Source organism: Panthera uncia, assembly GCF_023721935.1.
Source record: "Panthera uncia isolate 11264 chromosome E2 unlocalized genomic scaffold, Puncia_PCG_1.0 HiC_scaffold_20, whole genome shotgun sequence".
In the NCBI taxonomy this organism is placed as follows: domain Eukaryota; kingdom Metazoa; phylum Chordata; class Mammalia; order Carnivora; family Felidae; genus Panthera; species Panthera uncia.
The window spans coordinates 14,931,414-15,003,502 of NW_026057589.1; the positions used below are offsets into that span (position 1 = coordinate 14,931,414).

The following is a 72,089-nucleotide window of genomic DNA, read 5'->3' on the forward strand; positions in this document are numbered from 1 at the left end:
GTGGTTCTGTTGGAGGAAGTTTGTACAGAAAGGATGGGTTTTTGTTGTTGTTGTTGCTGCTGTGTGTTTTGTTTTTTAGTTTTCTTTTTCTTTTTTTTTTTTTAGCATAAAGAGTAGATAATTGGATATCATGTTTCTGTATCAGGGAAAATTTCAGATGAGATGTGCAACCTTTCCAAGATGGGTTTTCACCAATGAAGTAGATGAAGCATATTGCCAAGGTGACTTCATTGTCCAAACTATGGAAACAGAATGTATCCACAACAGAAATCAGTTGAGGGCCACGGGAACAAGGGAAACTTCAGTGGGGTAAAAACTCTGGTATTCAGTGATATACCAAGATCTACAACTTTGTTTAGTGTAACCTAATATTTAACCTAGTATGAGAATCTGTATCTTTCTACCATCATCATTGTTATTGACATCATCTTCATTAAGTCAATCCTAGGCACTTAAATTCACTTGACCCTACAACACCTTTAAGAATTGGGTGACATCACATTGTCCCTCTCTGTTGGTCTGTTTTTTTTTTTTCTAATTTGTGTTATTTATTTTATTTTTTTTAATGCTTATTTATTTCTGAGAGAGAGAAAGCATGAGCAGGGAAGGGATGGCAGAAAGCGGGGGAGGCACAGAATCCGAAGCAGGCTCCAGGGTCTGAGCTGACAGTCCAGAGCCCGATGCAGGGCTTGAACTCAGGAACCATGAGGTCATGACCTAAGCTGAAGTCAGAAGTTTAACCGACTGAGCCACCCAGGTGTCCCTATGTTATTTATTTTAGAAAGAGAGTGAGGGAGCAGTGGAGGGGCAGAGAGAGAAAGAGAATCTTAAGCAGGTTCCACACGCGGCACAGAGCCTGATGCGGGGCTTGATCCCACAACCCTGGGGTCATGACTCAAGCTGTAATCAAGAGTCTGATGCTCAACCAACGGAGCAACCCAGGAGCCCCTCTCTGTGTTCTGTTTTGTTTTGTTTTGTTTCTTAAGTCATGAGGCAATATTGGAGGATTTAGTTTACTAGACCACGTAGATTCCCGATTCCCTACCCATTCTGTCTGAATTTGGAGCCCATGCTGAATTCCCTTATTTGAAGACAATTCAGGGAAAGTCAGGATTCAGCTTTTGCCGTGTGAATCTAAGGGACGGGATCAGGAGAACAAGAAGAAGCAAAGAAGCTCTAAGGAGATGTTTTGGGACCCAACAGAAGCACATCTCCTTGACATCTCTGCTGATCGCCAAATAACCGGCTCCCTGGAGGTCCCCCCACTAACACCAGATACTCCCTGTGGCGGATGAGGAAGGGTGGGTGGGTAGCGACACTGCCCTAAGTGTCCTAACTCACCTAGTCCTTGTGATGATGCCACGGAGCAGTCCTGTGACTATCACTGCCATCTCACACGCCAGGAAAATGAGGCACGAACGGGTTAGGTATCTGGCCTGATGCCAAAAGCTAGTGAAGGGAGAAGCCAGCATCAAAACCCAAGCAGCCCAGCTCTGGAGTCGGCCACCCTGTGGAGATGCTTCAGGCATCGGAACATATGGCTGAACTAAGTGAGTTTTGCCTTCCCTTCTAACCTTGAAACTTGCTGATCATATGCACTCTGCTGACTGACACATTCCTATAGAAACACACTGCATGTCCTTGATGTTACACTGCCTGTCACATTCGGAAATTCTGGGGGAAAAAAAAACCTCTCTGAAGGTCATGCATGGGCAGGTGCTATAATGTGAAAGGAATTGAAATCCTAATTTGAAGGAATGCTTCATTTGCATCTACATGCTGCTGTATGATTTATGACAGGGAGACTTTGCACTGAGATAGAAAGTTTTACTGTGTGAGTGATTTTTCATTTTCCAATCTCAACAGGGGCTTGGAAATCAAAATAAAAAATTAATCACCTTATTTCGATTTATATTAGAAAGTAATTTAAGATGACGTCTCCAAAGTTTTCTTATTTGACACACTAGTTGTCTTTGATTGTAATCACATTATCACAAGTAGGTGAAGTCTCTAAAAATGACCAGGCAGAAAAAAAAATATATTAAAAGCCCGCACAGTTGGGGGCCTGTGGGTGTGTGAAGTGAAGGCCATCGTGAGAATAGCCTTACGTGCTAGTAGACGACTTAGTAACTTAAGCTTCTTGGTACGGAAGGTGGTTATTGAGACATTTCATAAACCTTCATGGCACTGGATCCTTGCTAAATAATTTTCGAAATTCTTTTTCTTGTTCCCCAATTACTGCGTATGGAAATATCCGTAACAAAAAAGAACAGAGCCCATCAAGTGTTATTTCCACCTCCGTAGATTGCGACAAAATACAAATATTTCAAGACTACACTCATTATATGCATTTTGAAATTACTCTTCCTGCAGATTCTTATCTGACTATAATAAATAGGAGATACTTTGTCATTCTCATGGAATAGCACGTTTATCTCCCTTCTCCCACAGTAGGCAGAGAACACAGCGGTAGTTACGGGAAGGAAGGCCGTGAGATATCAGTGTGAAAGATAACGCACACCTGGTTCAGCTAAATAGGTTAGGAAATTTCATTTCCACCATATAATAATGGTTAGAGAGTCAACTTTCTATGTGAGATGAAAACTCTCCCCGTCCTCAATCATGACGCCGCGTGTAGATGTAGGTAGAACATGCCTTCAAATGAGCGTTTCCATTCCTTTCCTCTGAAAAAGAAGTTCTGGGCTTCAATTTCCATAGGTCGGCATGACTTGTCAGAGTTCGTTATCATCAGTGCTAATAACATATCCACTTACATTACATTCTTCCAAATGATACAGTTTTACATGAATAAGATAGAAGTTTAACGAACAACGGACTGATACCTGACTTTAATGGTGTCCCTACAATACAAAGATGATTAAGTAATGAGCTGTGAAGAAGTCGAAACGTGAAATTATGTCATTAGACACACAAGAGTTTGTATTTTTTTCATTGGAAATTTCAAAATTGTGATCGCTTTTTTTTTTTTTCTGTAAAGACTTCGCCATACTGAGCTTCTTTTATTTTTCGTACCGTTGACCAACAAGGTTAGCGTGCAGTGGAATTTTCAGAGCTGGATACCTTTACAGGTCAAGTAGCTTCAGAGCTAAGTGGTCGTTCTAAAGAGGTCCATCAGGTGTGTTAAGACACAAGTTGCTGTGTGAGGGCTGTTGGTCTTCCATATGCTAGTGTAGTTTCTAGGGCGTTTGAAAATCAGTCAGGCTATCTCACAAGATTTACCCCTCTCAGAATCTCAGCTGGCGTGGAATTTGCCATGTTTGCAAATCTTTAGAAAGGGAGCTATGTTCTCTTCTTGGAAACTTCAGGTTAAATGGAGGGTCAAGAAATTGCACATTGGCTCAACTCTTAGAGAAAAATCTATGTTAAATACTCAAAATGTGTGAGTAACTAGGGGTAGCCGGGAAATTGCTAAACAGTTCACATTTTTTGGCACACAGACAGGAGTATGACTTAGGGATTCGCCTACCTCAGTCTAACCCCCAATCCCATTTTCAAAAGCATGTCTCCTATTTTTCTAAATAGCATTAATAACTCATAAATAATGTCATGAAAATGACCAGCAATTATTCATTATAATTGCAAACCGGAGAGTACTCATTGTGGGTTTTCAATTTATTTTACAATGTATTTTAGACGCCTAGAACATTCGTATATGCATGTGTGTATGCACGTAGATACGTGTTGGTATGTTATACGCGTACATATAACACAACTACACAAAGAAGACTTCACCACTTAAAGAATAGTGTGAGCAAACAAAAACACTTGATTTGCATTGAGAATGGGATCCTAACTTGACTGTAGCAAATTCAGCAAGAAAAGGTGATTAACACCCATGTATCAATAGCTGTATTAATCCAAAGTCCCTACTGCCAGCAGTTTTATATTTGTCTCTCTGAGCTTCCAGATGGATGGTGGCTGAGAGGATATTGTGTTTCACTGTAGCAATTAGTTTTTTCTTAGGATAATTTTTCAACAGTCAGAAGTATTAGCAAGCTTAGCAAGAGATTCATTTTATTTTTCTGTATGACAGGAATGGCAGTTCTTTGGTGGTTGGCCATTTAGTCCAAAGCACCAGCTGGCAATCAAATCAAGATAATTTTTGTTTCGTTTCTTGGCTTGTTTCCTATATATTGCATGTGGAAGAGATACTTTTTAAATTAAGTTACTGAACAGAAATGTTGGGTCCTAGCCTGGAAATTGATTAATGGTTATTGAGATATCAGATCACAACACGGTGTGTGGTTCAAGTTCCAAACAACAGGTGTCTGTTTTCTCTTTCTTACGGTGGTGATCATTGTTTTCAAATCTACCTAAAAGTGATGTCTTAGTGCAGCAAAAAGCAGATCTGAAAGTCAGAGGAGTTGTTGTTGTTTTAAGGTTTATTTATTTTTTGAGAGGGACAGAATGCAAGCAGGGGAGGGGCAGAGAGAGAGGGAGACACAGAATCCGAAGCAGGCTCCAGACTCTGAGCTGCCAGCCCAGAGCCCAACGCAGGGCTTGAACCCCCGAACCGTGAGATCATGACTGGTGCTGAAGTCAGACGCTTAATCGACTAAGCCACCCAGGTGCCCGGTGTTTTAGTTTTTTGTTTTTAATTTCACGATACTTTTTACCCAAAGTTGTATATTATCAGAGTAGAAATTTTAACGCCTTGTTAAAATGTCTTCCAGTGTTTCAGGAACACGGGCGTTTTAAGAATGAGGTTAATTTTAGAGCCCGGGCCACTGAAACAAACACATGCACAGTGCTTGAAAGAAGACTTTTTGCGTGACTTAAATTGAAACCACTTTTCCGGATGCACGGTGGCGCTGTACAAATGAGCAGTCCCCATCAGCCGCTGTGGAACCAGCCTCTTTGCCCCTCTAAGGCTTGTGCCCTCACCTGTAACCAGGAGATCCTTTGTACCAACCTCTCATGGTAGATAGGAGTTGGGTGCTTAGGCACAAGAAGCAGTGGTCTACTTCCTGGCACCTGGTGGTGTGGGCCATTGCACTCGCACGCGTGCACAGACCATTTCTTTGCAACTTGAGAATGACCTCTTCAGGGGCACGCACCGGGCATTGTGGTAAACACTTATAAACATCCGTTCATTTAGTCCACATACCCATCCCGTAAATAGGTATTTTTTAAAGTCTGCAAGATGTGAAACAACATGGCCAAGGTCCTACCGCCATCGGGCAGCGGATCTGAGATTCAAATGTTCCTCGCATTCCAACTCCAACGCTCTCAATCAATGTTCTTTAGCTAATTGTTATGAATATCGATAGGGGCGTATGTACATATATAAATATACATGTATAGAAGAAATATAAAGTAATTGCTTATGTGTGTAAATTCATTTATTTCCACTTCTAATTTTCTTAGTATATCTAGATACGTTACCAAGAGAACATATTTTAGATAGGATATATTTCAAATACATCTAAGATATATATTTAGATAGGAAAGAAATGAAGCCTGGGTTCTTTTCACTGCCACAGTAAAGAATATAGGATAGCAAAAGGAAAGGAAAGCAGAGCAAAGTTTTATTAAAGCACTCATTGGAGGAAAGAGAGTCAAGGGAGACAATAGCCAGGGGATAGACCCGGGTGTGGGCTTGTGTCATTTTTTTCTTGTGGGTGGGTCTAGGGTCACAACATTTGAGTGACCGGCCTGGGTTACATAACAATTAGCCTAAGAGGGGTGTCCTTTCCCATGATACACTTTTTTTTTTTTAATTTTTTTTTTTTAACATTTTTTTATTTATTTTTGGGACAGAGAGAGACAGAGCATGAACGGGGGAGGGGCAGAGAGAGAGGGAGACACAGAATCGGAAACAGGCTCCAGGCTCCGAGCCATCAGCCCAGAGCCCGACGCGGGGCTCGAACTCACGGACCGCGAGATCGTGACCTGGCTGAAGTCGGACGCTTAACCGACTGCGCCACCCAGGCGCCCCTCCCATGATACATTTGACATGCCTGCAGGGGAGTAGGGAAACCTCAACATTGTTTCTATTCTAGAGACAAAGGTCACATCAGGACAAGTGGCTGCTTTCTGGCCAAAGTGTAATATGGACAACAAATTTAACTCTTCCTCTGCCAGGATGTCGTAACCGCAAACCAATTGCTGGGCCGGTGGAGTGGGGTGGTCCCTGGGCTGTCCTCAGGTCCTCATCTGGGGCTCTCATTAGGACGTCTAAGGTCCATCCTCCTGTCACCCAAGCCTAGCCTCCTGCCTAGCAGACAAAAATGTGGATATCCTATATAAAGGCATAATATAGCCATAGCGTGTGTGTGTGCCTGTGTGCGTGCGTCCTGTCCCTGTATGTGAATGTAAATTGCTTTATTTCCCCTTGATTGTCCTTATAACAGAGTTTGTGATAATTCACAGTGTTGCCCAGACTTTGGCGCTCACTTTCCTGGAGGCCCTACTGGCCTCTTGGAAAGGTCACTGGGCTGGGAGTTAGAGAGGGCTGTTTCAGGTTGGAGCTTTACTTTCTGCATATACGAAATGAGGGTCTTGGGTGGAAGGGCCATTGAATTTCCAAGATGGCCCGATCATAGGGAGGTGCTAAAGATTTTCTAGCACTGCGCTCTGGTGGGAGAGGAAAGGACACGGGTATCAACAGACATTTCAAGAAACATTACCATCTGCCATGACTTTTACAACAATTCAAAAAGAACAATAACAACCGCAAAATTCCCGATCAAAGCCGTGGCTGAATTTATGAATTCGATTTTCATGCAAATTCAGCTCTGAACACGAAGTGAGTCGTGAAATGGAATGTGAAGGGGTCGTGCTCCGCGCTCGTGACTGACTGCAACATCCATCTGCCCCACTCCCCGCCCCCGCCCCCACCCCCATCCTCACAGGGAAGAGATCATTCAGGCTGACGTGTGTCAGATGCTGTAAAATGGAGTTAATCACTTGAGAATGGAAGAACGAAGTTGTTTTCACACCGATCATGAAACTCCTATTTGTTGTAGAGATTCCCGCCCCCGCCGGGAACCTTAAAATACTGCAAAATCTTACCTATTAAAAACTATACAAAAATAGATCTCAGGAATATGTTTGAATGCCTGTAGAAAAGTCTGTAGCGAGAATCGGTAACAATTTTGATTTTCTGCTAAAAATATCATAAAAGTTTATGAAAAATAATCAAAGGACAGGAGGGAAGCTACGTTAATAGAGAAATTTAACAGCTTTTATTCCAGTAATAAAGATGAGAAAAGGAGGGAAACATCTATAGTAAATATAGCTGTAATGTTATCGCTAACCTTAATATATGGAACTCTCAATGATTTAGGATAATGGTGCTTTCAAGGGTAGTGAATGATTTATAAATTTTAAATGAACTGCTTACTCAGGTTAATAATTCTTATAATTAATTGCCTACTTAATAATTTTTATCCTCTATCCAAATGATTAGTCTTCAATGTTTTCGTATTGTCTAGGTAAATATGACTCTCACACTGAAAGAACTTAATTAATGCTATAATTTACATGACTTGCTAAATTGTTACTTTATATTTTCCCCTATACTTGGTGATTGAGAAGTTTCAAGCATTATTTGTCCTGAAAGTTTATTAGCATTTTGTCTCGTAAATTCAAAATCAATTTATTACTGTGTGTTATTACAGGCTATGTCCTATTTACCGGGGTAGAGTTTTCACCCGGGAATGCCTGCTATTATACTTCTCGAACAAACAAACAAACAAACATAAAAAAGAAATATGTCCAAGTAACTCCAAAGTTCTAAAACTGAAATCGGTGTTCAAGCTCTTTTTATATCTAGATACCTGAGATAATAAATATCAGCCCTCAGCGCTTGCAAAGTAATCTGACAAGTACAAGGGGGAGCATTCATGTTTTAAATATGGTTTGCAAAGCATGGCTTCTGTTATTTTCCTCTGTTATTTTCCCCATTCAAACAGTAGAGTGTTTCTGTTTCTGTCAACCTAGCGACCAGAAGAGAACTTGTAATGTATTTCTAGACTTTGTTGATGTTTTTTAATTTCTTTCTTTTACCCTAGTTGTATTAACATTATTTAATCATAGGCCTGGATGTTTACTTTTCTAACAACAGGATATTATTCATTCAGAACACACACTTATCGTATTAGCCAAGGCTTTCTGAAATCACTCTGGTGTGTCAGTTGAAGGTACAATTAGGCGTTTTTCTAAATACCCAATAATTACCCAGCAGAAAATTCTACCATTTTTATTTCTTAGTTTTAACATACCCGGAGTGGTAACTCAAAAAAATAAGAAAGACCCAAACACGTTTTATGTGGATTTTAAAGTAAGCTTTATATTGAAGCATAATGTAGATAAAGAAAAATGCACCGGTCCTGACCATGCAGTTCGGTGAATTTTCACAAAGTAAAGACGTGAAGGTGGCTGTCATAGAAGATTTCCCGTGCAATTCCTTACGGTGGTTACTAACCCACGTGCGAACTCGACACTGACTTCCACCACCATCGCGCCCCTTTCATTAGCCTCCCATGAATGAGATCATAAAGGAAAGCCTTTTGTTGTGGGCTGGTTTTCCCCAACATTATGTTTGACGTCTATCCACGTCATTATGTAAGACGTGAACCGATTTTTCTCACTGCTCTGTAGTACTGCATCATGGAAATACATACATGAGAGAGAGAGCCATTCCAGCATCGCTGGGGCTTAAGCAGCTGACTGATCCACCTGTTCCACATAGTAAATTTGGATCTATGGATATGTGGGCAACGGACTGAAATGAGGCACAACACAGCTGGCCAGAGCAGTTGTAAGAGATGGGGACAGCTTGAATTAAGAATGCGGCATTAGGGAGGAGAGAATTGAGTGGTTTTTTTTTTTTTTTTTACATCAATTACAAGGTGTTTCTGATTAGCTGGGTGTAGGAGTTGAGAGTAAGAGAACTGTGAAGGCTTTTTTCCTTTGGTTTTTAAATGACTTACTGAGGAATGACTGACATACAAACAGCTGTATGTGTTTAATGTATACACCTCGATGAGTTTGGAGATAGCTATATGTTTGTGAAAACATCACCACAGTTGCTTGAAGCAAAAAAGCAAATCAAAGTCTGCTTATTTTTTATTTTTAAAATTGTTTTAGAGAGAGGGAGGAGCAGAGAGGGAGAGAGAGAGAGAGAGAGGGAGGGAGGGAGGGAGAGAATCTGAAGCAGGCTCCACACTCAGAACAGAGCCCAACACAGGGCTTGATCCCATGACCCTGGGATCATGACCTGAGCCGAAATCAAGAGTTGGCCATTCAATGGACTGAGCTACTCAGTACCCCTGGGTTTTTTTTTTGTTGTTGTTTATTGTTTTTGTTTTTTGGGGTTTTTTTGTTTTTTGTTTTGTTTTTTTGTTTTTTTTTTTAAACAAAATATCTAGGTGAAATTGTTTTTTCTGAGACCAGTTTCAGAACATCAGGAATGTCAAGGTGTCCGTCAGGGGTATGTCACATCCGAGCTGTCTGTGCGATATCCGTATCCAAGTGTTGATCAGGCATTTGGGTAAATGAGCTTGAAGCTCATCGGGCTGAAAATGTAAACTGGGAACTGGTGATACACGGATAGTATTTAAAACCATGGGAATGGTCACGATCATGTAGGAATTGAAGAGAGAAGGAGGAGAGATGTTACCTGAGTCTTGAAAGAAATTCAGTATCTAAGGGATCATATGAAAAGGGAAGCTCGAAAAAGAGACCGACATATTTCAGAGTTAGAGGAGGAACCATGGCCAGGGTGATACACAGAAAGCCAAGAGAGGCGGCGACTGGGAGCAACCAGATGCAATATCGGTGAGCTGTCTGGTAGGATCAGGGCTAAATAATGCTTGCACGTTTTGCAGAGTGGGTGTCTGAATCTGGCAGCTTGATTGGCGGGGGATAGGAACACTAAGGAAATGGAGATTATTGGGTGTAGACTACTCTTTTGAGAAACTGCCAACGAAGACAAGGAGAGGACAGAGTGGTAACTGGTGGGTGTGGGGCTCAAGGGTTTCTTTTTAAGTTAGAAATGATTAAGTGAACTGGATGCTGATAGGACTGATTAAGTTGAAAGAGATCCAAGATCCTGAACAGACAGAGAGGTGACCCAGCACCCCAGAGAAATTCCCCTCTAGCCTCTATCGTGGCCTGGATGGAACTCCAGAAGCAACTTCAAGTGACTGGGTAGAACCACGAGGCTGAATTTCCCCAAGGTATGACTGAAAGGCTCCCCAAGGAAGCTCTTAATCACCTGTGCTAAGACAGCAGTTGGCCCACACCCAAAGCATCTGCAATCACAGCACCAGGACAGGGACTGATGACCCCCCTCCCCCACCTTCTACCCCTCTTGCTTCACCTCTCCTATTAACTCTGGGGAGTAAATGTCCAAAGTGTCCCATCACCCGCATAAACCAGGCCAGTAATGAACTTTTTTTCAGTACTGATTTTTCAGGTTTCCTATTAGAGACCGTTTACTTCAGCAATTTTCCTTTCACAGCCTAAACTGGGCACTGGGTTCCTCCTCCATGTGGTTAACAGACTGGTTCTTATCTGTATTCTCCTCTGTACTAGAAGAGGGACCAGAGACAAAGTACTATGTTTTGTTCTTCCATTTATCCAATATGGATTTAACGGGTTTTTAATTTTTTGTAACTGTTGATTTATTTTGAGAGAGCACATGAGCATGAGCAGGGGATGTAAAGAGAGAAAGGGAGAGAGAGAATCCCAAGCAGGCTCCACCCTGACAGTATGGAGCCCAAAGCAGGGCTCGATCTCACAAACCTTGAGATCATGACCTGAGCCGAAATCAAGAGTCCAACACATAACTGACTGAACTACCCAGGCGCCCCAGTTTACCAAGTGTTCATTAGACATATTATTAAGTTCTTAGGGCACTTGGTAATGGCTGACCCACCAAGGGCACTACCAGTAAATTTGTTGAATGAATGAATGAATGCATGCACACAAGAATGAATGAAGTCTAGTAGAAGGAGTAATCAGAGTTGTTTGGTAGTAATTCTTTGTCTAGAGTACATCGTTTTTTTTAATGTTTCTATTTGAGAGAGAGAGAGAGAGAGAGAGAGAGAGGCAGAGAGAGAGAGAGAATCTCAAGCAGACTCAGTGCTGTCAGCTCAGAGCCTAACGTGGGGCTCTATCCCAATGAATTGTGAAATCATGACCTGAGCAGAAATCAAGAGTCAGAGGCTTAACTGCCTGAGCCACCCAGGTGATTACCTTGAACTTTGATATTGACTTACTGTGAACAACGTTTTATCGTATATTTGCTTAAAACAGTTCCACCCTTTACAAAACTTTGAATCTATAAAGGGATGACACGGATATTTAAAACACCATATTTATTTCAGAATCTTGCAAACACTTAACTGCATTGTTTTATGAAACAAGCTAATGTTCCCCAAGCTCACATAATACACCAATATAAACAGCATGTAAGAATAATTCTAAGAGATTTTTAATTTTCTAAAATCCATTAAAAAGAAAATTTCAGGGACCAACTACGGTTTCCATCGGTGTGCCAGAATGGAGGAACAGTCATCTGCCCTAACCAAAGGTCCAACTAGAATTGCTCGAGAACTTATTTGCTGTTGGGAATCTAGACACCACTCAACACGGTCACAAAATACTTCACCTTAGAAAGCACATTTTCATTCTCTGGCGTTAAGGTGTCCGTTTTCTCTGGCGTGTAACTAAGAACTCCAAAGGTAGAGGCCTGGGGTCTTACGTTTACTTTGTAAACAACATGCAAATATTTTGGAGCGGTACTGTATTTACTGCTATCATCTTCTGAAAACTAAAACATGAGCCCTTCACCCCTCCCCCCCATGTCCAATCTCAGAAGAAGGTCCAAGCAGTTGTGGGGTCGGTTACACTGGGAAACCTTTTCCCTTAACTTCACCTCAAATCGTGGGCGGTTTGAGAACAGAAGCCATGTGCAATTCATGCTTTCTACCCAGAGTTTAGAGTAGCATCCGGCTTTTAGGAAAAGCACAATATTTTCATTAACTCAATGAAGACCTATGTGAAGTTCTTCCAGCATCGATCCACGAACAATAGATTGAATGGCGAAGTAAGTAATGACTCAGGGCCCAAAACTGTCACCAAAGCCTGTTGCCACGTGTGCTTTATCACTGGCATTCAGGGGGAAGAGCTAGCAGGGAACGTAAACATGTTTCCCTGGCTAAGGGGACTTCCGCTTTCCGGATGAGTGCGTAAGGTGCTTGGAAGTCTCCATTGGGTCCTAACAGCAAGCTGAAAATCAGCAGCTCTTTGTGGATTCTTAAGAGAGGGGAGGACCCAGGCAAACACAGGGAGGCACAGCTTCCCAGAGCAGAAGCTGGGTGGAAACCAGGCAGGAACCAGGGCTGCGGTAGGGGGCCTGGGTTGTAACTGACCAATCGCCAGACAAATCAGAGTTACAAACTCTGGGGGTTGGGGGGGCTGCCTTTCATACGGCTTTCCCACAACACTGTGAGATTTTACCTTCAGGAGCCGAACCAGGTGCCCACAGTAAATACCAGGAAAAAGAAAGTCTCTGCCCTACAGCACAGAGACTGACATGGGGCTGATCTCCCTAGCGGTGAGATGATGGCCTGAGCTGAAACCAAGAGTCAGAGGCTTAAATGGTTGAGCCACCGAGGTACCCTGATGCTTCTTTAAAACATGTATCTCCTGTCCATTTTGTGCATTTATTTCGTTTCCCAAAATTGATGTCTATTTATTAAAACTTAAACCTTTGTTGCGACATCTAAGAGACATGTGTGTTTATACCTGCTCTGACTCAGGTATGAGTGTGCCTTGTATCTCCTTATATACATGTGCCAGTGAGGAGAAGAGGGAGAGGAAGCAGAGTACGGATGCAGCCATAGACGGAGGGACTGACGGGATCTGCCCCAGGAATGCTCCGTACTATAGAGTTTAGACTAAAACTGAGCTCTTCAGTTTTCACAGACAATTCAAAATTTACGTGTTTTATGGGCATATTGGTGGCTCAGTCAGTTGAGAATCAGAGTCTTGATTTCAACTCAGGTCATGATCCCAGGGTCATGGGATTGAAACCCCCATCGAGCCCAGTGTTGGGCTCCCCACTGAGTGTGGAGCCTGCTTAAGATTCTCTCTCTCTCTCTCTCTCTCTCTCTCTCTCTCTCTCTGTCTCTCTGTCTCTCTCTGCCCCTTTCCCTCCCTCCCTCTCTCTCTAAAAGGAATTTAAAAAATTTTTAAATGCCCATATTTTACACACATATAACCAAGTAAATGCAAAGCCCCAAGAGCCATCTACACAAATATCCTCTTTAACAGAAAGCCTTTTGCCAATGCAAGAGAATAGACTGGTTAGCGAAATGCCATTAGGTTTCTCTCCAGTCATCAATCTGTTAATCCCCCTGGACTGCATGGTCTCTGGAGCTTTGGCCACAGATAATACATTTACAGACACTGCCCACAGGCCTGAACCCAGATGTCCCTTTAGCCATTTCCACAGAGTGAATGATGAAATTCGACCATAGAATTTTTTACCCAAACATTTCCGTTCAGACTCTCCCCATTTCTCCACCACTCTGAACGATACCCAAAGAATAAAAGGAAATGAACAAAAGTGATTGGTTCATACAAGGAACATAAGGATTTCTGGGCAATGTAAAAAAGGGGCTGCTTTGTAGGCCGTGGCTGGAACAGAGGCCAAGTGTTGATGGAGTCATGAACTCATCTCCCCCAGAGCTGCAGGTGTTCATTTAAAGCAACAGGCTCTATACAACGTTTTCTGCGCTGGTGGTTTCGGGAGCCTTGAAAATCCACTGAGTGATTTTTTTCCTTTAGCCAAATACCTGTTTCTTAAGGCATGAAAATTACAAGTATCTGAAAGAAAGTAGGGTTGTTATTTCCCTTAAGTGGCTCTCTGTCTGCTGTCTCACATGGTGGCCTGTGGCTGCATGTTGCACTGAAGGATAGGAAATGTGGCTGATCCAAATTAAGATGTGCTATAAATGGAAAATACACACTGAATTTTAAACATTTAAAAACATTGTAAGTTGAAATACCATTTTGGATATCTTGGATTATTTAAAAAAAATTTTTTTAATGTTTATTCATTTTTGAGAGACACAGAGCACAAGTGGGGGAGGAACAGAGAGAGAGGGAGACAGAATCGGAAGCAGGCTCCAGACTCTGAGCTGTCATCACGGAGCCTGACGTGGGGCTTGAATTCATGAGCCACGAAATCATGACCTGAGCCAAAGTCGGACCCCCAACCGACTGAGCCATCCAGGCACCTCTTGGATATCTTGGATTAAATGGGATGTTATTGAAGTCAATTTCACTTGTTTCTTTCTACTTTAAATGTGGTCACTGGAAATGTTTAAATGACCTAAGTAGCTCTCTTTATATTACTACTGATCAGGGCCACTCTGTAGAGTTCTCTTCTTCAACAGTAAAAAGGGAGAAATGAGCTAAGTCATTCTTGACCTTTATGAGTTTCTCGAGCAGAGAACCCATCTCGTCTGCACTCTCTAAACCCTCGTACACCATGCCTGAGGCCGTGGAGTGGATGGAGAAGCCTTCAAATGCTTCCTAGTTCCTTTAAAATTAAGTAGTGGTGTCCTTTTAAACCCAAACGTTAGCCCTTTTGCTCTCAGACCCCTATTACTTATCCTGCAAAATACAAGTTAGAGCAGTGTCGTTAAGGCCTATTTCCTGATCATCGCCCTGCACGCGCGTTAAGTCCAGCATGCTTTAGAGTCTCGTCACTGTGTCATTTGACCGCTGAGGCCTGTTGGTTGCATGCCACGGAAAACAACTCTGATAACCAAAGCAGGAAAATAAATGCACTGGAAGGACATCTAACACCTACAAAAGCACCCAGAAGGTTGGAGAACAGGCTTACTGAGTTGGCGGGAACTGGAAGAGGGGACACACCATCCCCTCCATTAAATAATAATGTCCATGTTTTCATTGACCCGGTAACTGTCTCTCCTCCTCAAATCCTACATGGGAGCCTGTGATTGGCATGGTGACCCATACCCATGCCCTAACCACCACAAGAGGCTTAAGCTGACCCACAGGGAGGCAGATCCCCACCTACCATCAGGACTCACACGATGGAGCCTATCCCAAATGTGAGAAAGGCATTCAGACTCCGGGTATTAATTTTTATTAACAAGCATCCCTCCAGATCCCTCCAGAAATAGCGCCTCTGTGGTACAGAAGAGCAGACAGGAAGGTTGGCAGTAGGGCTGACACAGAAATTTGAAATTCATATTTTTAGTGGAAAAGATGCTGGTGTCTTAAACACAGCATGGTTTTAAAAGCATCAGCTTATGAAAATAAACTGTGATTTAGACTGAACAAAAATTTCCCGTGCTTCCCAAAATGAAACCAGCCTTCTCAATGTGTTTCTAATGAGGACTGAATCTGAGTTTCAGAACCTTTCGATTTTTTCAATCTACAGACATTTATTGACCTATTAGTCTTAGTTCAGCCTCTAAGAATGGAAGATCAAGGAACAGCAGATAATTGCATATAGACATTTCCATTAAAGGGGACCATGTAGGGCTTTCTGCGGTTGTTAATGGTCTGTTGACACTCAGTAGGAGAGAAACTCGTTATATTCCTGACTTTATAGAGAGCTATACCTATAATTAGCTAGACATTGCTTAGGGTACTCATTTAATTGCAATTATCAAATTTTAAAAATCCCTCTTTTCTTTACTTAAAAATATATACCATCAAAGCCATCCATGCACATCCAAAGGAAGAATAGCGCTCAAGGGCTGGCCTATCATGAGAAACCAAACCGGTCCTTGCCCTCATCTACTTTAACCATTTTTAAAATTTTTATTATTGCATAGGTTACACACACAAGTTTAAATAAAGCATTCATACTGCAATTTAAAAAAGTCTATTATCTAGACCCAAGGCACCAAATGACAACATTCCCACTTTGTATTTCACAGTCTGTTGATTCCAGATCATCACAAACAACTGTAATTGGTGGGTACAAAGTAAAGATCACAACGGAAGAATTAAAGGGACTGAAACAGAGGTTTTTCCAGTGACCGTTTTCTGGTCTGACTTGGCCTCCCTCTGTCTCTTCCTGCAAGGGGACAACTTGGGGTCAATTGTCAAGGTGACTGCGCATGCCTTGAGTCTTTCTATGAGAACGGAGGGAACCACACCTTTCGTCCTGAGCTGCTGTGCGGCCCAGGGGCTGTTACAAGTGCCCTTCTGGAACGGCCGGGGCAAGAGCTACTCTCTCCCCAAACTTGGTCTGGTTTGTCTTCGGTCTTTTGACGGCTGCTGCTGTTTGCAGCTCCATTCTTTTCCCTTAGAAAACTCAAGCCAAGAGAAAATGTGAAGGAAGCAGAATATTTATTTTTGGCCCTTGTTCATCTACTCAGGCTTTAATGTCATAAATTAGAATAATCTGAACAGCAGGACGTACCAAGCCCCGTGGTGTGGATGTCAAAAATCAAATCAGGGGACTAGTCCTCTATTATTTGAAGCGAAAGCTAGAATTTCTCTTTTTGTTGCTGTGTGAGGGTGCACGTGTGTTTTATTGTACACACACGCACAAATATTGATAGAGATAATGCTCTAATTAAATAGGCTTTGCAACGATACTTTGGAAAGCACGTACGTGAATAGGACTTCAGTTTAAACTATAATTACCCGGGTGATAAAAGCTCAGGTATTGGTAAAAATTCTGCCCTCTTGACACAAAATCTGATTTCTTGCACTAGTTCCCATTTTAATAAATGGCAATTGCCGTCCTTTTGATGGCTCTGGTCAAAACACGTGGAATTATCCTAGTTCTTCTGTGTATTGTCACTAGTTACAACTAATCCATCAATAAAACTGCTCAGCTGTACAATCCAAATATGTTCACAACCCAACCACTTTTCAGCACCTTCCACGATTAGCTTCTCAGCCCAACACCATCTGTTAATGGAGTTTTGCACGAACTATTCTCCCTCTCTTCATCCGCAGTTGTGTTAGATTCCCAGTCTCGTCATAGTAATGTCCCTGCCATGTCTCTGTCTCATGCTGGTTTTCCGTCTTCAAATTGTGGTTTTTTTTTTTTGTTTGTTTGTTTTTTGTCTTTTGGTGTGTCTTGTAATTTTTAAATAGCCAGACCTGATGTACCAGGTAAAAGGAACTGTAAAGAGGTAACGTAGCCGGGAGGTATGGGTGGAGGAGAATGTTCTATAGCCCGTGCCTCCTGCCTGTGAATGTCACACGCCTTCCGCTGTTTTGTCTCCCCGCAGAGGCGGGACAGGATGGCCAGAGCAGGCTGAACTTGAGGACTTCCCTTTTCCCATGTGGAAGCCAAAGTTGGCTATCTCCCTGCCCGGGATCTGTTAGGCTTGGTCCAGCAGTTTCTCCTGAAGGCAGGTCTCCTTAAGAACAGAGCACTCTGGTGTGTATTTATTTTTATTTTGTTTTTTTATAAGTTCTTATTTCAATTATAGGTAGTTAGCACACAGCGTAATGTTAGTTTCAGGTGTACGACACAGTGATTCAACAATCCTGCGCCACATCCCGTGTCCATCACAACAAGTGCCCTTCTTCACCCCCACCTCCTACTTCACACGTTCCCCGTCGGTAACTATCGGTTTGTTCACTATAGTTGCGAGTCCGTTTCTTGGTTTGCCTCTTTTTCCCTTTGCTCATTGGTTTTTCTTAAATTCTACACATGACTGAAGTCGTATGGCATTTTTCTTTCTCTGACGGACTTGTTTCACTTGGCATTATACCCTCTAGCTCTACCCATGTCATTGCAAATGGCAAGACTTCGTTCTTCATGGCTGAGTAATATTCCATTGTACATATATGCCACATCGTCCTTATCCATTCATCATTCAGCGGACACCTAGACTGTTTTCGTAATTTGACCATCATAGATAGTGCTGCTTGGTGTGTTTTTAAGCATTCCTCACCCCTCTTCCTGACTTCTGCTTCCAGAAGCAGAATTTTGGGATTCTCTCTCTCTCCCTCTCTCTCTGCCCCTTCCTTGCTCCCTCTTTCTCTCTCTCTCAAAATAAATAAACTTAAAAAAATAAACACATTTTATTTTTAAAAGAAGTTTTAATCCTTGAAAAAATGTTGTCTTATTGAGGTATACTTAATATACAAAAACCTGGACATATTTGATATGTACATTTTGACAAGTCTGGACAGATGCATGTACCCATGATACCATCAGCACAATCAAGGTAGTAAACATATCCATCACCTCCAAAAGATTTCTTATGTCACTTTCCTTTTTTATTTTTTGTGGTAAGAACACTTCACATACGATCTAACCTCTTTCTAATATATTATCTTTTGCTGCATGCATTCCTTCCACAATTACTAACTGCCAAATTTTTTTCAGGCTTGAATTAAACATGCAGTATGCTAAAAATAAGATATACACAATCCCTACCTTTCAGAACGCAAAATATGCTTTATTAGCTAGGCATCTGAAATACATCAAATCTGAGGCATAATATGACTCACATTGAGGAGTTTAGCCTTTGTTTAAAGGCTTTGGGAAGGATTTAAAGAACTTAGTTGGCATAATTACATGTGTGTATAGGAAATATTAGGCTACAGGTGAAAATGAGAAAGAACAGAGTGAGTCATGTGACAAGACCAGAAGGAAGTGGATATGTTCACAAGGTGGGACGTGGTGGTGCCTGAACCAGGGCCTGGGAATATGAATGAAAAAAAACCAGCAAGGTTTCAGAAATACTTGGCATGTGAACTGGCCTGACTTGGTGATTGGATCTATAGCTGAGGTGAGAAAGAAGAAAGAGACGAAATCTCTCCACAGCGAATTTAACAACGTGTGTACTGAAATTGAATATATAACTACTCAGATACAGTCTCAAAACCTCCTAGAGAGGCAAGCTTCCGCCTGTCAGTCAGGATTCCACATATGTAGCATCAGAATGAGTCAACAGATGTCATTGTGTTATGATTCAGTATTTAATGAAGTGACAGGAGACAAGGAGTTCTAGAAAGAAACTTTTCTCAGCTTGCACAGGTAAAGAGTTGGTTTTGAAACCTGGTATATTGGCTAGCTATTTCTTAAAACAACCTACATTTATCATCTCACGTTTTGTGCATCAGGAGTCCAGGAATGACCTAGTTGGATCCCCGTGAGTGGCTAATGAAGGTACCATCAGTCAGCCAAGGTATCAGTTTCATCTGAGGCTCAGCTGGGGAAGGATCCCATTTTAAGCTCCCGGGGTTGTTGGCAGAATTCAGTCCCTTTGCAAGCTATTGGGCTTTACAGAAATGTTTCTTTTCTTTGTTTTCTTTTTCTTTCTTTCTTTCTTTCTTTCTTTCTTTCTTTCTTTCTTTCTTTCTTTCTTTCTTTCTTCTTCTTCTTCTTTTCTTCTTCTTCTTCTTCTTCCCTCCCTCCCTCCCTCCTTTTCTGCTGTGTTGTGGACAGAGGGTGCCCTCAGGTGTTTATCACATGGTTCCCTCCATAGGCCAGTCCACAACATGGCAGCTGGCTTCTTCAAAGGCAGCAAAGGAGAAAATGTCTCCTAGCAAGACAACTGTTGCAATCTTACATGATGTGATCACATGTAACCTGTCATCATTGCTGTGTTCTACAGGTTAGAAGGAAGTCACAGGTCTGGCCCACACTCAAGGGAAGGAGGTTATAAAGGAGTATGGGGAGGTGGGGGGGGGGGTCACGAGGGTAACACAGATGAATACAATTCCCGTAAGCCCCTAGGTTGTTATTCCTATCTAACTCTCAGGCATTTAGTGATAAAGTAATACCTAATGTGAAACAGTGGTATCATATAAACGTATCTTTCTTGTCTTTGCCTGTCTTATCTGTTTCTGTTCAGTATATCAAAAGTTTTGTTTATAAACTTCAACTAAGTAATTATCCAAAACTAGTTGACTCAAAGAAAATACAACATTATCTTCTAAAGTGGTGAAAATTATGTCGCTGAAGCTCTGGGGATATCATTGTGAGCAAAGAAAATAGAAGCTTATGGAAAAAAAAATGTGTCTTAGTAACAGGGTTTCCAGTAATTCACTTCAACTTCTTGAAGCCTCTTTCTATTCTAATATCCTTTGGTGTAATCCCTGATGAGTATTCTGTATGTGCAGTAACACAAACAGGCATCCATTTGGCACAATTTGAGTACTGACTGGCAGGAAATGTATAGAGGAGATCACAGAGCTGTTCTTGCCGTTGGCTGTTCATCTTTTCTACCAAGCCTTACTGAGCAGGATGAGAGGGAAATAATAATGCCTAGTATTTCTAATACCACACTTGTATCAGCAGTGAAGGTAGATATGTTTGTTCCACACATTTGGTCATTTATGAAGTTCACCTGTAACAACCATGTCAAAACCCAGCGAGCAAATGGCAGGGCACATGTAGTCTTGTGTATGGCATCTGTTCACCATTTCTCAGCCACTATGGGCCACGTCCTCACCTATCTTAGACTTGGTCACAACAGGTAAGTTGACTTCCGTTTTAATGCCTTCTTTTTCCTCAGCTTGGCTTTAGTGAGGTAGGTGTTCTGATAATTATTCAGCTCAGAATCCAAAGAGTTTAAAATCCATACTGAGGCGAGCAAAGACAAGAAGGTGGAACTCTAATGGGAGAAGATGCCTGTATTCATCAAATTTTAGTGATCACCATTTCCTTACACCTCTAGACTGCAGAATACTTTCAACTGAGGGCACAGATCCATGCATGGGTATATAAGTACTACTCACTGTATTTTTACTTATGTTTCCCAAAGTCTATTCTATTGCCCTTGCCATCCTATGTGCATGCAGTGACCTTCTCATAGATCTGGGAGTATCAGGTTTACATACAGCAGACATTGCCTTAACTTCCACCCACCCGTGTCCTGGAACAAACTGGATCCTCCGTTGTTTCTGTGCCACTAGTTGACTTGTGCCCACGGCACTCTTGCTTTTGCCTGCTTGGCTGGACCACAGGCTTGCCAAGAATCAGTCACGTTCCTTTCAGAACTGCTTTTGCCACTTCAGTTGTTACTCTCATTACATGTTGTAATTAAAGACCAAAAAAATTTGCTGAAATCAAAGTTGAAGGTAGAAGTCAGTGGTTCAACTGAAACTAAATTAAAGGCTTTAGAGACCTTCGGTAAAGAAAAGGAGCTTGAAAATAGCTGTCAAATTAGGTGTTGATGAGGTAACTGTAAAAGCGGGGAAAATATTTAGACAGATTCTGCCCTCAGAATGGTCCAAGAAAAGTCTTTCTGACTCAATTTGAAATAACCTAAAACTAGGATTTAAAAAAAAAATGTTTATTTGCTTTTGAGAGACAGAGAGAAAGAGTGAGCAAGAGGAGGGAAGGGGCAGAGAGAGAGAGAGGGAGACAGAGGATCTGAAGTGGGCTTTGTGTTGACAGCAGAGAGCCCTACATGGGGCTCGAACACACAGACTGTGAGATCATGATCTCAGTCAAAGTCAGATGCTTAACTGACTGAGTCACCCAGGCGCCCCTTACACTAGGATTTTTAAAAGCTACATTATGGATGTAGATTATGAGAAAATTACACAGGACAGTCATCAGACAACATGCATGGAAAGGACTCCTTTTCTGGCCATACATTAGGAAAAATACACACCTATTTAGGAGTTTAAGTTAAAAATGTTATCATTGTCATGATTCAGCTTTTAGTTACCTTTATTTTTTATTAACCTCTATAATTCACATATCATAAAAGTCACCTTTATTTTTTTTTAGTTTATTTATTTGGGGGGGGAGGGGCAGAGAGAGAGACAGAGAGACAGAGAGAGAGAATCCCAAGCAGGCCTCGCACTGTCACCAGAGAGCTTGATGCAGGGCTCCAACTCAAGAACCGTGAGATCATGAAGGGAGCTAAAATCAAGAGACACTTAACTGACTGAGCCACCCAGGTGCCTCTAAAAGTCACCTTTAAAGTATTGAATGCAGTGGTTTCCAGTATATTTATAAATCCATCAACCATTACTACTAATCCTAGAACATTTCCATCATTTGTATATTTTGGGCTTTTCATATAGATGGAATCATACATATGTAGCCTTTTGTGGTTGGCTTCTTTCACTTGGCATAGTATTTTCAAGGTTCATCCATGTTGTCATATGAATCCTTTTTATGAGTGAATGGTGATTCATTTTATGGATATGCCAAATTTTGTTTGTCTAGTTATCAGTAAGTGGGCATTTGAGATTTTCCACTTTTTTGGCTGTTACAAACAATGCTGCTATGAACTTTTGTGTACCATTTTTTGCATGGCATATATTTTCAATTCTCTTGGGTGTATACCTACAAATAGAATTGCTGAGTCCTATGGCAACTGTATTTCACTTTCTAAAGAAATACCAAACTCTTTTCCAAAGAAGAACTACACCATCTTATATTCTCACCAGCAATGTATCAAAATTCTAATTTTTCCACATTTTTGCCAACCTTTGTTTTTTTTATTATTACAGCCATTTTAAACTAGTACGTTATTGTGGTTTTAATTTGCATTTCACTAATGACTAATGGATTTTAAGGATCTTTCCACGTGTTGATTGGCCATATATATGTCTTCTTTGGTGAAATTTCTATTGAAATCCTTCACCTGTTTTTTTTTTATTCCATTTTTTAGGTTGCCTTTCCTTTTTTGATAGTGTCCTTTAAGTGACAAAAAATATTAATGTTGAATTCCAATTCATTGGTTGCTTGTGCCTTTGCTGTCATATCTAAGGAAATCACTGCTGAATCTGAGGTTACCAGTGTTTACAACTGTGTGTTCTTCTAATTGTTTACAGTTTTTGTAGTTAGATTCAGGTTTTTGTATGTGTGATTTTTGAGTTCTGTGTATGGTGTGAGGTAGAGACCAAAACTCATTTTTTGAACATGATATCCACTTGTGCCAGTAACCGCCTGTTGAAAGACTCTTCTTTCCCAATTTAAGCACCTTGACATTCTTGTTGAAATGTATGAGTTTACTCAGGACTCTCAATTCTACTCCATTGACCATATGTCTTTCCATATGCCAGATTGCCAGAGTCTTCATTACTGGAGCTTCACGGTAAGTATTGAAATTGGCAAGTGTGAGCCCTCCAGCTTTGTTCTTAGTTTTAAGATTATTTTGGCAATGGTGGGTCCTTTGCATTTCCATTTAAATTTTAGGATTACCTTAGTTCACACAAACGGCAGTTGCGTTTTTTGGTAGCGATGGTGCCATGTAGATTATATGGGAAATGTTGCCATCATCACACTATTAAGTCTTTAATCCATAGGATGTCTTGACATTTATTTACATATTCTTCAATTTCTTTCAACAGTGTTTTGTACTTTTCAGTGTATACGTCTTGCACTTTTTAGTTAAATGCATTTGTAAGTATGTTATTCTTTGCTCTTGAAAATGGAATTGATTTCTTAAATTCATGTTCAGATTATTTATTGCCAGCCTATAGAAATACAAGTGATTTTTTATATATGGACCTTGTAACCTTCAAATATACTGAACTCATTCGTTATCTCTGTTGTTAACATGGATTTCTTAGAAATTTCTGTACATAACATCCTATCATCTGCAAATAGTTTCATTCTTCCTTTCCAATGTGATGGCCTTTTTTTCTTTTTCTTGTCTAATCATCCTAGCTAATCCTGTAATACAATGTTGAATACAAGTAGTGAGAGCAGACATTCTTGTCTTTCTCCTAATTGTAGGGGAAAAACTTTCAGCATTCATTATTAAGAATGATTTTAGCTTTGAGCTTTTTAATAGATGTCCTTTATCAGGTCCCTTTCTGTTGCAGGTTTGTGATTTTTTTTTCCTTAATCATGAAAAGGTTGGAGTTTGTACCTTAAGAAACCATTTCCTTACTCTTTATTTCTTCATTTGGATTCAAATTACTCTCTAGCCTAGTTTTCACTTCAGCCTGAAGGAACCCTTTTCGTATTTCTGGTTAAGAAGATCGGCTCATGACTTACATAGTTATCCCTGCCTATTTAAAATAAATTCATCTCTTGAAGAACTCAGGACAACTGTAAGAATTTCTATAGAATGGACCTTATTTTTTAATCTATTCCTGGCTCCACATGTTCTGTCATTTGTAGTTCTTTGAATACTTGGTGCAGGATCAGGCTTCATCAGACCTAAGTTCCATTCCTCTAGAAAGACTCTCGAGGTGGTGTTGTGTTCTTTATCCAGGAGATACATGACATTTATGCATTTCAATCTTGGTTATTTTAGCTGTCGTTGATGCTCAATGATTAAATTCTTTAATTAGGCAGTGCATCTGGGTGGCTCAGTTGGTTAAGCATCTGACTCTTGATTTCAACTAAGGTCATGATCTCATGACTCACTGGTTCAAGCCCTGTGTCTGGGTCTGTGCTGATGGCCCAGAGCCTGCTTCCGATTCTCTCCCTCCCTCTCTGTGTCTCTCCCTCCCCTGCTCCCTCACTAGCATGCACTCTCTCTCTCGAAAATAAATAAAAGCATTTAAAAAAATAATAAGCTAATTTTGCAAATGGTGGCATTTTAATTGTTGCTTCTTTTAAAAATTAATTTGTTGGGATATTGTAATAAAGAGACACTTCCCGTGATTTACTCTTTGATTACCAGCAGTACAGTTCATATAGATAAAGTAGAATAAATGCTTGCTTCTTTCCCTTTACTTAGCACTTTTCAAGAAAATAACTTGTTTTCTTACCATCCTCCAAAGATGACCAGTTAGTTTTTGTTTGGTGTTTTATTTTTGTTTATTTGATGATTTGTCGCTGTTATTTTTTTATTCCAGCACTCTTTCAGGAACTAGAGATGTAAAGTTGAACACAAAGTATCTGCTTAAAAACCCTCCCCGTTTACTTCCAGATTAATCCACACTAAAAAGCTACTTAGATAAAGCATATACAAACAATGCAGTATTTTCTTTGTATGAAAATTTCTGTATTACTCCTCTCCGGGACCTAAAAGCACTGAACAATTCCAATAATCAACAGCATTTCTATGTACTAGAAATGAATGGGGTTTAGAACTAGAGGAATAACAGAGAGTAAGCACAAAAAAAAAAAAATCTTATCTGTAAAGACATAAGATGCAAATGTTTTAAATGTTTTGAAAGAGTAGGGGCACCTGGGTGGCTCAGTGGTTTGAGCGTCCGACTTCGCCTCAGGTCATGATTTCGCGGTCTGTGAGTTTGAGCCCCGCATCGGGCGCTGTGCTGACAGCTCAGAGCCTGGAGCCTGTTTCAGATTCTGTGTCTCCCTCTCTCTCTGACCCTCCCCCGTTCATGCTCTGTCTCTCTCTGTCTCAAAAATAAATAAACGTTAAAAAAAAATCAAAAAAAAAGAAGAAAGAGTAGAATGTGGCATAATGCTTAAACTTCATAAAGAATACCTCATCAAAACAGAATTGTGATTTGGAAGAAGCAATTTTTAAATTGGGGCTGGAAGAATGAGTAGAAGCCAGGCGAGCCGAGATGAGGGAACAAAATCCAGGCCCAGAAAGCAACATAAGTGGGAAGAACCGAGGCATGAAATAACTTGGCATAACTGGGGAAAAGACAGGAGGCTTTACCTCAGAATGCCAATTAATTTAACCTGGGAAACACCAGGTACAAGTGGAAATGCAATAGTAACATTTCTTTGCTTCCAGTTTACAAAGCACGTTTTTCTGTGTACAAACATATGATGGATAATAAAAGAAAATATGACATTAACAAATTCTTTTTTTTTTAAGTTTATGTATTTAGAGAAAGCAAAAGCTTGCACCAGTGAGTGGGCATGAGTCGGGGAGGGGCAGAGAGAGAGAATCCCAAGCACTGGTAGCCCAGAGCTCATGTGGGGAATCTTGAGATCATGAACTAAGCTAAAGTCAGATGCTTTACCGACTGAGCCACCCAGGTGCCCCAACAAATTCTCAATATAATACATTTTGGTGAAACTGCTTCATCTGATGTTAGATTAATAGCAAATTTCCAATTCTCTAAGCACAAAGATACACTTGCTAGCCTATTAGAAAGTTGAAGCTTTCTCTCAGATTTTTCTCAAATATTACCAACAACTGATAGTTATGAACTAGTTCATGCATTAAAGACAGGGCATCTTGTTGGTCTTCCCAGGATGGAAAGAGGTGTTATTTTTTGTATCCAATCTCTCTGATATATCGTCTATTCTTTCCAACCATGTATTTTTTTTTTACAGTCAATGAGTTTTGACAAATATATACACCCATATAATAATCAGGGTAAAAATACAGGGCATTTTTATAAAAATACAGAACATTTTTATCACCCCAAAATGTTCTTTGATATTCTTTAAAAGTCATCCCCCTCAACTCCTAGCCCCATAAAGCACTGACCTTCCTGTTGTTACTATAAGTTAACTTATATTATTCTGCATTTTATCAACAGAATCGTAAAATGTGAACTGTGTGTGTACCTTTTACCCAACATAATACTTTTGAGATTGATCTATGTTATTCTGTGGATCAATAGCCCATTCCTTTTTATTACTAAATACTATTCTGCTGCATAGATATACCATAATTTGTTTATCCACATACCAGAGGAAGGACTTTGGGAGTATTTCCAGTTTTGGTCTAATATGAACAATTATGTAGGAGACTTTGTATGGACATATGTCTTCATTTTTATTGGGTAACTCCCTAGATGTAAAACTGCTTAGGTACACAGTTAAGTGTATGTAGAAGGATCTGTCAAATTGTTTTCCAGATAAGTTATCTGATTTTATACCCCCAGAAAAAATATACAAATTTCTAGTTTCCCCACACACTTGCAAGCACTATTGACATCTTTCTAAATGTCAGGTTTCTTAGAGAGCTTATATTAATGTGAATTTTCTTGACGACTAATGATAGACTTTTTCATGTGTTCATCACTCATTTCTAACTCTTTTGTGAATGATTTGTTCAAATATTTTGTACATTTTAAATTGTTTGCTTTGTTATAGAGTTATTAGGGTTATTTATATATTTTTGATGCAAGCCTAATTATACAATATTTTTGTTGTCTTATCGAAGACTTAAAATTTTGATGAAATCTAAGTATTAGGATTCATTTGTCTGTTCCTCTTTCAAATATATTTTTAATGATGTGTACTTGCTGTTGTTCTATATAAAAATTCATTGAGCTATGAATGATGTGAAGTTATATTCTATTTTCTTCTAGAAGTTTCATAATTTTACCTTGTAAATATTGAACTATATCCATTGTAACTTCGTGTCAAAGAACAAAGTTCTTTTTTTTATATAGATATCCAATTGTTCTAATGCTTGTTGAAAAAATTCTCTCCCCCCTTGACTTCTCTTGGCAACTTTGTGGAAAATCAATTCTTACTATACACATAAGTCTGTTTCTAGACACTCTATTTTCTCCCATTCATCTACTTTTCTATCTTTGTATCAGCACCGTACGATCTTAATTAGTGTAGTCTTATGGTAAGTCTTGAAATTAGAGTTCTCCCTCTTTGTTCTTACTTTGCCTTTTGAGTTTTTTTTGAATATCCATATAAATTTTAGCATTTGCTCAATTTCTACTAAAAAGCCTATTGGGTGTTTGCATGGGATTGCATTAAATGTGACAATCAGTTTACAGAGAACTGAGTTCTTAACAGTACTGAGCCTCTGACTCACAAGAACATTGTCTTTCTCCATTTACTGTAATTTCTCTATGCAGAATTCCTTTTCTAGTTTTCAAAGTACAGATCTTTTATCAATTTTAAATTTTTTATAATAATTTTGTGTTTTCGGATGCTATAATAAACTGTATTCTTCTAATTTAAATCTCAAATTCTTAGTTGCTTATATATAGAAACACATGAGTCTACCTTGCCTGCTATCTCATTAAATTCACCTAATAGTTCTAGTGCATTTTAAATGGCTTCCTTAGGATTTTCTCTACACACAATCATATCTTTATTTCTATCTTAATTTCCAGTTATAAAAACCATAGCCTCTTTTGCCATGAAATTTGTATTAGAATTTAAAAGTTTCTTGAGAAGCAGCAATTTGAATGTAGACAATAATCTGAGTTCCTTCTTTTTTTTGCTCTGTGTTCTCTTTTTTCTTGCCTTATTGCATTGGCTAAGACCACTGGTACAATAGTAAAGAGAAGTTGTAAAAGGGAAATGTTTGCTTTATTCCTGACCCTAAGGAAAATGCATTTAGTCTTTCACTGCTGAGTATGATGTTATATGCAGATTTTATTGCAGCCCTTTAGCAGCTAGAGGAAATTGTCTTTTATTACTAGTTGGCTGAGATTTTTATCATTGGTATTAACAGAATATATGTTCCTAAGGAGGGGGGGGAACTCTGTTGTTAAGACGTATTACAATTTTATATACTTCTAGATTCTTTTTTCTAAATATCTGTTGAGGAATTTCATTTCTATGTACACGAGGGATGTTGGTCTTCAGCCTGATAGTGTTGTAAGTTTTTCGTGGCTGTTTTGCTATGATATGGCATCATATAATGTGTTTATAAGTAGAGGAAAATACTAAACAAGAATGGTTGTGAGTAGACCAATTAGTGTTTAGTGTGTAGGATACATTTAATATGGAAAGTCGCTGGGTGTAAGAAAGACAAAGCACAAAACTTATTTTAATAGTACACAAAAAGTTTCTTTGCTTGGAGAAACACTAAATAATGGTAGAAATAAAATGCACAGATAAATATTGATTATAGATATTTAGGGAGATGTATATTTAATTGAACCAAGAATTGCAAATAATGCTGCAAATATCAATTGTAATTGTTGTGGAATGAGTTCATCTGAAAGGCTTCTAAACAAGAGGATTTTGAGGATGAGCTCTGGAATACATAAGCTTTGCTATAGTCCTCTTAATTATAATCCCAACTCCATTCTCTCCACTGGAAAGATGAAAATGACTTACCTCCATTGGAAAGATGAAAGTGTTCAGGTTTTTTTCCAGTCAGATTTATCATGTCTTACTTTCTAGTGATAAGACCCCAGACTCTTGCCATGCAGATTTCATAAACTAAAAGTTAAGACCAGAGTCCCTGAAATATACAGTTTCCCATCTGTTCAATAATACTTTGAGTTTTGTTGTTATTAAATTATCTAGGAAAATGTTTCTGGATATTTCAAAGTACCTTATGCTCAAATGAAGGACATTATCATAATTATATTAATTCAAAATATGACCAAGTTTTACCTCTACACCCATTGTTTCCAAATTTTACTTCACATAGAGAATTTTCCAGTAGTCAGTCCTTCAAGAGTTCCTCTTTATGTGTGTGTATGCACATGTGTGTATGTATGTGTGTGTGTGTGTGTGCATGTGTGTATCAGACAGGAACTGTGGTCTCATCTGTAGACTTTCCTAATGATATTTTAAAAGTTGGGGGCACCTGGGTGGCTCACTTAAGCGTCCAATTTCAGCTCAGACTATGATCTTGTGTCTTGTGGTTTGTGAGTTCCAGCCCCACATCAAGTTCTCTGCTATAAGCAGATCTCTGCTTTGGATCCTCTCTCTTTCTCTCTGTCTCCGCCCTTCATTCACTCTCAAAAATAAATTAAAAAACATTTAAAAAATAAAAGTTGATATTTAACAGATTTTTCCTTAAAATAACATCTTACTTGATAACATTGTGTCTTGGGTTTTTCCTTTTATTTATTGAATTTCTTCCTTTAACTGGGAATCTCTATTAATTTTCTCACTACAAATGGGTTCCTTGATTTGATTCAGAAGCCCTAAATTCCCACCTGTAATTACAGCAGGTGCCCTTTTAAGACAGGTGGATGTGTACCTTTCTGCTTCTTTAAGTCTCTTAAAATAACTTTGTATTTATTACATTCTTCTATAACTGATGTGCTCATTATGAAAAAAATATAAACATTGAAAATCTTCTTTTACATTCGCCATAATCCCACTGGTCAGAGGTAACAAACACGTGAGTTAAAATCAGTCATACATCAATTCATAATTTAGTTTAGCTCTCCATTATGATTTAACCTTAACATTACATTCATTTATAACTTTACCATGTCTTCCCCTCTGATGTTTCTGTCAATATTATTCCATAGTCTTCTGTTTTAATGAAGAAAATGAAGCTCTTCTGATTTACATTCAGTGAACTTAACCTGGTTTTCATGATTGGACACTTGTAAAATTTCCTTTTTTTTCCCCCTTGTGCCTTGAATAATTTTCAAATCTTGGCATTTCATCACCTTATTTTTTTTATTGAAAAATTTTTTAGTGTTTATTTTTGAGAGAGCTAGAATATGAGTGGTGGAGGGGCAGACAGAGAGGGAAACACAGAATCCACAGGGGGCTCCAGGCTCTGAGTTGTCAGCACAGAGCCTGTTGCCAGGCTCGAACTCATGAACCATGAAATCATGACCTGAGCCAAAGTCGGACGCTTAACCAACTAAGCCACCCAGGTGCCCCGAATCCCTCTACTTTTTAAAACTCATTTTGCAAACTTTCTGAATTGTCAGTCTCAGTGTAAGTGTGTGTGTGTGTGTGTGTGTGTGTGTGTGTGTGTGTGTGTGTAATTCAATAAATATTATTAAATTCTAGCTTCATTATGTCTATTTTTCTACCTTAAGGAATGCCTATTCTTAGCTGATTGCACAGGCATAGCCTTGATTATTGTTCATGGTCAAAGCATGTCACCTGTTGTCTTGGTCATTGCTTACTCTGGATATAAAATCAAAGCTAGTTTCCTTCTAACTAGTTGCTAAATAGTTGGAATATCACCCTGGCTGGAATGTTTTTTTTTCTCTCTCTCCCTCTTCCCCCCCCCCCCCCTTTGTCTCTCTTTCCTCTCCTCCCTTCTCCTTTTTGAGAATATTTTCTAGAATGCTTAGTTGTAGTCTAAACAGTTCAACCTGTGGTCCAGTTTTGCTGTTTATAGTAAATATCACATAAAGATCTGGTAATGTTTGCTGGAACAGAGACCCCTTCTTTCCTTTGTTTTCTTTGCTTTCTGGACCAGTTTCCCCTGACATTTTCCTTTAGATGTAGACTTGATCGAGGTATGAAATCAAGAAATTCCAGTGCTACAAAACAACTTTTACAGTCCCTGTGAAGTCCGATAATCTTGAGCACATTTATCCTACTGAGAAAAATAATCCCAATTGGAGATGTCCCATTAAACTAGTATCACCAAAATCTTGTCTGGATCTACTATTGCCCTGGCTGATACCTTTTACGGGTCTCATCTTGCTGTGTTTCCTCTCAAAATCTCAATTTGCCAATTCTTGTGCGTATCAAGGAAAAAGTGTTACCCCTAACTCCAATTACAAATAATACATTGCTCTACAGTTCCCTGATAATATTAGAGCATGGATCTCTCTCTCACATCTGTCTGAAGTTTCTATAAACACTTGTTAAAGCCTTCCCATATTTTGAAATTCTCTCATTAGAGTTAAGAGACCTCTTTCCGGGGGCGCCTGGGTGGCTCACTCAGTTAAGCATCTGACTCTTGATTGCAGCTCAGGTCATGGTCTCACAGTTTGTTAGATCAAGCCCCTCATTGGGTTCCATGCTGACAGTGCAGAGCCTGTTTGGGATTCTCCCTCTCTCTCTGCCCCTCCCTCAATTGCTCATACTCTCTCTCTCTTCCTCAAAATAAAATAAATAAATAAACATCAAAATAAAAAAGACCTCCTTCCAGTAGCTTCCTGGGGTTCTGGCCCTTAATGCAGAAGGTGTTGATTTGCTATTTATAACAGCCTTTCCTTCTGTTAGATTTCAGTTGTATACATGAGAACGTTTTTTTGTTTTAGAAACTGTGGGACACCTCTCATGAAAGTGAGATTGAAGCCTGTGGTTTTCTAAGCAGGTCAATCCTTCCCTCCTTGCCTTCCTGAGAAAACCTACCTAGAAATCCCTTAGTTTTTAAATAATTTCATCAACTTTCTATTCCACCTAAGAAAATTTCCTATTACTTTACTACATTTTAATGAATGATCTCATGTCTTTTATTTGTTTAATAAAAAATTATCCATCTTTTATATCGGAAACAGTTCCCTTCTGGGGAGAATTAGGTTTCTAAATCCAAGAGCTGCAGTCAGAGCATATGGGAGGCAACCTTGGGTTATGTCCCAGGAGGTGACTGCAGATAAACCACATGAATTCAAGGTTGGTTTTTTCACAGACCTATTTCATGGTTCTGATCACAGTTCAAATACTGCACATCAGGAATGGATTTCAGGTGGCCTAATGAAGCTGTCTTCTAAGACCAAGTATTAGCAATGTCTAACTGACCTAGGTGGAGAAAACAACAACAACAACAAAAAAACATGGGAAAACCTACAAAAGTTTCAACCCTTGTGAAAAAACCAAACTCATGTTGTCAACTGGATTCACTGGCAACCTGTCCTATATAGTGTAAAGGTTTACCATAATTAACAAAAGACATGAGGCAGACATCATGCATATTCCACATCACCATGTAGGAAACCCTAGGCTTGAGAGATATCTTCACTCCCTTTTTCCAAGTTAGGAAATACTGTGGTTTTATAGTGGTGAGAGCTGGCCATGTGTGGAACAAGTTAGCACAGGGAGTAGCCAAGTCTGGGAGTCTGCCCAGACTTGATCTTCCTGTAGCCTTATTCTCGCTATGTGTGTACCTTCAATCTCCAGCCCAGCTGAGGCCCCTAGCTTATAGGGTTCCTTAGAATCAGTCTAGACAAGTATTGTTCAGAAAAATAAAATACATGCCACACATGTAACTTTAAATTTTTTGGAGACACACTTTAGAAAGTTACAAGAAAAATGGAACAAACTAATGTATTTATCCAAATATATCCAAAATAATTCAGCATGTAATTCAAATGAATTAGTGAGCTATTTTACATTCTTTATCTGTGTTCTTTGAAATCCCATATGTATTTTACACGTATGACACATCTTACTTGGATTAGCCACATTTCAAGTGCTTGATAGCCACACGTAACTTGCACCTTATCTTATCGAACTGCACAGTCTTTGTGACATTTTTCCACTAGCACCACTGTCTGTTAAATACATATGATTTCATTACTATTAAGATGTCCCCTGAGTAAGGGTAGATGCTCTTCTCCAGAGTTGCTGGCAAGACTGATGTTTGATGAGTCTAATAATACAGACTGTATTCTCAGATTGCTTTACCAAGTCTCTAGATGGATGGCCAGCCCTGTCCAGTCTCCTGAAGGATAGCTCCCTCTAGTGTCTCTACTTGGATTAGCGAATTGTTTTCAGCGTAACATAAAGCTTCTCATGATGCCACGTCAGCATTTTTCCTTCTTCCACGAAGGATATACCATACATAGAACACGTAAGAATGGATTTCCAAACAGCCTCATGACTTTTGGTTTGGGAAATCCAATCAGTAGACTTAGGGGAGGATTTGGGGGTTCAAGCAATCCAGCAGCCACCGCAGAGAGGACTTTGAAGGGTTTTCACCAAAGGCTTCAAATGCAGTGAAGAAATCTGTTCATAAATGCAGTGAACAGCTCTTGAACCCTGGCTAACGTGTATTTCTGAGGATACCATTTCCCTCTGTCAGTGAGCGCCATCGAGATGCTTCCTCAATTTGAATGTTTATCTGCCATCAGTCACCCAAGTCATGATGGGTGTTTCTGGTTTTGAGATTGTCTGAAGCTTTCCTGTAGTAGAAGCAATTCCTACCAATGCCCAACAGCAAGCTTACAATTACGTTTCTAAATGGCTGCATTGAGCAGCTGCATCGGACCATTTTCAAGTCTAAAATCCTTGCCTTCTCCACTGAGTAGCTATATCGATTTCTGCCAAAGGCTCTGGTCTGTGTGTGTTCTAGTTGCTTACACTTCTGCAGTCATTTGTGCAATGGGGTTGTAAGGCTCAAGAGGCAATGCCTGATTGGCAGTCCTTTATAAATCTTTTATTTGTTTGTTTCTGTCAGGGCACAATTCAATCTCCGGTTTCTTTCTGGTGACTTTGTGAATAGGACTAACAATATCCCCAAATGGGAGCTATGATTTTGCCATAACTCAAATAGTTTCTCCGGTCTGGGGACTGTGTAGTGGCAGGGTCAAGATCAGATCATAAATTATTTCTCACATGATGAAGAAAGTTCTTTGTGGTTCTAGCTCTAGTTATTTTTCAAATGTTCAGAGACTAGGGTGAGTCTTGAATTTTAATGGAGTCTGTCTGCTATGCTCTCAATCTCTAAATTCCCCTGTGCTCCTTCCTCTGAGGAGGCAATTATATTTCACTAATGTTACCAACTTACTCTTTTTAAAAATTTTTTAATGTTTATTATTTATTTTTGAGAGAGAGAGAGATGGAGCATGAGTGGGGAAAGGGCCATGAGTGGGAGACACAGAACCCAAAGCAGGCATCAGGTTCTGAGCTGTCAGCACAGAGCCTGATGCAGGGCTCGAACTCAAAAATTGTGAGACTGTGACCTGAGCTGAAATCAGACGCTTAACCAACTGAGACACCCAGATGCCCGCCACCTTAGTTTTAATGGTTATTAAGACCATGTGAAGCTACACTAGATGGTGACTGGTGAACACACGAACACAAATTGTACTTGACGAGCTTCTGAAATAAAAATAGAAGAGCAAACATGAACTAAATCGATATTACATACTAGTCTCCTTTGGCCCATTGCCTTTTGGTGCATAGTTTTTTGTTTTTGTTTTTTTGAAATCATATCTACAGTGCATCTGAAGCAACTGGTAGACCTACCTAGATGAATTCCCAATCGTCCACTATCAGTATCTGCAAATCATCTGCTTTGCCTTTTGGCTTGAAAGGGCTGTTAAAAAGAGAATTAATGGAGATCAATACGCCTGCTCCAACCATTAATGCTAACTAAAGCATTAATCTCCTCTTGCACTCCTGGAATTCTATATTGTTTAATATTTTCTACAGAGGAGGGCTTGGGAATTGCAAAGATTCTCATTTAGTATTTCAGTTGAGACCAGGCTGAAGGCAGACATGGAAGACAATTTAATAATGGGGGAGACATGGTCCTCCACGTACACATGGCACCCATCCCAATTATGCATTTTAATAAAGGTGATGCAACCAGTGAAAACCTTCTCTCATCAAGTTTTCCAAATTAGAGTTTAACCTTTATCTGGTATTATCTATCATGGCATGTTGATAGTTTCACCTTAAAGTCCTCTTGGGTGTCCCATCCACCCCCCATGGGGATTATGATACACTGGGTCCCAAGGGCAATCATTCTAAATATTTTAGTTATTTCCCAGAGGCCACTCCACCCACATAATTTCTAGTTTCTTCAATTGCCCTCCTGAGAGTTGGGTGAGCAAATCCCAAACCCTCAGTTTGCTTTAAAAATGTTATCGTTTTAACTAGGGAATAAATTCTGTCCTTCTTTATGTATTTTCCATTCCAAATCATGGATTTGTATAATTGGATTTATGCTTATCCATATTAGGTGATATGCAGTGAATGTGAAGGTGTGGTGAAGGTTTGTGGGTGTCATAGGCAGAGCTAAAGTTGCTTCTGCATCTTTCAGGCCACAAGATTTTGCCACCAACACCCTACTGAGGATCTTTGCCATTGCTTCCTTTATCATCCTGCCTTTTAAAAAAAATTTTTTAAAAAATATTTATTTTTGAGAGAGAGAGAGAGAGTGTGAGCAGGGGAGGAATGGAGAGGGAGACACAGAATCCGAAATAGGCTCCAGGCTCCAAGCTGTCAGCAGAGAGCCCGACGTGGGGCTCGAACTCACGAACCATGAGATCATGACCTGAGGTGAAGTCGGGCGTCCAACCGACTGAGCCACCCAGGCGCCCCATATCATCCTGCCTTTTCAACAGAAATAAGCAACTCCATCCAGCATACTACACCCATTATTACTTTTTTCTTCTTTCTTTATATTTTTCCCCTTAATCTAAACTTTCTTTTGAGGCACGTGGGCATCTTGACCACCATTGGGTCCCCTGTATAGTACCTGAGCTTTGCTGTCTTTGAGTCTTTTCTTGACCTGTAGATTGCAATATTACATGAGGGGCCCAAATGTGGGGAGCACCTCATATCACAGTATCTATCATGGTTTGGGTCAGCAGTATAAAACAACACGTATCCATTTTCTTGCTTGTGGTGATGGTTTCCCAAGTGTATATGTGGGCCAAAAGTCTGAATGTGCGTGGTTTGCTGTGTGCCAATTATATCTCAAAGCTGTTACGGAGATGAGTTGCTCCAATGGTCATTTAACTCCTCTAAAGTTGCATTTACCTTTATCGTTCCTACTGCTTCTGAAAGATGGTTTCATTTTGCCCAGCACCAGCCTGATGCATAGTTATCGATGGGTATGAGACCAGAGCAATAACACGTATAGTCTCTGGGAGGGTCCAAACCTGCAGATACAGTTTCCCGAGTGTCTCTTCCCACGCCAGGCATATCTTGGCTTTGGAACTTGTCAAGAATATATGACAAGCTAGCCAGGGAAGCCGATGAGTTCCAGAGTCTCACTAGGCACCTGGCCTTGTTCTGGCTCTGTGTGTAGCCTCCATGCTTCAGCAGGGCTTCAGCCTGTGATTTGCAAGATAATTCAACACAAACAATTTAGATGGACCAGGATGTAATGCTAAAATCATTTCTAAATTAGTAATCAGCGCATAGCAAACCCTTTCAGGACCCTCATTTATCTTTTAGCTAGCATATTCGATCCGTCGATATTTGCAAAGAATTCTGGTCAGGGTCAAACTTCTTCAGGGATCCCCGAGGAGGGAGGAATAAATTACAGGCCCATGGTTACCCTTTCACATAATAGCTAAAAGGCCATTATGTGGAAAGATTCTCCCTGAAATCTAATTCTTGCCTCAGCCAGGTCAATTTAGGAAGACTGGCCTGCCAGCAGCTAGCTCTCAAATGCTGCCCAAACAGAAAAAAGCTTGTGGTTTTGAGTAAGGTCCAGACTGTGCTTGCTGCCTCTATAGAAACAGATGTTATTCTGTGTGAGAACCACAATTTTCCCAGGGACATAACCTAATGGTAGACAGGGAAATCGTCAACATTTATCTTTCTATGTTGATGCTGCAATAGGTAGCTTCGAAGGTGACCCCTGATGGTCCCTGCTTCTGAGTACAAGTCTTTGTAGTCCCCTCCCTCTGTGTGTGGGCTTGCCTAGAAATTTGTTTCTAGCCAAAAGAATATAGCAAAGGTGAGGGGGTTATCCCTTCTGTGATTAAGTTACATAATAACGTTAACTTTCATCTTATTAGTAATGCTTGCTTACTCTGGAAGTAAGTTGCCATGTTGGGGAGGCCCACAGGCCAAGGGCAACTTCTAGCTCGCAGCCATCTAGGAACTGAGACCTTCAACCCAACAGCCCAAGGGAAACAATCCCGCCAATGACCAAAAAAATGAGCTCAGAGGCCAATTCTTTCGCAGTCAAGACTTCAGATGAGACCACAGCCCTGGCTGACAATGGGGTTGCCAAGTTTGGGGGAAAGCCTAAAGCAGAGGACCCAGTTGAGCTGTGTTCAAATTCCTGAGTTATAAGAGAATAAATGTGTGTTTGTTTGGCCATTAAAACCACAGCAGGTGGTTATGGAGCAATAAATAATGAATAGAGGCAAGGTCTTAAAAGTATAAAGGTAAAGTGCATGCTTTCTGACTTTTTCCTTCTGCTCATTGTATGGTTACTTTCCATTCAGCTTTGAAGATGAGCTCATTCACTGAGCAGATCATGACTTGAGGTACATAGTATGAAAAATAAAACTGCTTCATAGGTCAAGAAGAAAAGGGAACTGCCTCACAGGTCAAGAAGGAAATAGTTAAGAGAGATTGTGCAAGACCACAAAGAGTGAAAGGGCACCTGGGTGGCTCAGTCAGTTAAGCATCTGACTCTTGGTTTCAGCTCAGGTCATGATCTCTCAGTTCGTGAGACTGAGCCCTGCATTGGGCTCCACGCTGGCAGTGTGGAGCCTGCTTGGGATTCTTTCTCTTTCCCCATCACTCCCATCCTCAAAATAAACAAACTTAAAAAAAAAAAAGAACACAAAGGGTAGAGACTATTACTGAAGTTGGTCCCAAATAATTAAGCCATCAAATATGACCTGGCTTTGCCATTAATCCTTCCAAACCTTTGGTAGGGACCAAAGTGTAGCAGGATCTTCCCAGGAATGGCTTTAGGCTGGGAGTCTGGAGAGAGGACCTACTATAACAAAAACAGGGAATGGCACTTCACAGTGGTGTAAGGTATGTGAAAAAACCAAGAGGGAAGGAAGGAACAGTGTTGGGTATAAGTACAGTTTAAACCGAATCCTAATGGGAACTTGTGCCCAGTGAAATAACGTAAGGTTTATAATTAAAAGCACAGATTCCATTGGCTTGGCAACTGAAAAATACCAGATGTTGCATTGTGAGCAGTAGGTGATCAATTTAGGCCAGAAAAATGCCCATTTGTTTCCGGAAGTGAGCAAAACAATATCCCTAAAGTGAATTTAAAAAATGTATGTCCAAGAGACAAAGATATCTGGGAAAAACATAACTATATTTTGGCATACTGTATACTTCTGCATTTAATTTTTTATCAGTTTTATAAGGGCTAACACAATGGTAGTCTCTTAGAAAATGCATAAATCAACAGAAGCAAAAACATCAATTTTTCAACTTACCATCCTCATTATTAAGTATATAGAGAAAGAGACCATTAAATTCACCTCTCAACACTGGATGTGTCTATATCCAAACTGTCATGAAGTTCCTTGAACTTTTAAAATTTAAAGATATTAAAATTGGCCCTGACTATAACTTTAAATATGAATATGTTTCTTTATATCCTTTGTAAAATTTTGGGGAGAGTGTCAAGTTAGCATGGGAATCCTATCTCCCCTCTTATTTCTTCCTGCATCCTGATGAGTATTAGCAAAATAAGTTCATAATATGGTAAGAATATAGGTAAACTGACATCAAAGCTAAGTAGGAAGTACAATAACAATTTTGAGGGTTTTCTGCTAGATGTAATAGAGCTAGGGTCATTTTAAAGAATATAGGGGTAACCTAGCAACTCTCTCCTTTCTGACGAAGCCATGTCATGTCATTTCTGTTGGATGTAACTAGAGTGTTCTCTAAGATGTTTTAACAAGCAAAAAAAATTCATAGCCTAGGGGTTAGGGAAGACTGAGCCAAATAATAAATACGCCATTTGCTAATCGATCATTGAATATCAAATTCTTTGGAACCCCTGAAAAAGTCCCAGGAAAATAGTAGATCCTCAAGAAATATGTCGGATCACTGAAGGCACATCTGTCTAATTGGGATCAAATAGCTATGGCAGAAACAGCAGGACGCCTCCCTGCCATTGTGCTGTTCACTGGTGAGGCTGCGGGAGGTGGCCAAGTAGACAAATCATTGTTAAGAACTGTCATTGCACTAGGAACTTCTCATTCACTGAACTTGATGGAAGTGAAATTTCACCATCGTTTGTGGGATTACCTGTGTATTGTTTATCAGGCTGTGCTTTGTGTTTAACATGGGATCTGTTTCATGGCTAGAGCTTGAAACTAACTAACTGAACCCCAGCCAGCAAAGGCACTCATTCAGTTTCCTAGACAGAACTTGCTTAATGCTTGCGTTAGTCTATGACTAAGTGAACTTAATCTTAGAAAAGAAAAAAAAAAGAAAATTTAACAAATCAAATTTCTTTCTTAAGGCCGACATCCTCTGGTAGTAAGTTGACCTTTTGGACTCGTTAAAATAACCTTCATATTTTTAAATGACAGTGGGAGGCAGAGTAAGAGGGGTGTGTGTGTGCACACACCCATGTTGGCATGCTTAGCTTCTCTGGCTTTGATGTGCAATAAAAGGTAGTGGGAGTATGTAGATATTATGCTTATATACACATGAGCATGCATGTAATGTGTGTGTGTGTGTGTGTGTGTGTGTGTGTGTGTGTGTACTTTGTAAGGAATTTTTAAAATCCAGAAGTCCAAGAGCTACAGGCCTAGGATAGGATATACTTTTGATACATTAATCTTGGTTATACTAGGATATTTATTTTCAGACTTTGTTATTGTTTGGGTCCTTATTCAGAGATTCATGGTCTTTGTATATCTGCTCTAAACTTTTCCCAGGCTATATTTATGACAGAGTTCTGAGGTTTGAGTCTACGGCGGGGGGTGCGGGTGGGGCGCACGCACACATGTGTGTTGAACACCACGAGGCTCTGCCCACCAGTCCTCCATGGGTAGGTAGGAGGCTAATTTATACATGGCCCGTGGCTTTATCAACATCTTCTCCTGACAAAGAATGAAATTCCACTGTGGCTAGCTGGTATACTTAGAAAGGGTAAAATAGAACACCTGCACCCCAGTCATTATCCATAAATACAACTTGGTTCCTTGAAATTTACAAAGATTGTAGTTGAGACCTGAACTGTTTTAATCTGTCCATTTCTCTGGGTGCTCTAAACTCTATCCTTATATTGATCCAGAGGAGGATTGAACCAAGAACCCAGCCTACTGACACCATCATGGGGCACTTTTCCTCAACTATAGTTTTCCATCACTGTCATTATAATTTTGAGGGATGTTTTAACATATAAGGTGAAACCTATGTGATTTAGTATAAAATGTTGAAAACAATCTGCGCTTTACACAGGGTCTCTGATGCTAATGGGGAAAGGTTTTCTCAGCAGAAGTGAGGATAATTGTGTTTTCTTCGAGCACTGACTTTAATAGCATTTTTAGGACGTAGCCAAGCAGTTGGGTAAATGTGCTCCCCTCACTAGACTGATTGATGGAGAAAAGGAAGTCAATTCAACTGTCCCTTCTAGCAACTTGATGCGAACCAGATTTCATCTTGTATTCTGTATCTTTGTTTTACCTTTACGTGATTTTCCCCATTTAAGTGTTTTATTATTTTGATTTCATTATAGTCTCTATATTTTGAAAGTTGCCATAAACCTATTTTTAAAAATTTTTATAGTTTTATTTATTTTTGAGAGTGTGAAGGCAGAGAGAGAGACAGAGAGCGAGAGAGCGAGCAGGGGAGGGGCAGAGAGAGAGGGAGACAGAATCCGAAGCAGGCTCTAGGCTCTGAGCTGTCAGCACAGACTCCGACAGAGGGCTTGAATCCACGAACCATGAGATCATGACCTGAGCCCAAGTCCAACACTTAACTGACTGAACCACCCAGGCACCCTGCCATAAACCTATTTTTTGAAGAAACTAGGATAACTAAGTTTTAAAACATCAGAAAAAAGTATATGAGAAAATAAATTGTGTCCACTGCTTTTTAAAATATGTACATTTAGAATAGAACTATGGATTTAGTTTTAGAAACATATTATATATTAAATATACATAAATATGCACATTTAAAATATATCCCTATATTTAAGATCTGTATTTTCCAGCATTGGGCACAACTGTTAAAATAGTTATGAGGTGGTCATAGAGACAAAATTATAAAGAGTTAGGAATATGAAGAGGTTGCTATTTTAAATAAAGTCAAACAAAGCATTTCATTAGAAGAACAGGTAAACTTTGAGACAGAGAAAAACAAATACAGTATTTACACGTCTCCCTTCTCCTGTGCTTTTCTGTTAACTCTGAATACACCAAGGATAAATATTATTGAAGATAATTACTTGCCTTGGGAAATATCATGGGTGTTTTTCCCCCTCAAACACAAACAATAGCCTGTTCTATTCCATCACACAATTTCCAAAATCAATCCTGTGAGGAGACAGCACAGTCTTCAGCAACGTTTAGGATGTGGGACACTGACTTAAATTAAGCCTCATGATGCCTGAAACAATGACTCCTGGGAGTGAAAAACTTTGAAGGTCAATAATCCTCTACATACTCACAAAATAGAGAACTTGCTCCTAAAAAGAGGACTCATCTCCTCAACAACCAGGAAAAACTAGAGCAGATTTTTAAAATAAATATTTTCTTGTACTTAGGGTTGTTTCTGTGACAATTCCCATTACGCTTCAGAGGGAGACAGTCCTGAAATGCAAAATGTTTTAAGTAGAGCTGCCACATTTTCTTTTGGAAAAAAAACCCGACACAAACCAAACCCTTGGAAGTACGATAATGCAAAGGTAAATTATTTTTTTCCCCATGATGCTGCGGAATTACCTTTGCACTTTTGAAGAGAGGTCATATATATACATGGCTTGACCTATGGTTTGCCTTTTCTCAAGTGGGGGACATCGGCAGTCAAGTGGCTGGAGTTATTGGCATGATCTGTAGGTTTGAGACTTTGTATAGCGTTAGGGATAACGAATATAGTAATATGCTCTATGTGTACATACATACGTATATATGCATTTCTTCAGAGTGTACGAAATTGTACTTTTTATTTTTTTATTTTTTATTTTTTTGTACTTTTTATTTTTCTATGTTTATGTTTTAGAGAGATTGACAGAGTGTGAGCATGGGAGGGGGAAAGATAGATGGAGACACAGAATCTGAAGCAGGCTCCAGGCTCTGAGCTGTCAGCATGCATTCACGAACCTGTGAGATCATGACCTGAGCCTGAGTCCGATGCTTAACCGACTAAGCCACCCAGGCGCCCCAGAGTGCATGAAATTGTAAAAACACTTGGAAAATCAACACTGCAAAATTCTTGATACTTTAGATATTTGTTTCTTCCTACCCTAAAATACAGATTTCTTCCGGTAATTAAAGAGTGCAAATCATTAGTAAGTTCAATTACATTTGAGTCAAGAATTTCTCTTCATCACAGGTAATACTAGAATTGTATTTTCAAAAACTGGGCAAAATATCGTGTTTGTATGGGTGGGAGATAACAGAAGCTCTTGTCCACTGCTTATGGGAGTGTTTTATTCACACAACCATTTTGTAAAAGAGTTTGACACTGAGATGAGAGACAATCGTTCAGATTATATTTGGCGGAATATAGCTGAAAGATCAAGAAATAAGATTTTTCAGTTCATTAATTAGTTTTTGCAAAACAGCTTTAATTGTACACACACATAAAGAGACTGATGAGATCATCTGGGTTGTCCTTCATGCCAGGATTCACGGCAAAGTGTCCTATAGCTTCGACATTTGGGATAGTATGCTCGTCTTTGGGATACAAAGCTTTAGATAAAAGAGGGAAGGATTAGAGAATAGAGCTAAATATCAACCATTCTCCGTAAAGAACAGTCTTTTATAATGTAGAAAAGAGATCCTTGACTGACAGCAAAAAGAAATTAAGCAAAAAAGAAACATATTTTGAGCTCAGAATTTCCCAATATCAGAAGTCCAAGCTGCAAGACTGAGATGTTTAAAAGCTAAATTGTGTGGCTAACCTTTTAATGTAATCCCTGAATTTCATGAGAAAAAGAAATCTTTTGAGAGCAAAAAGACGTGAAATTGAAATTATGATTTAAAATAAAACAAGAATGACTTCTTTCCCGACGTTTCTTTGACAAATGGTGCTAGGAAAACTGGATATCCATATGGAAAAGAATGAAATATTTGAGCCTTCTTTTATACTATATAGGAAAATCAGCTTAAAACAGATTAAAGATTCAAACAAAGACCTGGAACTATGAGACTCCTACAAGAAAACAGGGGAAAAGCTACATGACCTTGGTGTTGGCAATGGTTTCTTGGACAGGACACCAAAAACACAAGCAACTAAAGGACCAATAAACTAGTGGGACTACATCAAACTAGAAAGCTTCTGCACAGCAATCATCCATGAAAAAACAATCCACAGAATGGGAGAAAATACTGGCCAATACTATATCCGACAGGGGTTAAGCTCTAAAACATACAAAGCACTTGTACTAGTCAATAGCAAAATAAATAATCCTAAATAACCCAATTAAAAAATGGACCAAAGATTTGAATAGATGTTTCTCCAAAGCACAGATACAGATGGCCAACAGACACCTGGAAAAGATGCTCAACCTCACTCGTCGTCAGGAAAATCCAAATCAAAACCACAATGTGATATCGCCTCACTCCAGTTGGATGGCTACTAACAAAAAAGAAAATAAATGTTGGTGAGGATGTGGAGAAAAGGGAACCCTTGTGCATTACTGATAAGAATGAGAAATGGTCCTGCCATTGTGGAATGCAGACAGTATGGAACTTCCTCAAAAATTAAAAATAGAACTACCATATGATCCAGCAACACCACTTCTGATTGTTTATCCAAAACAATTAAAATTAGATCTTGGGGCACCTTGGTAACTCAGTCAGTTGAGTGTCCGACTCTTGGTTTCGGCTCAGGTCATGATCTCATGGTTCTTGAGTTCTAGCCCCTCACTGGACTCCATGCTGATGGTGTGGATCCTGACTGGGATTTTCTCTCTCTCTCTCCCCCTTCCCACATTCTCTCTCTCTCTCTCAAAATAAATCAACATTAAAAAAATTAGGTCTTGAAGAAATACTTCCACACCCATGTTAACTATAGCATTATTCACAGTATCCAAGATATACAACCTAAGTACCCATCAGCCGATGAATGGATAAAGAAAATGTGGTGAATACATACAATGGAATATTATTCAGCTTTAAAAAGGAGGAAGTCCTGCCATAAGCAACAACATGAATGAACCGGGAAAACATGATGCTGAGTGAAATAGGCCAGACACAGAAGGACAAATACTGTAATATTATAGGAGGCATCTAAAATTAGTCAAGTGCATAAAAACCCTAGAATGGTGGTTGTCAGGAGCCGGGGGTGGGGGTGGGGGGAAGAAATGGGGAGCTGCTCTTCAAAAGGCATAAAATTTCAGTCCTAGGAGTAAGTCCTAGAGATCCGCTGTACAACCTCATGCCTATAGTTAACAATACTGAACTGTGCACTTAATAAAGAAAACATTCCTAGTGACGAATTATAAAATAGTTTCTATACAAATGAAAATTCTGACATAGGTTTTGAGGAAGAACTCGTGTTTGGAATAAATGAGAAATTATGCCATATCTCCAAAAGTGAGTTAAAAATGAATTATTGATAATGAGAGTTCATACCACATGCTATTAGCCAGACATATGATAGCTACTCACTTGGAAAACAATGTGAAAAAGAAAAGGAATATCAGAAGGAAATATCACTCTGACCTATTAATTGCTTTTCAGTGAAATAAACTGATGTTTTATCTCAGTTTTAAAGAAAGTAAAGGACAGGGCAGCGGCAGGGTGGGGCTGGGGGTGCCTGGGTGTCTCAGTTGGTTAAGCGTCTGACTTTGGCCCAGGTCATGATCTCGCGGTCTGTGAGTTTGAGCCCTGTGTTGGGCTCTGTGCTGACAGCTCAGAGCCTGGATCCTGCTTTGGATTCTGTGTCTCCTACTCTCAGCCCCTCCCCCACTCACGCTCTGTCTCACTCTCAAAAATGAATAAATGTTTAAAAAATTAAAGCTAAGGATACATGGGTGAAATCACATCAAGGAAGAAATTTCTTCAGACATGTACTATTTTTAGAAGATCATTTAATCAATGTGATTTCTTAGAATTTTTAAAAAAATTTTAATGGTTATTTTGAGACAGAGAGAGTATGTGTGTGTGTGAGTGAGTGGGGGAGGGGACAGAGAGAGAGGGAGAAAGAGGATCCTAAGGAGGCTCCATGCTGTCAGCACAGAGCCCAGTGTGGAGCTCAAACTCACAAACCATGAGATCATGACCCGAGCCCAGATCAAGTGTTGGAAGCTTAGCCAACTGAGCCACCCAGGCGCCCCCTGAGACTTGATTTAATTGGCATTCAGTGATACAGACAATCCCCTGAATAAGCCAGGTGACTAACCTGCCAGAGGAAGAGTTATTTTAGGAAGGGAGGGTATAACATCCCTTTCTCATGGTGGCACTCATGACTTAGACTTCTGTTGGTGCTGGCTTGTGCCCGTGCATTCCTGGGGATAAGAGCTTGAAGAACTCCTCCATTCACATATAGTGCTAGCACATGGAATGATTTGGGTAATCAACTCTGAGGAGTGAAGAGTTAGGGAAGTTATCTCGGGTGGTGGTTAGTCTCCAAAGATAGCTACCTGCCATTACTTTCCTCCTGTTTCCACATACCGCTTGCTTTGTACAATAGATGGCATACAGTTCGCCCCGTGTCCAGCCCTCTCGCATTTGGGCTGTCCTAAGTGACTGGCTTGACCACTCGAATGCAAAGGAATTGATGTTCTGGGATTTGGGAAGCTGGTGACAAGAAGCTGGAAGATTCCTTCTTATTCTGGCTGGCTCTGGGGAAAACCAGGCCGTGTAAGGATTCTTGGCCACTCCCCAGATATTCCCCTCGTCCTCAGCTGAGATACCGGACATGTGAGCTTCCGGTTCCAACGACCATTTGATGGCAACTGTCTGTGAGGCCCCAAGGGTGAACTGTCTCGTTGAGCCCCATCAATGCACATGACTGTGACAAGTGATAAAGTACTGGGTTAAACCCCCCTATGTGGGGGTGGTAGGTTACGTAGCAGTGTATAACCAAACATCTTGACTTCAAATGCGAATATTTAGCATTTTATTCCATCCACTCAGCATTTAAAAAAATCTCCCAAAGTATCTTCTTGGCATGTTTCTTGTTGTTGTTCATCTAATTAGCACCCTGTTAAATGATATGCCAAGAGCGTCTTTACTTCAGGCTACATTTCTTGTGTAGGTGTATGTTTTCGGCACGGCTGTCAACTCAATGATGCTGCAAAAGCCTCTAAATTCCTTCAAGACTGCGCCACACATTATTTCCTGGCATGCTTTGATTATATCCCCTCTGCTGTCTGTCCCTGAACTATTTATAGTAAAAATTGATGTACTGAAGGAAGCCAAAAAAAAAAAAAAAAAGAGCCTACAAATAATATCAAAGCAAAATATGAATTTCTCTCTCTCCTCGTCATATTAGCCATTAATAACACAATCTGTTGATTCTCTCCTAAGATCAATTTCCTCAAAATATACTACAGTTTCTCCTGTAAAAGACTGAAATATTGGCTTCAATTTGCATTTTTCCCGATTACCAGTGAGGTTGAACATTTTCTGGCTACGTGTTTATTGCTTTTCAGGTGAATTGCTCATACATATTTTGTGCATTACTGATTTTTAGGATTTCTTTATACTGGCTGCTTGCATAAGCTATAAAGACACTCCTTGTCTGTGTCTTACATTTTGAATCTGTTTATACTTATTTTATTGTCGCAGGATTTCCTTTATGATTGTGCTGCTTTAAGAAAATCTTCTTTCCTTTAATATCCTAAGGATAATTATCTATATCTTTTCTAGACATTTTAGATGAGCTTTACTCGTTGAGGTGGTTAGAATATTTGGGCTGGACTCTGGCATGTAGTATGAACAAGGAATATATATTCTTCCCTATGGATGTTAACTTTTCCCATTAGCATTTAATAAGAGAACCATCATTTCTAGTGACTGGTAATAATGTCTCTTTTAGAAACCAGGTCTCCACACACACCTGGGTATGACTCTGAGGTCAGCGTTCTCTTATTTTTGTCTCTTATCTAGTAATACCATGGTCCTTTAAAAGGTTATATTTTAAGACTGTTTATAGTTACCTCACAGCATGTTTTGCTATTACGAATGGAAGTCTTTGGTGTTTTGTATTTTGATTTTGATTAATGAATAATTATTAATTTTCACATTCATCTATCAAAGGAAATAGTGCATCTCGCCAAAAGTGGTGATGCCAGTGCTGGGCTGATTTTGAACCCCGGCATTACCACTTGGTAGTTGAGTCACTTACAATTCTGCTAATTTTTGCTTTATGCAGTCTGGGGCTAAGTTAATAAAAGCACTAATATTTACGACTATACTACTAAATGACTTGGAAATCCCTAATAGGGGGGCACCTGGGTGGTTCAGTCGGTTAAGCACCCGACTCTTGGATTCAGCTCAGGTCACGATCTCACAGAGCCTGCTTGGGATTCTCTCTCTTCCTCTCCGCCTGCCTCTTACCCACTCTCTCTTTCCAAATAAATATACATAAACTTAAAAAAAAGTAAAATCCCTTTTAAGTATGTTATTTGCTGATTTTCTTTGTGGCAGGCATTGCAAACTTGAGCGAGCAAGTATTTCCATTAAAGGAAAGTGCTATGATTAATCCTGATAGGTGAGAGGGAATTTTGCTAAATGGCATAGGTATTATTATATTGTGATTGCTCCTGCAGAGGGATCAGGAAAAATAGTATATTTAGACTGAAATTGAAATATATTTTTCCACTGTACTGTGTCACTTAAGTTTCCCTCCACTTCTAGCATGTTAATATAACATTTTCTTGTGCCGTGTACCTCTGCACATACTTTTGCCTGATGCTCTGTTTTTGTACAAAAAGAATGGTTTCCCAATTTAACCATTACTTCTGAAATCCTGAGGACTTCTTACAGGGATAAATAACCCCCCCACAAAGGTATAAATCCCCCATTCACACTGGTTCTCACATGTAAGGATCGCATTTCCAAAAACCCATGAGCTTGACTGGCATCACGTGACTTGTGAGACCAGGGAAGCAGAAGTGACCTGTGCTTCTGGTACAGAGAATTTCATGTTAGTTTGAAACCCTCCACAGGCTTTTTTCCCTTTGCTAATAGTTAAAAATATGGCGGCCCCAAGTAGCCTTGTGTCCCTGATGATCAATGTGCAGAGTCACCTGCTGCTTGGATTGGGGAAAAATATAACTAAGCCGCTGTGATTTGGGGTTCTTTCTTTGCACAACTGGCCTATTCTGAGTAGGAGGGGCTACCTTCATGGAAACTAACATGTGACATCAACAGCAATGATAGTTCAGAGGCAAACTGATATCGAAGACTATACTAATGGCCATTTGTCAATTCTTTGATGAAATTTTTGATGAAATTGAGTGTGGTCTGAAATAATTTGGGAAGTAAAAGAGCGTAGAGCCCCGTACGGACATGTAGAGCTGAAAGAGGAAAGTGCTTTTTATCATCAAGAGGTAAAAGATAAAATTCACAAGGTTTTTGTTCAAGAAAGGATGATAGAGCTTATATGGCAAGGATCAAATCAAGGGTATAGTTTCTCTCCATTGTTAGAACTTCTAAGTGCATTAAAAAGACACCTGGTAGATTTTTTTTTAGACTGAGAGACAGAATGTGTGTACGATCCAATGTATCTTTTGACAAGTTCCTTTGATAAGGTCATGCTTTTTAGTTATTTCCTGTAGATCGCAAAGTAGTGTGGTCATATCTACAGCATATTCTTTTAACAAAGTTTCTCTGATTGAGTAGATTCTAAAGAAACCTCCAATGATTTTTTGCATGCTTAATGTATTGGGTCTCCTTACTCCTAAACAACTTGTTCTTTGTGTAAATATTTGTTAATTTTTCCCTTCCAAACTGGTGTGATTCCTTCTGGCAACAAATTGATTTCATCTAGTAATTACCCAGACTTTCTTATAATAGGAGATGCTGCCTTTTCAGAGATATTTGCATCATCTTAATAACAAAATCCATACTTAAGCAAATATTCTGCTATATCGTAAGCCTAGGGGTTTCTCATATTGGATATTGCAATCTTCTCAAGTACCCTGGGTGCATGTAGTTTTGTTTTTTAATAATTTCATTTTGGCTTGTTCATTGCTGGTGTATAGACGTTAAAATTGATTTTTAAAATATTCTAGTGTCCCATTACCTTGTTGAATTAGTTTATTTAAAAGTGTTTTTAGTTACTCCTTAGAACTTTATACATAAAAGATCATGCCATCTTTGAATAGAGCTATCTTTCTTTCTTTCAATCTGTATGAATTTTGTAACTTTCTGTTGTCTAATTTTCCTGAATAGGTCCTCTAGCTCAAAATTGAGATGTCTTCTAGAGCAGTTTTAGGTTCACAACAAAATGAGAGTAAGGTACAGCCATTTCCCATATACCTGCTCCTATACACACACAGCCTCCCCATTATCAGTGTCTCCCACCAGAGCCGTATGTTTATGACAACTGATGAACCTACAGTGACACACTACAACCACCTGGAATCCATAGTCGAAGTTAGAGTTCACTCTTGGTGTACACTCTCTGAATTTGGAAAAATGTACAGTGACATGTATCCATTGTTATAATGTCATTTAGAATATTTTCACTGACCCAAAACTCCTCTATGCTCGGCATGTTCATCCCTGCTTCCCCCAAATCCTGGAAACCACTGATCTGTTTAATGCCTCCAGAGGTGTGTCTTGTCTAGAATGTCATATAGTTGAAATCGCCCAGTACACAGCCTTTGTAGATTGACCTCTTTCACTTAGTAGTATGCCCTTAGGTTCTTCCCTCTTTCAATGACTTGATAGCTCATTTCTTTTTAGCACTGAACAATATTTCATTGTCTGGCTGGACTCCAGTTTATCCACACCCACTGAAGGACATCTTGGTGGTTATGGAGAGTGTTGCTGTCAACATCCGTGTGCAGCTTCGTGTGTGGACAGAGTCTTCAACTCCTTTGAGGAAATAGCGAGGAGTAGCATTGCTGGAACATACTGTAAGAATATGTTTAGTCTTGTAAGAAGTTGCCCAACTCTCTCCCAAACTGTCTACACCCTTTTTCACGCTCGTCAGCAGTGAACGAGAGTTCCTGTTGCTCCACATCCTCATCAGCATTTGGTGTTGTCAGTGTTGTGTATTTGGCACATTCTGATAGTTTTTTGGCCTTTCCCTGGGATGTGGGAACATGTGATGAGGAACATCTTTTCATATGTTGACTTGATATCTGTATATCTTTGGTGAAATGTCTGCTGCTGTCTTTGTCCTATTTTTTAAATCAGGTTGTTTTCTTATTGTTGAGTTGTAAAAGTTCTTTGCATATTTCAGATAACAGTCCTTTATCAGATGTGTCTTTTGCAAACATTTTCTCCCTGCATGGGGCTTGTCTTCTCATTTTCTTGAAATTATCTTTCCTCTAGTGAGTTTAAATTTTTTAAAAAATGTTTGTTTTTGATAGAAATAGAGAATGGGCAGAGGAGGGGCAGAGAGAGAGAGGGAGACCCAGAATCCGAAGCAGGCTTCAGGCTCTGAACTGTCAGCACAGAGCCCCATGCAGGGCTCAAACTCACAAACTGTGAGTTCATGACCTGAGCCAAAGTTGGACACTTAACTAAGTGCCCCTCCTCTAGTGAGACTTTGTAAGTTTGTTTACTCTGAAAGAGAGCGAGTGGGGTAGGGGCAGAGAGGGAGAGAGATTATCCCAAGCAGGCTCTGTGCTGTCGGCTGTCCGAGCTTAATGCAGGGCTCAATCCCATGAACCACAAGATCATGACCTGAGATGAAATCAAGAGTCAGACATTTAACCCACTGAGTCACCCCAGTGCCCCTCCTTTAGTGAGTTGTTGTGTTATACTTTTCAACTCCAGATTTTCCCTTTATTTCTCTTTAATAAGTTCTGTCTTCTTGAGACATTGTCATATCTTCCTTTAATTCTTTAAACATGACTTTTGTCCTTTTAACATCTTTGATGTCTAATGTATCTATAATGTCTAATAGCTGTGCTCAGACTTTTAAATTATATTTTAGCCTGAAAAGTACTGGATTTTGTCAAATTCTGCCTGCACATTACCCCTGGGTCAGCAGAAGCCACATTTTGTTCAACATCTGTGCTTAAGCCCTCTTGGCCAACCAGATTTTAGCCTTTACCATTTTCTGTGCATCTGGCTTAGAGGCCCCTACTACAGTTCAAGTTTAGATCTTTGCCCCATGTTCAGTCAGGGATTAGGAGTTTGGAAATCCCTTCCCAATCACTCCTGGAAGGGCACAGTCCTGGCCATGCATGCACTATTCCAGAGCGCCAGGGATGGTTGTGATTGTATTTTTGAGCCCAGTTTTCTAAGGAGCCCAGTTTCTGAGTTGCTTATGGATCACCCAATGTTTGGTTAGAGCTTGTGCTTGATCCTCTAGTGACAGTGAGGCTTCTGCCCTTTGTTGACGGATGTGTGACTTGGGGACCATTTTTACATCTGTGTCACACAGAGTTCTAGTTTCTCCTGAATGGGTTCAGCCTAGCACCTGTGCAGAGACTTCTCAACACTCAAAGTTGGATGTGAAACCAGAATGGCTCTTAATGGCTATGTCTTTCCTTGATTGTGCTCAACTTCTAACTGGCCTACCATTGTGCTGTTGGCTACCATTATCATGGAGCTATGGGCTCCCTCTTAAACACTCCACTAAGATCTCTGTTGTTTTGTCAATGTCTTTGAGTATGGACACCTCCATATTCTTTCCCAAGGTTCCCTCGTAGAACGGAAGAGTCCCTCTTCTACAGAGCCTGCCCTTCTGGGGCATCCTACGGGAGCTTCTGTAAGAACTTCTAGGACATTGTACAGGAGCTGGGGATAAGGACAGTGGCCCCCTTCTTCTGTGGTGGTGACATCTTGCTCTAAAAGCACGTGCTGGGTGACTAGTGTCACCTAGTTGGCTTGGCTTCTCCCTCCAGCATGAAACTTACACCTTAAGAACAAATCTGAGGCAAAGATAATTCGGGCCATTCTTGGCTTGCTACAACCCGGAGTGGAGCTCCCATCCTATGTGGGGAAAAGGGAACCTGGTGCTTTCGGCTACGCCTTCTGGGGAAATTGCTTCTGCCATCAGGAGCTAAAGGAAATTAGAAATGCTAGTGATTTACTCCTTTGGCAAAGAACTAGAGTCCTAGCCTGTGAGCTACAGGAAGAGGGAAGCCTATATTTTTAGTTGCCCCACACAGAGTAGTGCTTTTGCCACAATGAGCTAGGGGCATGTGGGAGGGAGTGGGTCAGATGCCACAAATTTTCACTATTCTGTCCAAGCATGCAGACCTTGAATTTTTTTTTTTTTTGAGAGAGTATGTGAGCAGGATTTAGGATAGACAGAGAGAGAATCCCAGGTAAGCTCCACACTGTCAGTGCAGAGCCCAATGTAGGGCTTGAACTCCTCAACCGTGAGATCATGACCTGAGCCGAAATCAAGAGTCAGACACTTAATTGACTGAGCCACCCAGGCGCCTCAGACCTTCATTTCTATATGTCAGTACCCACTACAGGAATCAAGGATTCTTGGAGAAGTAGAGAAACTTCAAGATAAGCCTAGAACATCTTGTGCCAAAAAGTAAATCAGTGTTTAATATGGGGACATGTCAGGAGACGGTCTGGAGGGGTTCCTTGCAGGCACAATCTGGAACAATCTGGGCATAAAAACTGAATTAAAGAAGCAAATATGAATCTAGACTGATGTAAATAAATGAATGTTGGGAAAGAGAAAATGGTCATGTAGAGCAGAAAACTAATAAATATAGAAACAATTTTTATAATTTTATTATAAAATCACTTTTTTTGCCACCATCAGTCATGGCTGATGCAGGCAAGTATTAAGAGATGGATAAAATGGATAAAATTTTAATGAACAGAATATTTACATAATCTCAAAGTATCTCTCTCCAGCTACTTACTAATCACAAAAGCAACAATGGTAATTTTATAGGGAAGAAAACTGGCTGACACCATCTAATGATATGATCAACTTAGTATCACCAGCAAATGGACAAGCTGACAGCCTGTGTCTTCTAAAATAATGCTCTGGGAAGACACAACACCGAGTCTGTGGTGTTCCTACTAAGAATGTGTGATCTGGATCTAGTCACAAGGAAACATCAGGCAAATGCACGTTGAAGGCCATTCTGCAAAATAACTGGCCCATGTCCTTCAAGAATCTTAAGGTCACGAAAGGCCAAAGAAAGGCTGAAAACGGTTTCATACGAAAGGCGAATCAAGGTACTCAACAACTGAATGTGATTCTGGACTTGACTTGGTCCAGGAAAATATTATTATGAAGGACATTATTAGGACAGTTGGTAACATCTTAACATGACCTGTGGTATATATGAGAGTAGTGTATCAGTGTTAGGCATCCTGATTTTCATACATATATTGTGACTGCGTAAGAAAACAGCCATATTTAGGAAATAGCCACTGACGTTATTTATGGAAAAAGAGATGTGATGTTTATAAATGATCCTCACATCATTGAGAAAAATATCTGTATTTGAAAATTCATAAGGAGTCATCAGAAAAGTACCTAGCGTTTGACCACTATATGAAATTTGTTCTAAAATAAATGGCAACGGAGAAAAATCCATTTGCATTGCTATTAAACAACAGGTTAATTTTAGTCATTTGTTTCAGTAAAAACAGCTTCACTTTGCACGACCAGGAATAACAGAATGTTTAAGGAAACTGCTTAATCGACCTGATGTAACATTATGTACCCACTAAATATCATTACAAAATACATGGTTAACATAACCATATAAAAGCATTGATGATGGCTGTATAAAATTAGTATGTGAGCTCGGAGTGGGAAGAAATTTGAAAATAATTTAATTTGTGATGCAATTCTGAGCATCTTCTTCTACTTTCTGTATCCTTGGGTTAATGTCCTTTAATAGCAAGTGCATTAAAAAGCTGAAGTGATCAGTCTTAGAGCCCAGCACAAACACACTGCAAATGTTCTGAGCCTACGGCCACTGAATTCAAGTGAATTCATTCTTACGGGCATTAAATGAGATGGAAACACTGATGGGTGTAGTGTTCACCCAATTCAGGTTGGGGACGGATTACCCATTTGTTAGGACAATGTAACTTCAGTCCTTGCCTTCCCATGTTGTATCACGGCCCCCACGACAGCCACGTGGTGTCCATGAAAAGACCACTCCAATTTATTACCTTTCTTGGGGAAGCAGGCACAGAGAGCAGTACTTCCCAAGTTCTGTTTGTTTTGTTTGATATAATTGAGCTCAGTTGGATACATTCATGATATGTACTCTCTGCAGCAGAGGATAAAACAAAGGTTTTGGCAAGGAATTTTTTTAAAAGCTCCAACTATAACAACAAAAAAACACAAACCTCATCTGCAAGCCACTGGTGTGCTAGCCATGAGCACGGAAAATCAAAGGAGGGAAAAGAAGGGTAAAAAATTCAGTTTCTGACTTTGTTCTGCTAAAATGATCTGAGCTAGGACAATTGTTCTAAGAAATAATGAAAAAAAGCCATTGATGACATTTTTTTCATTGACAGAGTTAATGCTAGATCAAACCTTGACTACAGAGAACTTCAGCTTCGTTCTTGTAAGTATATTTTCAGACCTATTTAAACCCTAAATTCAATTAATAGCCTGATTCTAGGTTTCAACAGTACTGCAAAATCAACCCGAGCCAGGACGAAATTTTTAAAGCTGGTTGTATTTATTTGCCATTTTTAAGAACATACCTGTGAAGAATCCCACTGAGGTGTTAGATGGGGGGAAGTCAGGAAGGGGATTTCATGGCAGATGAGCCCGTTAAGGCTCGAGAACTATCCCTCTGGACAGGCAGGAGGTCTCCATTGGTCTGTTCAGGATTAGTTAACGCAAATCCTCATGCTCCTTGGTCAGGAAAGAGTCTTCAGTCAGGTCCAATGCCAGCCTCACATATGTGGGGTCACTCAAAGTTTACGACTCTTTAACAAGGCTGGAGGGTTAGAATAATTTTCAAGAAACAGTTTTCATCTCGATATTTCCTAGGCAAGTGCTCCTATCCAGGGAGATTTTTCCTTTTACACAATTATAAAGAAGGATTCCTAGTAAATGTGATCTTGGAGAAGTAATATTATGAAATTAAGTCGGAGAAAGTCTATTTCAAAAGCAATCCAATCCATGAGTTACATAAACAATGATGAAAAATGACTAAAGAATAGTAATCTCAAGGGAGAGGACTGGCCTATGCTCCATCCAAACCAGAAATCAGCCAATACAAATGGATGTCTTTACCAAGTATACATATGAAATACATTTGTAGGTATGTATGCATATATACTTAAATTTACAACCCAATGTATACTTTATGTATATATAAATATAGCTAACATATTTGTAAAGTTTAAGAGTAAGAATACAAGAGAAACCTACACACATCCTACTCAGTTCAAGAAATCACACACTACTGGTTCCCTTGAAGTCCATTTTCTCTGCAGATCATTAACTTGCTTTACTTCAATTTTATCATCCTTCCTTTCAGTGTTAAGACCCTAAAATCAGGCTTGATCCCACACTGTTATTAAATTTATGAAGTATCATGCCACTGATAAGGTTTGTAGAATCTAGGAAATAAGGTCAACTGGGCATTTTTATGAACTCCAAGAAGGAAATAATTTGCATTCTGAGTAGGGGAAGAAGAAGATTGTAATACACAAGGAAAGTATTTCTCCTCCCCTGAAATACTGAAACTTACCAATTTTTCCTCTGTGGTCCTAGGTTGTCTGGCTGGGGCTCTGCAAAAGACAAGGGAACAACAGAAGGTTGTCAACACGTGTCTCCCCTACACCTGCCCATACTCGGTAATCAGGGACTCAAAGGGGTAGCTAGAGCTTGGGTTGATATAGCATCAGAATGAAAGAACCGTAACTTTTTAGTAAAGCGACAAGACAAAGGAAAAGGACTTTGGGTTTCTAGGGCAGGGAAAGGGAGGAAGCTAAGGGCTAGCTAGTAATGTTTATGAGGTCCCCCTGGTGCCGTCTCTGAGCTGACTGCGGTCTAGAGTTGTCTCCCTTGATTCACATCTGTCCTTCCTGGTAGAGAAGGGAGAGGAGACACCTTTACATATGTTTCTTGTCTCTGCTTCTCAGTTGCCTTCAGCTCAAAATAATCCTTAACCAAAGTGGCAGAGTCTGCTACTCTTCAGTGTCAAAAAAAAAAAAAAAAAAAAAAAGAAGGTGGAATAGGAAAAAGGAACCTAGAATATGGGCTCTGGAAACGAGCACAATTCAATGTCATTATGCAGACTGCTGATCTTTGAGATGTGATTAAATAGCTAACAAATACGTCTCCATAAATCTGTGTCTTAGAGTGGTTTAATTTCCTTCGTGCTAGAAATTTTCATTAGCAGATTCTTGAGAGCTGAACAGGATAGGATGATGAAAACTACAAGAGAAGGAGAAACCCCATGGGAACAGATTAGGGTACCTTCATCTTTCTACGGATTTTTGGAAGTTGAAAAACAAGGCCATGGGTAGAAAATGATCTTCAGGCCCGTGTATGAGAGAAAAAATCGCCAATATCTAGAAAAGAGCAATTTGCATTTTAAGGTGTATCCAGTGATCTGAGAGATAGCACCACATCGGGTGAATAATAATTTCACCTGCTGCAAGCTTTTCTTAACATCTCTATTTAGTGCTTGAATGCACCCTTCTATTTTGTTCTATCTGCTACTCTCCCAAAGTACCGAGCCCTACACAATATCCAAAGCCCTCATTTTTAAGGCTACCTACATCTAATTCTTAGCACGGGTTGTAGGTGTGCAGACTAACTCTACGAAAAGCTGTATTCCCACATCTTTTTTTTTTTTTTCCATATCACAGTGAAAATGTAAATTGCAAATCTCTTTACTTCTCAGATTGTGTACTGGGTCCCCTGCAGTTACAGAAATACTATTCTCTTATCATCAGAAGGTCAGAATCTCCTTACCTGTGTGGCCATGGAAGCACTGTTCCTCCTTCCCAAATTGGATCCTTTTCTTAAAAAGCTGCATCTTCTTTGCCTGAGGGCACTTTTCTGATATTCATGTATTTCAAAGCAAGCTTCGTTATCCAGAAAAGAAAAATTATGATGGTCTCTGCTTCTCTGAAACTATAAAAACTCACAAGAAGGGAGTCTCTGTCAAGTCACCTGAATTTCCCCCCATTAAATAGCTGATTTATTCAATAATAGCGGCACAGGAATATTCCTCAGACACCTACTCTACAGATAAACACATTCTCACAATTCCATCTAGCCCTTTGGAGGGTTTTTCTATATACTGGGCTTACAGCCTGTGAGGATTAATGTTATGTGTCAACTTGGTGATGTCATGGTACCCAGATAGATGGTTAGACATCAGTTTAGATGCAGCTTGGAAGGTATGTTTTACATGAGATTAACATTTAATTCAGAATAATTTGAGTAAAGCAGATTATTCTCCATGATGTCGGTGGGCCTCATCCAATCAGTTGAAGGCCTTAAGAGAAAAAGACTGAGGTCTCCCAAGGAAGAGGGGATTCTGTAAAAAGTAGATAGCTTTTCATACTCAAACTGCAGCATCAACTCGTCCCTGGGTCACCAGCCTGCCTGCAAATTTCAGACTTGCCAGCCCCCAAGATAACATGAGCCCATCCCTTTAAACCCAACTCTTTATATCTAGTGGAAGGTACATCCTATACAACTCTGGCAGGTAGACTGCTTCAGCAATTTTGTTGGTGTTGTTAAGCAGGCTTCACACTGAGCTAAGAGCCCAATGCAAGGCTCGAACTCACAACCCTGAGATCAAGAACCTGAGCTGAGATCAGGAGTCAGATGCTTAACTGGCTGAGGCACCAGGGGCCCCAACTGCTTCAGTACTTTTAAACACATTTAAATACATCGACCAAGATGGCCTTCACATTACCCTCGGCTCCATCAAACTTTTTACAAAGGCACCTGATGTTCCTTTCTAGAACATTTATGTAAGGAAGCTTGTCAATATTTTTTCCTGCCTCTTTGAGATGATAAATCTTTTAAAAAGCATCTTGCCAGTTTTGCAGTTTACTTTTTGAATGTAAACATCGAGGGAGATAGACCCCCCCCCAAGCCCCCCAGCAAGCCCCAGTCTCTGTGAAAAGATAGGAGCCTAATGTTGATGTGTGCCTTGCTCCTGGTTGTAAAACTACTTCCTGTCCCAACGGTACTACAGAATTTATTTTTCCTTTGGGTAAATCCAATTAGCAAACACAGAGGAGTTGGGTTCTGCCTCTCATGCCACCACTTACGAACTCTTTTCTGCCCTCATTCAACTTCAATGAAGTTGAGCTCAGTGACATTGAGTTGAGTGTTGTCCTGTCCCCTGTTGTAAATAGCCTAGAAAAGAGTCTGTCTCCCATTAATGTTGCTGCAGCTTTTGCTTTGGCAAGAGCAAGAGACCATTCTTTTCTGAATTCGATACTGAAGTTACTCGTAATTGGCCAGAAGTCAACAATGAGGTTTCCATGATACAGTCAGATCTTTTTAGTCATTCACAAATTGTGTACCTGCCTGAAAATGAAATTTCTGATTACAAAAAATTTTTTAAAGCATACTCGGGATGGGAGACATAAATAGTAAATGTAAGCCTAAGAGTTAAAAAAAAAAAAAAGTTTCCAGTAAAACTTTGAACCTAGAGAAAGTCTGGTAGCCACATACAGTGAAGGTCAAGGTTCTCTCTTTGCTCTACCTTTCTCAATTCACCGGGAGAGCGTTAGATCCTTTCTCCTGTGGCATCCATTTCTTCTCGCTCCATTGATCAAAACTTAACTCTTCACTGTGAACAAAGATTAAATCAAAATGTCGAGGGGCGCCTGGGTGGCGCAGTCGGTTAAGCGTCCGGCTTCAGCCAGGTCACGATCTCGCGGTCCGTGAGTTCGAGCCCCGCGTCAGGCTCTGGGCTGATGGCTTGGAGCCTGGAGCCTGTTTCCGATTCTGTGTCTCCCTCTCTCTCTGCCCCTCCCCCGTTCATGCTCTGTCTCTCTCTGTCCCAAAAATAAATAAAAAACGTTGAAAAAAAAAAATGTCGAAGCTGGATATCCAAAGTCCAACATAACACTTTTTATCCAAAATTAAACACTCCTAGGAAATGAAGGCTAAGGTGTCATTCTGATATCGGAGGACATTGTGCTGTTTGTGAATGTTTATTGGTGAATGCCTAATGTCAGCTTTAGATTTTTTTTTTTTTTTTTGCCTCTTGTGCTAATCTAATTCCCTAGAGATGAATATTTAAATATTTTGTCTGTGGAATTTAGCCTCACAAATTAAGCATTTATGAATTATAGACTAGAATCCTATTCATATTGTGAGATAATGAGACACAATGGCCTCCTCTTAATCATATTAGAGAGGCCAGGGCCCACTGTCTGGACATAAGTTGGATGGTCAATTTGTCTTGACCTGCTTTGAATTGAAAATTATTGTGCTAACGGGTGTCATTTGCTGGGATGATTTATAGCCTTCCTACACAGTGTTCCCGCTGCTTAGTCATAACCTTCTAGAATCTGTCTGCACAGACAGAACATCAACCCATACCTAGACTGGCCGGTGCTCAGAGAATTTACACTTCCGGAACGATTTACGCAAGAGCTGGATGTAAGACGCAGGTAGAATCAGTGCATTTACTCATTCAACAAAGAAGCGACATACACTTAGTATACGCGACAACTCTAGATACCAGCCAGGTATTCACAAAGCGGAAAGCTTCACTGAGTTCTGTGTGTGGAATTTTTAGTGGGGCTTCATTAGGTAGTCATGATTTATTGAATCACTGGACATGAGATTGAACTCAATCTCCAATGCCCCCCCCCACCCCTCCTCCCAGGAGTCAAGGTAGCCCAAAGTTACCATGCTGTAAGCAGTGGTTGGTCTCTTTGGGGACCAGCCTCCATCCTGAAGCTAACTAGGGCTTGGCCATGAGTGCCCTCATTAGCATAATAGATACACACCTGTCACTCTAATTCCAAGGGTTTTACAAAGTCTTTGCCTGGAACCAGAGGCAAAAAACAGAACAATTCTGTATTAGACCACAGATGACGGCTCTAAAAATTTAGGATACGTGAGATCTACAAAGGTGACTATTTCAAGATTCACCCTTTGTGGATATGAACGGAGGTTCAGAACTTCCTCTTTTTCAAGGGCATGTAAAGAATTCTACCTCATTGATGAGTGTATAAGTTGACATAATCACTTGACAACAAGTATGTGGCACTAGCCACCAACCCTAAGCATACGAATACCCCTGATTTAGCAAATCCACTTCTGGGTAAACACCTGATAAAAGTGTCCACTGTCAGGAAAAAATGACACATTTGAAATGCACACACACCCACAACCAAAGATTACTGGGTTTCTGTCCAGCTCACCCTCTCCATCTTCTAATTCATTGTTTTTGAGCTATTTTCTAATCTACAGGTGCTAAGAAACTAAAGTTCTGTAAGTTATCATTTTTCCAGAATAATTTAATGAATTTAATTTTGTGTAATGCAATAGTGTAAGTGTAAGTGATGACAAGTTTAGCATTTACACATAAATTCATTTCCACATTCCCGATTGCCTATATATGGGTAAATTGTTTGAATTCTCCTTTGAACCAATGGAACATCTTGCTGGCCTCCTAATTGAGTTATATAAAATCTATGGCATGTGGGTTTTTTTTACATTTGCATGAAAGTTATGATTTTGCCCTTTAAAAAAATTGTATCAGTTGCCACCACCAAAACCAAATGGTGGAAAATTTATAGAAATATTACATATATGTGGGTGAGAAAGGGTTAACATGGAGTCTGCAACTCTCTTTCATCCTCCTTTAAACACACTGATGGAATTTACTACCTTGAAGATAAATGGCTGTCTTCTGGGGCTGCTGTATACTGATTTCTTACCTTATTTTTTAGCATGCTACACCTGGTCTGTCTGGGTTGTATATTGTACATAAAGCTCCAGCAGGGATGTTCAGGGGCTGGGAGTTTTCACTTCATCCCTCTGAACCCAAAAGGCGTCTTGGTGTAGAAGACAAGTTGACCTATGGAGCCGCATCTAGAAAGAGGCAAAGTAGTGCTTACTTCTGACATTAGAGCATTTTATTAAAATCCTGCTGGATTCTGATCTGATACTCCTGGAGGTGTAACTTTGTGGTCACAGTGTATTTGACTCACAATCCACAACTGATAAATGTGCAGGTAGTTTAGAGCTCAATAAAGTTAGAGGTTAACCAGAAAATATTGATAATATAATTTATTGGCCTTTAGACAGCCAATCTTATACATAATTTAGCAATCTTAGACATATTTAGACATTTTTTTCTTGACTAACCAATCTCCTTCTTTCTCAGTTGTTAAGTGAGCTCTTAAAGTCTTGATGGTTCCCTCACTGATGAGTTGAATAAAATTTTGAGAATTGTGCTTTATATCCTATTATCATTAAAGGCTAAGTTAAAAAAAGGCATCCTAATAAACTCGTAAAAATGGAGGTCATATATTTCATTACATACCATTAAATATTATTTAAATTTTAAATACTGTTTAAATTTCACTATTTTTATGACTGCATGTAACAGTTCCTCAACTGAAAAGTCTAGTCAAGAAATGTTCTTATAGGAAATGAGTTCAATATTTATCCCAACAACTTGGATTCATAGTTACGTTTTTAGGATATTTATGGTTGGGGCCACTGTGGACTTTTGTCTTTCTTATTTATGGTCCTAGTGGCAAATAACAGTTTTTTAAGAAGCTACCTGCATCCATTTCTTCACACCAATAGCAATATTCACCTTAACAGAACTGTGTGCCTTTGTGGTGGGGTTAACATCTTAACTGAAGTTTTGTTTACGACAAACAAAACAAAACAAAACCAAAAACCCTACATGTTGGTTTGGATGGGATATTTGAAGAAAATGTAGAAAGTGTTATCCAGAGTTAAAGAAGTTTGTTTTTGTTTTCCTTTCATGTCTTGCAATGAGTTCCATATTCTAGTCTTACATGTAAGGAGCGTGAATGTCATTACTTTATATTAACAATAAGGAAAATAACTGAACAAATCAACAAATCATCTCAGATCTGCCACAGATAAGGTCGCTGGGCAAACTGATGCACCAAATTTGGAGACATAGATGGAAACAGAGAATCACAACTTATCAGAGTGAAACCCACAAGCAGAAACTTTTGCTGGAACCAGAGCTAGGTTCCTTTTACCTCGTACATCATGTGCCAATGCCAAGAAAAAATCTGAGAGTACTAAAAGGTCAAAATCTCAGTTTGAAGAAATAGAACAAGCATGAGAACCAGACTCATGTGTCAGGGATGTTAAAATTAGCAGAGCAGGAATTCAAAACAACTCTGTTAATGAAAAGAGATTATACAAGAACAGATGTGTAATGTAAGTAGTGATGGAAATAGTGATGGAAATCATCAGAATCAATTAAAAATATGAGAGATCAATAACACTGTCACAGAAAGGACACAATTGAGGAAAGACTCTCTGAACTTGAGGACATTTCGATAGATTCTTCCAAAACTAAAAAAGAAAACAAACAAACAAAAGAAACCCCAAAAAAACCCATGCCACAGAATATGCAAGAACCCTAGGGCAACTACCAAAGATGTGATACTTGCATATGGGGAATAGCAGAAAAAAGTAACAGAAGAAATATTTGAACCAATAATGCATGAGAATTTCCAAATATTAATGTTGGACCTCAAACTACCAATCTAGGCAGCTTGGTGAAATAAATGTAAAACAGTATAAATATAAAACAAATAAATATAAAACAAAAAGTTACATTTAGGCATACCCTATCCAAACTTCAGAAAATCAAAGATAGATAAACACCTTAAAAAAAGCCCAGAGGATAAAAATACCTTATCTAGAGAGGATCAGAGGATTAGATCTGATTCTCAGAAGCGATGCAAGCAAGAGGAGAAGGAAGTGAACTATTTAAAGTGTGGAGAGAGGGAAAATGTCACCAATCTAGAATTCTTTACCCTGTGAAATTATCCTTCAGCATTTAAAGAGAAAGACTTTCTCACACAAGCAAAAATTGAGCAAATGTTTTGCCAGTAGATTTGCTTTGCAAGAAGTATTAAATTCTCACAAAGTGAGTATTGAGGGAAGGTATCTCAATATAGTAAAGAACATACAGGACATATCCACAGTTAACATCATACTCAATGGTGTAAAGTTGAAAGATTTTCATCTAAGATCAGGAACAAGACAAGGATGCCCACTCTCACCACTTTTATTCAATATAATATTGGAAATCCTAGCCACGGCAATTAAGAAAGAAAAATGAAAGGCATTAAAATTGGAAAAGAAGTAAAACTGTCACTATTTGCAGATGACATGGTACTATATATATTAAATAATTCTTAAGACTCCACCAAAAAACTATTAGAATAAATGAATTCAGTAGAGTCACAGGATACAAAAATAACATACAGAAATTGGTTGCACTTCTCTACACTAAAAATAAGTTATCAGAATGAGAAATTAACAAAACAATCCCATTTACATTTACATCAAACAGAATAAAATACCTAGGAATAAATTTAATCAAGGAGGTGAAAGACCTGTACTCTCAAAAGTCTGAGACACTGATAAAAGAAACTGAACCTGGCCCAACTAGAAAGATATACCATGTTCGTGAATTGGAAGAATACTGTTGAAATGTCCATACTACCCAAAGCAATACACATATTCAATGCAGTCCTTGTCAAAATATCAGTGACATTTTTTACAGAACTAGAACAGAGAATGCTGAAGTTTGCATGGAGCCACAAAACACCCTGAAGAGCCAAAGCAAACTTGAGAAAGCAGAACAAAGCTGGAGGTATCATGCGCTCTGATTTCAAACTATGCTACAAAGTTGTACTAATCAAAAAAGTATGGTAATGGCACAGAAACAGACACACAGATCAGAGGATAGAGAGCCCAGAGATAAATCTGTGATTATATGGTCAATTAATCTATGACAAAGGAGGCAAGAATATACAGTGGGGAAAAGACCATCTCTTCAATAAATGGTGCTGGGAAAACTGAACCACTATATTATACTGTATACAAAAATGAATTCAAAATGGATTAAAGACTTGTATGTAAGACCTAAAACTATAAAATTCCTAGAAGAAACCATAGGCAGTGGACTCTTTGACATTAATCTTAGCAATTTTTTATTTTTGTTTTTGGATCACCCTTCTCAGGCAAGGGCAACAAAGGCTAAAATAAATGAGATTAGATGAAACCAAAAACTTTTTGCACAGGGAAGGAAACCATGAAGAAAACGAAAAGGCAACCTATGAATGGAAGAAGATATTTTCAAATCATATATCCTAAATACATAAAGAACTTGTAGAGCTTATTATATATATATATATGTATGTATATATATACATATATACATATATACATATATATATACACACACACACACATATGTATATATCAACCCAATTAATAAATGGACAAAAGACTTGAAGACATTTTTTCCAAAGAAGACATCAGATGGCCAACAGACACATGACATGATGCTCAACATCACTCATCATCAGGGAAATGCAAATCAAAACTACAGTGAGCTATCATCTCCTATCTTTCAGATTAGCTATTATAAAAAAAAAACAACAAAATAACAAGTGCAGCCAGGATGTGGAGAAAAGGGAATCCTTGTACACTGTTGGTGGGAATGTGCATTAGTGTAGTCACTATGGAAAATGGTATGGAGGTTCCTTTAAAAAGTTAAAAAGAGAACTATGTGAACCAGAAATTCCACTTCTTGGGTATTTATCTGCAGAAAATGAAAACACCAGTTCAAAGAGATACATGCACCCCTATGTTCACTGCAGCATTTATTTACAACACTCAAGATACGGAAGCAATGTAAGTGTCCATCCATAGATGAATGGTTAAAGATGTGGTATACAAACACACACACACACACACACACACACACACACACACACACACACGATGGAATGAAATCTTACCATGTGTGACAACATGGATGGAACGAGAGGGTATTATACTGGGTGAAATAAGTCAAACACAGGAAGACAAATAATGTCTGATTTCAATTACATGTGGAAACTGAAAAACAGAACAGATGAATGAACAAAACCAAAACAGACTCACAGATATAGGAAACAAACTATAGTTACCAGAGGAGAGATGCTGGTGGCAGATGAAGGTGAAGGGGATTAAGAGGTACAAACTTCTAGTTATAAAAGAAAAAGTCATGGGGATGTAATGTACAGCATGTTAAAAGTTCTTAAGAGATTAGTAAAATGATATAGGTCAGAAACTCGGATGCAGGGGTGTCTGGGTGGCTCAGTCAGTTAAGTGTTCAACTTCAGGTCAGGTCATGATCTCACGGTTCATGAGGTCGAGTCCTGTGTTGGGCTCTGTGCTGACAGCTCAGAGCCCAGAGCCCTCTTCAGATTCTGTGTCTCCCTCTCTCTCTGCCCCTCCCCTGCTTTCACTCTGTCTCTCTCTCTCTCTCTCTTTCTCTCTCAAAAATAAACATTAAAAAAAAACCTCAGATGCACATAAAGAGCATCAGAGAAGGAATACGTGAAGCCAAAATAAAAACGTTTCCTTCTCTTATTCTGAATTAATCTAACAGGTAACTGTTTAAAATCACAGCAACAACCTATGTGATTATGTATGTTTATGTGTTTGTAGTTACTTATGTACAAATGAAATGAATGGCAGCAATAATGCAAAGGATAGGGAGAAAAAATAGGATTATTTGTCATTAGGAGGGCATCCCTAACACAGCATCAAACTACAGGAAGCTACAACTGATAGAAACGCAAGGAGAAAGAGATAGATCCGTTGTCAAAGTTGGACGCTTCCTCTATGAGTTTAACATTCCTCTATGAGAGGTGGCAAGATTCAGCAGGCAAAAAAGGTAGTAAGGACATACTGAATTCAACACATCAGACACTGGATGTAATATTGTCTGCAGACCGCTTCGTCCAACAACAGCAGTTACGGAAGCTCCCAGGGAACATTCACCCAGGGAGACCACATTCTGGGCCATAACACATACTAACAAATTTGAAAGAAGAGAAACCATACAATGTCGGCTCTCTGACCACGATGGAATTTAACTAGAAATCAGTACCAGAAGGAGAGCTGAAAAATCCCCTTAATTGGGAGACTGAAAAAGACACTTGTACCACGCAGGTCAAAGAAGAGATCCCAAGAGAAAGTTAAACATATTTTGAACTAAATGAACATGAAAACACAACTTGCCCAAATCTGTGGGATGCAGTCAAAGCAGTGCTTTCGCCCATCCGAATCGTCCTCTTCATGGAACAGCAGAGAGACCCGCTGTCACTCCTCCTCCCCCTGGGTCCTCGCGGTGTCTTGGGCTTTCAGGCCAGCTGCCCGCTGAGCTCCATCATGCAAGGGCACCAGCTTCACCTGCACGACACTTACGTGGTCGCAGCTGAGGACGCTGCAAGCATACACAGGTTCCTGTCCACCCTCAGGTTCCAGCTCATGTTCGTGGGTCCCACCTTGTCCACGATGAGCCCACTCTTCACTCTTCTTCCTTCTTTAACTGCCTGACATGTTGACTTCAACCTCAAGCGTCCAACACAAACAGCCTTAGAGACTGCTTCACCAGCTCCCACAATTGCAGAAAGTAAAATCCCCCTGTGATGGGCAGGCAGCCTACAGACAACTTCGTGCGTAGTGATGAAAGACTGGTTATTTCCCTCTACCTTCAGGAACAATACAAAAAAGGGGCGCCTGGGTGGCTCAGTCGGTTAAGTGTCCGACTTCAGCTCAGGTCACGATCTCGCGGTCCGTGAGTTCGAGCCCCGCATCGGGCTCTGGGCTGATGGCTCAGAGCCTGGAGCCTGCTTCTGATTCTGTGTCTCACCGTCCGTGAGTTCGAGCCCCGCGTCAGGCTCTGGGCTGATGGCTCAGAGCCTGGAGCCTGCTTCCGATTCTGTGTCTCCCTCTCTCTCTGCCCCTCCCCCGTTCATGCTCTGTCTCTCTCTGTCTCAAAAATAAATAAATGTTAAAAAAAAATTTTTAAAAACAAAATGTTTACTCTATTTTTTTTTTTAAGAGAGTGTGCGCAAGCAAGCAAGTGGGGGGGGGAGGGGCCGAGGAGGAAAGAGAGAGACACTTAAGCAGGCTCCTTGCCCAGTGCCTACCCCAATGAAGGGCTCGATCCCACACCCCTGGGATCATGAACCGAGCTGAAATCTAGAGGCAGACACTCAACCGACTGAGCTACCCAGGTGCCCCAAAATGTTCACTCTTACAGTTCCTTTCACTGTTGTGCTGGAGCTCCTAGCCAAAGAAATATGGTTAAAGAAATAAAAGGCACACTGCTGGAAATGAAGATCTGGAACTGTCTTTACAAATAGCCTGGTCATTGGGGCGCCTGGGTGGCTCAGTCGGTGGGGCGTCCGACTTCAGTTCAGGTCATGATCTCGCAGTCCCCGAGTTCAAGCCCCGCGTCGGGCTCTGTGCTGACAGCTCAGGGCCTAGAGCCTGCTTCGGATTCTGTGTCTCCCTCTCTGTGACCCTCCCCTGTTCATGCTCGCTCTCTGTCTCAAAAATAAATAAATGTTAAAAACAACAACAACAACAACAACAACAACAACAACAACAAAAAACCAGCCTGGTCATCTATGTAGAAACTCCTAAAGAATCTACATGAAAAAAGTAACTACTAAAAAAAAGTGAGTTTAGCAAGCATACAGAATTTAAACAAACAGGAAAAAGTACACTAAATATATGTGTATGACTTGAACTCCAGAAAAGAGAAGTGTAATCTATCCTGACAGAGAGGAGGTTACTGGTTGCCTGAGGCTGGCCCTTGGTGTAGGTTTGACTGGGCAGGGTCCCAAAAGAACCTCTTGAGGTGAAATTCCCTATCTGGAGGTGTTGGTGCTTATATTAATTAGTATGCACATTTTTTTAATTCATGGAAATCTGCACTTAACATGGAGGTATTATGGAAATTATATTCCAATGCATTTTAGAAAGTTTTGTTTTTATTTAAAAAAGATTTTTTTAGTAATATCTACACCCGATGTGGGACTTAAACTCATAACTCCAAGATCAAGAGTCACATGCTCTACTGACTGAGCCAGCCAGGAGCCCCTCAGAAACATTTTAAAAATCACGTATCTAAATCCAATTTTAAGACTACTGATAATCACTTTATCCAATCACTTTATAACAACATTCAGGAGTATGTATGCTCACACCATTACAAACACAGCCAGATTCCATTTAAATTTAGTAATTTAAGTAATACGAACTTGAACAAGTCCCTGATGTCTTTGGACATAGAATTTTACCTTCATATACTTTGGGATCTCATCCAGGAACAAGAGGATCTACGGGGCTGTTGAAAGAACTTTCTGTGATGATATAAATGTTCTGTATCTACTCTGTCCAGTAGAATAGTCCAAAGCTACATGTGGTTATTGCATATTGAAAGATAACTACCTGGGGTTCTGCATGGCTCAGCTGATTGAGTGACCAACTCTTGATTTTGGCTCGGGTCATGATCTCACGGGACGTGGGATCAAGCCCCCCGTCGGGCTCTGCACTGACCGCGTGGAGCCCGCTTGGGATTCTCTCTCTCCCTCTCTCTTTACCTCTTCCCCACTTGCACTTCTCTCTTTCCTGATTAATTAAAAAAAAAATTACAAAGAATAAAGAAAGATTACTACCAAGCTAGGAAGCTATTTAGCAGCATTTGATTTTATTTAATTTAAACTGAAATAGCCATACGTGACTGGGGGCTACTATAATTGACACCCCGAATCTAGTGCGTGTACAGCTATAACAGTAATTTAAAAAATCACCTCTTAAGTAACCTCAAAGTTTTATTATAATTAGCTCGCACGAATAGTCTGTGATACAGTGTGAATTACAGAAGATACAATATGCCACTACAGGGATGGGTGGCAAATATATTGACCATAAATAAGCTGTTTAATTGGTAGGTGTGCGATCTCTGACTCCTGTATGTGTCATCACACACACAGCCTGCTGGTTGGATCAATTTCACCAAGTGTAGCCTGGGAAAGAAGAAAAACTACTCAGCTACATTTTAAATGGTGATCACTGTAGGTAAACAAGAACAATGGTGTTAAATTATTTGCAGAGGAGCGAAATATAGAATGACTTGCATTTGGAGAACACCACCCAGTGAGCTTAGCGGCCCGTTTTTGACAGTTTGCCCGACTTTGCTCCTCCCTAGAAGTTGGCTCATTAAAATACTTTCTCCACAGATCTGCTCCTCTTCTACACTGTTTTAACACGTGCACGGCAGCCTTAAAGGTGAACGCTCGTTTTCAAACAGACCTTCCTATAAGAAACAATGCTGAAAAATAATATTCTGGTTTTTTTGAGATGTGTGAATCAAGACCTCAAAGTACACGTAATCAACTGACTTGCCTTTAATACGCCTACAAATCTTCACCTTGTAGGAAACAGAGTGATAAAAAAGGAGTCCCTGACATAACCTGCAATGTTTTACTGTCATTTACGATCTGATTCATCCTTACGAAATGTCTACCCTATACACAGAGCAAGTTGAAGTTAAACTTTTATTGTTCAGGTGAGTCTGGACTCAAAGGATTTGTTCCCATAGAGGAAAATAAAGGTTCCGTCTAGAAACTGTACTTAACTATATACACATATACATTCCATTATATATATTTATACTTCTACACGTGTATGAAATACGTCCACTAAAGCCTTATGGAATTAAATGCACAGATCGCACATAACGTGTAATAAATGACATGTGTGGACAACATAATGTCAAACAGTTTACACACATCTTCCAAGCAACACAGCTCTTGTGACATCCTCAGTGACATAACAGTCCCATGGTCAAATGGAACAGAGAATTGCTGTCTACCTTCCCTCTGGGGCATGTACTGGGCACTTGTGTACCCTGAAGCACCTGAACTCTTACACAACAGTGGAAAGTGGATAATGTTGTCCAACCAAAGAGTTTATAAACGTATTTGGCCAAAGTACCCCTTTCCACTAAAACACTTACTGCGAACCAGCTCTAAGACTCATGGTCCAAAGAACACACTTTGGGGAAAATCATCACGGGAAGCTCCATTCATTTTTCACTATAGGTTAGAATACTCATTTCAGTACTGATTCAAATGCAATGGCCATAACTTACAATGTTTATTCTATTTTCCTAAGTTTGTGGCAGCCTTACCTAACATGTGTCTTCCTGTATTTAGCCAAAACGGATTCCAATATAATAATCTTTGCATGCATTTTTCATTGAAAATTACATCTTTTCATGCACGTGAGCTTATGCATATATTGTAATACACTCTGTATGAAAGCATACTTTTATATGTTATTTGTGACCTTATAGATGAAAAGATTCTCTGTATAGTGAATGAACTGCAGTTTCCTGCTGACTGAAATGTACAAATAAACAGGAGACAAACTGCAAAAAAGATGCCCCGGCCTTTGGGGTTTCTCCTAATTTCTTATTGTCTAACTATGTGCCTGGCTGAGTGAGTTCATCTTTCTAATTTTTATATGCAAAAGAAGGATAGAAGACATTAAAGTAATTTATCTATATATTATCCTGTTATAAAATGAATCTCAAGGGATTTCTAGACATACCTTTTCTTACATATAAAAAGATTTAGGGGTGCTTAGGTGGCTCAGTTAAGTGTCCGACTTCAGCTTAGGCCATGATCTTGTGGTCCGTGAGTTCAAGCCCCACGTCGGGATCTGGGCTGACAGCTCAGAGCCTGGAGCCTGCCTGAGTTTCTGTGCCTCCCTCTCTCTGCCCCTCCCTCACTCATGTTCTGTCTTTCTGTCAAAAATAAACATTAAAAAAATTTTTTTTAAAGATCTTATGAGAATATACATCTCATGTAGAAGATAAACATACAAATGGTTAAAGGGAAAATATTAGCACGAAGATAAAAAATCGAAGCAAGGCTGAGGAAGACAATCAGTTCGTCCCTAAAAATGCTTTTCATTCTAATATTCTGGGATGCTATATTTGAAAATGAGTGTATGATTTATTTTACTTGAGTTTTACTGGCTGTTTTCACGCTTTCCTAGTATAGCATCTAGTGACTAGATAAATGTGCTGTAAAAATGCATCTTTAAAGGAAATTATACTCTGAATTTATTTAAATCAGAGTATATTTTACAAGAATTGTTTTCAGGACTTGAGGAAAATTAAATAAAACTGCAATATTTAGGAATTTACTTTGTATCTCTGAATATTAAATAAGTTCATTCCACACTGCTTATAAATTTATATGCACATTCAAATTCTGTATTTGATTAATATGTATTTTACTGAGTCTTCACTGCTTCATAATTATTCTCTGTTTTGGCGAAAATTATTCTTTGAAGTCACAGATTGAAAAAACAAGCTCAATATCTCATTTATTTTTTGGTTTTCTTCCTTCATCATACTATTTATTTTAGGAATATTCTATTCTCCTAAAGATGTTTCCATTGTATGAACATCTTTTAGTTTACTATTTGTTACTTTTATGCTTTATTACTTTTATTTAGAGGAAATAAACTCACTGATCCTCCTTATGTATATTTGAGCCCCTCTTCATAACATTACATGACAACGGGGTTATAAATAGGACTCATCCCTTATGCATTTCTGGGTGATATTATTCTCAGCACA

General features: G+C 39.6%; 2 long non-coding RNA genes across 2 annotated transcripts in view; both read right to left on the reverse strand.

The window, feature by feature from the left end:
* Window positions 1-32,744: 32,744 nt before the first annotated feature.
* On the reverse strand, window positions 32,745-56,328 carry LOC125916324 (uncharacterized). Its single transcript, XR_007455869.1, has 3 exons — window positions 56,115-56,328; window positions 55,117-55,355; window positions 32,745-36,493 (listed from the first exon to the last, which is right to left on the reverse strand). It is a non-coding gene; the product is annotated as an uncharacterized LOC125916324 (long non-coding RNA).
* A 4,643-nt stretch (window positions 56,329-60,971) lies between these two features.
* Window positions 60,972-72,089, reverse strand: part of LOC125916613 (uncharacterized) — a 16,877-nt gene continuing 5,759 nt past the window's right edge. Inside the window, exon 3 of the long non-coding RNA XR_007455980.1 lies at window positions 60,972-61,450. This is a non-coding gene — a long non-coding RNA (uncharacterized LOC125916613). The remainder of the gene's footprint in view (window positions 61,451-72,089) is intronic.